The sequence below is a fragment of the Zingiber officinale genome, chromosome 6A, assembly GCF_018446385.1.
Source record: "Zingiber officinale cultivar Zhangliang chromosome 6A, Zo_v1.1, whole genome shotgun sequence".
Lineage (NCBI taxonomy): Eukaryota > Viridiplantae > Streptophyta > Magnoliopsida > Zingiberales > Zingiberaceae > Zingiber > Zingiber officinale.
Window position 1 is genome coordinate 55,514,576 of NC_055997.1, and position 72,089 is coordinate 55,586,664.

Consider the following 72,089-nt stretch of genomic DNA (forward strand, 5'->3'; position numbering starts at 1 on the left):
GAAAGCTCTCAAAGCTTCTTGGGATGAATCCTCCTCAAGCTCATCGGAGGAAGAGAAGGAGAAAAGCACTCGTCAATTAGCACTCATGGCAAGGGAGGAATCGGACTCCGGAAGTGATACATCAGCCGCGGCTTCATCATCTTCGGATGATGAAGAGGTAACTTCCCCACATTTAGAAAAATGCTATAGGACTATTGCTCATTTGTCTACCATGCTTAAGAAATCAAAAACAGAAATTAAATCTTTAAAAGAAGAAGTAGAACACTTGAAGACTCTTAGGGAAGATGAGGTTGATGACCTTCATCAAGAGCTTCTTGAGGATGAAAATAATGCCCTAAAGAGTGAAGTTGAGAAACTCAAGAAAATGCTTGAGAAATTCTCAACTAGCTCTAAGACCTTAGATATGATTCTAAATGCCCAAAGGGCGGTCTACAACAAGGCTGGATTAGGATACCAACCTAAGGAGTCTAGTTTCATTTCCTTAGTGTCTAGAACCCAATTTCATAGATCACATGCTTCTAGGGTTCATGAGACTAGGAAGGGTGTGACCAAGGCATGGGTTCCTAGGTCTTTCATTGTAGATGCATTAGGTCCCAAGATTTGGGTACCTAAAACATCTATCTTTCGTGTCTTGTAGGAATTTGTCGAGGGGGAGCATCTATCAACTTGGTTTGTTGATAGTGGATGCTCCAAGCACATGACCGGGGACAAGTCACTCTTTACCACCCTCCAAAACAAAAATAGAGGTAATGTGTCCTTTGGTAATAATGGTAGCCTTAAGGTTATAGGAGTTGGAGATATTCAAATATCCGAATGTCTTCAAATCAAAAATGTCCTTCTAGTCAAGGGGATGACTTTTAATCTCCTAAGTGTCAGCCAATTGTGTGATACGGGTTACACAATTGAGTTTCATTCAAGTCAATGCCTGGTCAAACACATTGACACACTTGACACGGTACTAGTAGGCACAAGGGTAGATAACATTTACCAAGTATCGTTTAAAAGTGCTACTAATGCTTCTGCTAAGTGTTTCATGTCAAAAGAAGAAGAATCGTGGCTTTGACATAGGAGGTTGGCCCACGTAAACATGAAGAACATTCGAAAGCTAGTCAACAAAGGATTAGTGTGAGGCCTACCAAGCATCAAGTACCAAAAGTCAAAACTATGTGATGCATGTCAAAAGGGTAGGCAAACAAAAGCGCCTCATAAAGGTAAGAGCATTGTAAGTACATCTACTGCTTTAGATTTATTGCATATGGACTTGTTTGATTGTAGTAATGTTATTTCATTGAATGGAAGTAGATATTGCTTAGTAATCATTGATGATTTTACTAGATTTACATGGACTTTCTTTTTGAAAAATAAGGACCAAACCATAGATATTTTTATTTCCTTTTGTAGAAGAACTGAAAATGAAAAATCAACAACAATTAAAACAATTAGAAGTGATCATGGTGGAGAATTTCAAAACCATAGATTTTTGGAATTTTGTCAAGAAAAAGGATATAGGCATGAGTTCTCTACTCCAAGAACCCCACAGCAAAATGGGGTTGTGGAGAGAAAGAACCGAGTCTTACAAGAGGCTACATGAAGCATGCTCAATGAGTACTCTCTACCGAGCTACTTATGGGCTGAAGCGGTAAATACCGCTTGCTATGTGCAAAACCGAGTCTTGATACATAGGTTTTTAGAAAAGACTCCCCATGAACTTTGTGTTGGTGCAATATCCCTCAGGTCAAGGTTGACCTGGGTAACCAAGCTAAGTCTTGGTTTGGGTTTAGATGTTTGACAATAAGATATTGATTGAAGAAGAGTCAAGTAGGTCAAGGTTGACTGGATACTTGACTGGGAAGTCCTAACTGGGATGTTAGGCAAAATGAAAGTCCTGGTGAGTGAAGCCAGGCAGAAGAAAAGTCCTGTTGAGTGAAGCCAGGCAGAAGAAAAGTCCTGGTGAGTGAAGCCAGGCAGAAGGAAGTCCTGGTGAGTGAAGCCAGGCAGAAGGAAGTCCTGGTGAGTGAAGCTAGGCAGAAGGAAGTCCTAGTGAGTGAAGCTAGGCAGATGGAAAACCCTAGTGAGTGAAGCTAGGTGAAAGTCCTGGTGAGTGAAGCCAGGCAAGGGAAAATCCAGATAGATCAAGGATGATCGGACATCTGGTGCTGGGAAGTCCAAGTAGGTCAAGGGATTGACTGGATACTTGGCATGAAAGAAAAGTCCAAGTGGGTCAAAGGGATTGACCGGACACTTGGTAAGGGAGTCCTAGCAGGTCAAGGGAGTGACTAGATGCTAGGCATGACATACCAACAGGTCAAGGTTGACCGGATGTTGGTTTGGGAGGTTTGGGACTTGGTTTTGGACAAAAATCAAGTGCTGGATCGATCAGTGGATCGATCCAGGCTCTGGATCGATCAGTGGATCGATCCAGGCTCTGGATCGATCAGTGGATCGATCCATACCTGTCCCAGCGAACAGAGAGCCTCTGGATCGATCCGTGGATCGATCCAGAGGTCCCAATCGATCAGTGGATCGATTGGGACGCGGCTGCTTCGCGCGATAAGCGCTTCGATCCAGAGCACAGAGGCGCTCTGGATCGATCCGTGGATCGATCCAAAGCCTCCCCGATCGATTGGGAACATTCGAATCGATCGGGATCCGACCGTTGGCGTCGTTTATAGATGCAGGCGTGTGATGGCTGCGGCATCAATTCTCCGGTTCACTCCAGATTTCTCGCCAGCTCCTCCACAGCGCGCTAAAAGATCAGATCGCCAGTTCTTGAAGGATCTTGGAAGCTTTCCAAGTCAAGAGGCGGATCAAAGGCAAGAAGAGAAGCTAGGGTTAGGGTTTTCTGTACTCATTGTAAGCTTTGCGCTTGTATTTTGTTTCCCTTTCCTTTCTTCTTGTACTGAGAGTCTTGTAGGGCTTCTCCGCCCTCGGTAGTTACCGAAAAGGAGTGTTTTCATAGTGGAGGGTGCGTGCGTGGTGTGGATCCTTGGACTAGTCACCTCTTGTGAGGTGGATACCAAGTAAACCAACCGTGTTAGCGTTGTTGTATTTGTTTCTGTATTTTCCGCTGCACATCTTTGAAGGAACAAGCAACGCCGAGCAACGAGCACGCGAAGAGCTATTCACTCCCCCCTCTAGCTACTTTTGGTCCTAACAAGTGGTATCAGAGCGAGGCCGCTCTTCACCGGAATCATCGCCGGAAGGGTCAAGCATATCAAGAAAAGCTAGAGGGTGAAGAAGTTGGAGCAAATTCTTCAAGTTCAAGACTTTATCAAGCTCAACTTCAAGATGCAATTCCAAGATGGGCTTGGATTTGACACAAGGGTGGCTCCACCATACACTTCTACGAGTTTCGATTCTTGGAAATCAAGAATCGAAAATTTTCTTATGATGGAGATAGAGCAATGGTTTGCTCTAATGGAAGGCTTCAAGGCTCCAAGAAATTCAAAGGGCAAAGTTCTAAAGAAAAGCAAATGGAGCCCGGAGCAAGTCCAAAGGTGCGAGGCAAATGACAAAGTGACCAAGCTTTTGGTCAATTTATTGCCAAGCACCATCCTTTGCAAAATTGGAGAGTTTGAAGATGCAAAGGAGCTATGGAGCAAATTGGCCAAGCTTCATGAAGAGATCCCCTCCACTGTACAAGATCATGGAGAATCCAAAGAGGGCTACTCATTGGATCAAGACCAAGAGGAGGACTCCGAGGTTGAGAGATGCTCAACCTCCGAAGAAGAGGAAATCCAAGAAGCTTCATCCTCAAGGGAATGCAACGAAGGGAACAAAGAGGGAGCATACTCCTTGTTTCATATTCAAGATGATGAAGCCTCCACCTCTAGGATTGAGGGGAAGCAATCCTTGGTGACACCGGATCAGGAAGAAGGAGAAGCTTCTACATCCGGGTCAAGAGACGAAGAGGAGGAAGTAGATTCTACCTCCACAAGTCAAGAAAAATCAAATGGAGGAGAATCAAGGTCCGATCAAGAGGAAGCTTCTACCTCCGGATCCAAAGAAAAAGATGCCACCCCTACAAGCAAAGGTATAAATATTTCAATTAATAATAAAAATCATATTATATGCTTTGAATGTAGGGAACATGGGCACTACAAGAGCAAGTGCCCTAAATTGGCCAAGAAGAAGGGCCAAATGACAAAAAAGGGCAAGGAGAAGCTCAAGGAGACCACCCCCGGGACAAAGAAGAGCAAGGAGCACATTGTGTGCTTCTTGTGCCAACAAAAAGGGCATTACCGAAGTCAATGCCCCAAGGGGAAGAAGATGGTCAAGGCTCAAGGAGGCACTAGTCAAGGGGGAGCCTCCAAGGTAAAAAGGAAGGTAACTTTCATTGAGCCTATTCCCTTGCAAAATGGTAAAAAGCATGCTAGGTCAAATTTCTATCATTTTAATGCTATTTACCATGAAAATAGAAAGCATGATAGCGTTAAAGAAAAACATATAGCTTTTCATGCTAAAACTACTACACCTAAGGCTAGGAATGTAGGTAAAAATCTAGGCAAGAACTCTAAGGGTTGTAGCTACAAGCCTAGACACAAAAATGCTCATGAAGTTAATGGAAAACCAAAAACCAAGGACTTAGTGATGGAAAATCAAGTCTTGAGGTCAAGACTTGATAAAATGGAAAAGACCCTAAAAAAGATGGAAAATATCTTATTAGGGCAAAATGAGCATAACCTAGGTTTAGGGGTACAAAAGCCATCCAATGGCCATAGAGGTTTGGGATACAAACCAAAGGCTAAGAAGGATGTGCCCTCTTACCATAGAGTTCCATATAGTTATGGAACAAACCCTAGGTCTAGTGGTCAAGCCAAAAATACTAGGGAAGTCATCCCTAAGAGTATTTTTGCAATAAATGTGACTAAGACTTCTAAGAAGTCTAAGAAAGTCACAAACAAGGTCACAAGGGAGGTTATCCCTAGAGTTGACCTAGAAAATGTGACCAAGGCTTCTAAGAAGCCCAACAAGGTCACTAGGAAGGTATCTAGGGAAGTTATCCCTAGTGAGTACCTAGAGCATCCAAGGAGCACCAATAAGTGTTGGGTTCCTAGGAGCATCTTCTCTACCCCATAGATGGGTTAGAGAGTGTCAACTCCGATTAGAAGGGTAGTTAACCCAACTTTGAGGAAATTGACACTCAAGGAGCATTTTCAAGGTTTTTGTTAACCTTTGAAAATGAAATGGAATTATTATTTACTCCTTGAAAGAGTAAAATGTGCCTAATGGTGGAAAATTGATTTTATCTTAAAAAGGCATAAATTGGGAAAACCTAGAGAAATACCAAGTTGGGATTTTGGTATTCTCTTAGAAATTTTAAGGCACTCCGGGCCTTGAATTATGTGATTACTCTTGAGGAAAAATGGAATATGTCAACATTTGAGGATAAGCTTAATTTCAATTGACATAAATTAATCAAGAGAATTAGAAATGCCCATTTAGGTTTTGGCACTCTCTTGAAGCACTTTGGGCAATCTAGGGTTTAAGTTTTAGGATTAGCTAAGATTAACGATACTTAGATAGGTAATCTAGGTATATTTTATTTATGCTAAACCTTGCCATGATTGTTTGCTCATAATATGCCATGACATCATATTTTATCTTATTTGTATTTTGCATTCATAACTTATCATGAAAAATACAAAAATACCATGTCATGCCATACATACATCATGTAGTTATAGGAATCTTTCTTTTGAAAGCTATTTTATTTTGATGTATGTCATAACATTATCATGCATTATGTTTATTTCCTTAAAAAAAAAAAAAAAAATTAAGGACATATGGCATTAGTTAAACAAGTGGCATTTGTTTACAACAAGTGGAATAAACAAGTGACATTTGTTTAACAAGTAAATCAACAAGTAACATCCTTTGTGGATGTCTACCTCTCAAAATGCCTAGATAGATATGCATGATCCCTAGAATAGGGCAAAACCAAAATCTTACATCTCACAAAGACCTATAAGATGACTTGTATGTGTTTCAGTGCACATTAGATACAAGTGAGATGTTAGGATGATGAACAAAACTCAAGATGTTGATTTAGTGCATTCTTTTGAGTTTTAAGTTCATCAAAACACATAGTTATGTGTTTTCCCATCATTGGGAAAGCTAATGTACAAGTCATGTGCATTATGCCCAAGGAACATGATGGGATATTGGTTTTGAAAATGTTTTAAAATGTTTTTGGAAAACCTTGGTGAAGGCTATCTTTTGATAGTAATCACCATTGAATAGTTAGACACAAACTTGAAGAAAACACTAAAGTTTTGCAAGTTTTCAAGTTTGTGTCAATCTTTGAAAATATGATGTATTTTCATAGAAAACTATTTTCCATGATTAAGTATGCCCTAGATAATGTCTACACGAAATTTCATTTTTGGATTTTGTAGAATTTTCTAGGGGTTTATGATTGAAATGGAATTTCAGCAACTATCGGAGCTCGATCGATCCATGGATCGATTGGAGTTACTGAATCGATCCATGGATCGATTCAAGCACTAGCAGCTCGCTGGATCGATCAGCCGATCGATCCAGGTAGTCTGAATCGATCAGTGGATCGATTCAGAAAGGTTCAATCGATTGGAACCCAACTCCAATCGATTCAAGTTGCTGATTTTGGCTGGGAAGGCTTGATTTCAGCATCTTTGAACCTATTTGAGTCTAGGTAACCATTCCAAACCCCTTAAATACATTTGTATACATACAAAGGGTGTTTTCATGTTGAAAACAAGGATGGATAGGTTAACGAAGACTAAGTAGAAGTTTAGGTTGAGGTTGTTTCAAATTTTGAATATTTGAACCTCAAAACTTCTAAATTTGGGTTTCCTAATGTTTTAGGGATTCCAAGTCATTGTTGGTGCAATGACAGAAGTTACCACCATGTCTTTAGGGGGAGGGACTCTTTAAAGACATGAAAATTATTTTTCATGAACCTTGGAAGGTGGTTAACCTTCTGTTGTGAACTTGCTCAAGGTTGAGCATTTAAACTTGAAATGGGGAGAAATGGGGAGTGGATATCTTCATTATTTCAAGTGGACACTCAAGTGGTAGATAATGCTCAAGGTTGGGTAGTTGTCTACATTGAGGGAGAAGTTAAGGATAAATGAAGGGTATGGGACCTTCATTATCGTGTTGATCACAACGAGTGATGTTGTGAACAACGATGAGCAACTCTTCAGGGGGAGAGTCTTCAACAAATGGATTTGTTGAAGTGTGCCCAGAATTGGAGCATAGGTTGACGTGTGTCCAACGATGGGTTGATGTGTGCCAATAGGGGGAGAATGTATGGTTAAGCTTAGTCCTTCATTACCTATGGGAAGGTCATAGGGGGAGAATGAAAGGACTCATGAAAGGGAGTAAGTTAGGCTTTCATTACCTAGAGGGAGTTTGCCCTCTTAGGGGGAGAATGAAGAGCTTAATTTATGCTTTCATTACCTAGTGGCATGAAGAAGGAGGCTATGGGATTAGCCTAACTTACATATGGGATTGTAAGTGTTATTGTGGTATTGTCAAACATCAAAAAGGGGGAGATTGTTGGTGCAATATCCCTCAGGTCAAGGTTGACCTGGGTAACCAAGCTAAGTCTTGGTTTGGGTTTAGATGTTTGACAATAAGATATTGATTGAAGAAGAGTCAAGTAGGTCAAGGTTGACTGGATACTTGACTGGCAAAATGAAAGTCCTGGTGAGTGAAGTCAGGCAGAAGAAAAGTCCTGGTGAGTGAAGCCAGGCAGAAGGAAGTCCTGGTGAGTGAAGCCAGGCAGAAGGAAGTCCTGGTGAGTGAAGCCAGGCAGAAGGAAGTCCTAGTGAGTGAAGGTAGGCAGATGGAAAACCCTAGTGAGTGAAGCTAGGTGAAAGTCTTGGTGAGTGAAGTCAGGCAAGGGAAAATCCAGATAGATCAAGGATGATCGGACATCTGGTGCTGGGAAGTCCAAGTAGGTCAAGGGATTGACTGGATACTTGGCATGAAAGAAAAGTCCAAGTGGGTCAAAGGGATTGACCGGACACTTGGTAAGGGAGTCCTAGCAGGTCAAGGGAGTGACTAGATGCTAGGCATGACATACCAACAGGTCAAGGTTGACCGGATGTTGGTTTGAGAGGTTTGGGACTTGGTTTTGGACAAAAATCAAGTGCTGGATCGATCGATGGATCGATCCAGATCGATCGATGGATCGATCCGGCCATTCCTGGTCGGATCGATCCGTGGATCGATCGGAGGTCCCAATCGATCGATGGATCGATTGGGGCGCCGTTCGCGCGATAAGAGCTGGATCGATCCGTGGATCGATCGGAGCTTCAGAGAGGTGCTCTGGATCGGTCCGTGGATCGATCCAAAGCCTCCCCGATCGATTGGGAACATTCGAATCGATCGGGATCCGACCGTTGGCGTCGTTTATAGATGCAGGCGTGTGATGGCTGCGGCATCAATTCTCCGGTTCACTCCAAATTTCTCGCCAGCTCCTCCACAGCGCGCTAAAAGATCAGATCGCCAGTTCTTGAAGGATCTTGGAAGCTTTCCAAGTCAAGAGGCGGATCAAAGGCAAGAAGAGAAGCTAGGGTTAGGGTTTTCTGTACTCATTATAAGCTTTGCGCTTGTATTTTGTTTCCCTTTCCTTTCTTCTTGTACTGAGAGTCTTGTAGGGCTTCTCCGCCCTCGGTAGTTACCGAAAAGGAGTGTTTTCATAGTGGAGGGTGCGTGCGTGGTGTGGATCCTTGGACTAGTCACCTCTTGTGAGGTGGATACCAAGTAAACCAACCGTGTTAGCGTTGTTGTATTTGTTTCTGTATTTTCCGTTGCACATCTTTGAAGGAACAAGCAACGCCGAGCAACGAGCACGCGAAGAGCTATTCCCCCCCCCCCCCCCTCTAGCTACTTTTGGTCCTAACACTTTGGTTTGGGAAGCCCCCTACAATTAAACATCTTAGGGTGTTTGGTTGTAAGGTGTTCATCTTGAACACCAAGGATCATCTTGGAAAGTTCACAGCTAAGACTGACGAAGGGATACTAGTCGGGTACTCTCTAACCAGCAAAGCCTATCGAGTCTACAACAATAGGACTAAATTGATTGAAGAGTCCTCTGATGTAGCATTTGAAGAAATCCCTAAGTCAAATGATCAATCAAGGGATGTAGGAGAAATTCAAATTGAATTTAGAAATCTAAGTTTAAATGATCAAAACATAGAAAGAGTCGAAGTTAACTCCGATGACGATGAGCAAAGGCAAGAGAGGACTCAGTCTGATCCTTTACCTGATACTGAGCCCTTGCCTGTGTCTAGTGAGACCATTCATGAGGCACCGCCAACACCAAGGCAATCTAGGATAGCCTCTAGTCATCCCCAAGACCAGATTGTGGGAGACATTCAACAAGGGGTTAGGACTAGGTCATTCTTCAGAAATGAGTCTAATGAGGTCGCCTTGATCTCAGAAATCGAACCAAAATTAGTTGATGAGGCATTGCATGATCCTGATTGGATCATAGCTATGCAAGATGAGTTAGGTCAATTTGAAAGGAGCCAAGTGTGGGACTTAGTTCCTAGACCTAAGAAGACCACCATTATTGGAACCAAATGGGTCTTCAAAAATAAGTTAAACCAAAAGGGAGAAGTAGTTAGAAACAAGGCAAGACTTGTAGCCAAGGGCTATAGTCAAGTCGAAGGCCTCGATTATGATGAGACTTATGCTCCCGTGGCCCGATTAGAGTCCATTCGTTTAATGCTAGCTTTTGCTGCACATAGAGGCTTCAAGCTCTATCAAATGGACGTCAAATCAGCCTTCTTAAATGGTTTCATTAAAGAAGAGGTCTATGTTGAACAACCACCGGGGTTTGTGAATACCGAAGTTTCAAACCACGTGTACAAGCTCAAGAAAGCTCTTTATGGGCTTAAACAAGCACCTCGAGCTTGGTACGAAAGGTTGTCAACTTACCTATTAGAAAAGGGTTTTGTGAGAGGTCAAATAGACCCAACACTATTTCTGCGTAGAGATGGTGAAAACATATTTGTAGCCCAGGTGTATGTCGATGACATAATTTGTGGCTCAAATAACAAGGGTTATTTGAATGAATTTATCACTCACATGGAAAGTGAATTTCAAATGGGTCTGGTGGGAGAATTGACATTCTTCCTTGGACTTGAAATCAAACAAACTCGAGATGGCATTTATGTCCATCAAACAAAATATACTCAAGAGATGCTCAAGAAATTCAAAATGAATGACTCTAAGGAAGTATCCACTCCAATGGCGACAAACACTCGCCTTGACAATGATGAGAGTGGAAAACCAGTTGATCTAACGCAATATAGAAGCATGATTGGTAGTCTTCTATATCTCACAGCTAGTAGGCCGGACATACTTTTTGCTGTGGGCATGTGCGCTAGATATCAAGTCTGTGCCAAGGAATCTCATTTAATTGCAGTTAAGAGAATACTGAGATACCTTAAGGGCACAATTCGAGTAGGTCTATGGTACTCTCGCATGGAGTCTTTTGACTTGATAGGTTATACCGACTCCGATTATGCTGGGTGCAAATTGGATCGGAAAAGCACTAGTGGGGGTTGCCAATTTTTAGGTTCATCATTAGTTAGTTGGTCAAGTCGGAAGCAACATTGTGTTGCTCTCTCCACGACCGAGGCTGAATACATTGCCATGGGAGAGAGTGTATCACAATTATTGTGGATGATCCACACTCTAGAAGATTATGGACTTTCGTATAAGGGAGTGCATGTGTTGTGTGACAACATCAGCACAATAAACCTAACAAAAAACCCAATCCATCATTCGAGGACCAAACATATTGAAGTGCGTCACCACTTCATTAGAGATCACGTAGCTAGGGGAGACATTGCACTCACCTATGTTGAGTCAAAGTCAAACCTAGCCGATATTTTCACCAAACCTCTTCCGGAAAATGAATTTAGTCATTTGAGGAGAGAATTGGGAATGTGTTTGGCTCAATAGGCCATTAGGACCTCATTATGATCAATAAGGACAATTAAAACAACAAGAGAAATTGGGAAATTAATTTGGGCAACTTGGGAACATCTCACACAAACTATAAGGTTTAACAAATGATTTTTGTTTGCTAGAAATGGGGTGAGATGCTAGGATCAGTCAAATTATTCAAAATGTATCATGCATCCCTTGAATAATTAGGTTGACGAGACATAAATTGAGTATGGGGAAGACCATTACATAATTCATGTGTATTTGGTTCCTAGATCTTACTCATATATTTCAACCAAGGAAACTTGGTTGGGCCTTTGCCTAGATTTTATCTAACTTTGGTTAATGTATTGTTTGATATGGCTGTTCGATATTGTTCATGATTTTGAATGAAAAATAAGACAAGCTATTGAAGTAATAATAGCAATTTGAATATATTTTGACAAATTTGAAACTGTACATAACAAAGGTCAGAAATTTCAGTTTTCAGCCTTAAGTTGTTTGTTTTCTAAATGTCTGCAACTTTAGGGCTATAAACAAGTTCAGACCATAATTTTTAGGTAATCGTTATGTTTGTAGATCCTCCAGGTTCTAGGTTCTGAACTTGGAAGTTTTCCTAGAGAAACTTCCACGAACTATCGAAGTTCTCTATGAATTTCAGTTACTGAAATTACTGGAGAGACAGACACTGATCGGTCTACGGACCGATCAGGTCAGCCTACTGATCACTTTCTGATCGGTCTACAGACCAATCAGGGAGTTCCCTGATCGGTCCGGAGACCGATCAGATCAATCCGATACCCAAGTCACTGATCATTTTCTGATCGGTCTACAGACCGATCAGGAAGTTCCCTGATCGGTCCAGGGACCGATCAGTGAGTACTGATCGTCTCCTGATCGGTCTGTGGACCGATCAGGATGTTCCTGGATCGGTCCAGGGACCGATCAGGAGGCTCCTGATACCTCCTGATCGGACAACCGTCCGATCATTTCTTCACTGTACACCCATCTGTAACCCTTAAAACTTCCCGATCCTTTCTTTTCCTCCTTCACGTGAAACCCTAGCCGACTCTTCCCTACACCTCACCACTTCTCCTCTCTTTGCACGCCGGAACCCTAGCCGAAGTTCTAGCCCTCCGAAGCTCTAGCCAAAAGTTCAATGGCACCAAGGTAACTCCCTATTTCTCTAGAACTTTGGCATTTCGATTTCATTTCTCACATATCTGTGGGTTTTGTTTCTGGCGGCTCCGGTGCTCATTTACTTCCCATTGTATCCCATTGTTAACATCTTAGAAAGAAACCAGTGGGTGAGGGGACCTCTAAGTCACCTGAGAAGTCGAAGTCAAAGGCCCCTTCCCGTCCTCAACCATCTATTTCCGGGAGATTCCCGAACCACAATTTTGAGGAAGCCTTTAGACAAAGAACCTTCAAATTACTCCCGTGTAGGTCTGTAGATCGTAAATTCATGGACGAATTTTGTCCAACTGTGTCTGAAACCATTTCCTACTACAAACTTGACTCACTTGTCTACTTAGAACGGGATATCAACTATGACTTGGTCTCTGAGTTTTACAACAACCTTCATCAGACTGCTAATGATGTAGGTTATAAAACAAGAGTTGCTAAGCGGACTATTGATTTCAGTTTCTCATCCTTCTTTGAGTATCTCAATTGTCGGAGGTGTTCCGGTAATGTCTTTTCGATATTTCCTGATCTACCAGACCCCCTACCCTCACCTTTTGATGTCACACCTGACTCAGTCTATGAGTATTTCTTCAGACAACCTAGACCGGGTGGCCTTGATGAGCTAGATGTTGACTTTCCTACTTTTGCAGCCTTGAGATTATCTCCTCAAGACTACATTCTTTTTAAAATTGTCACAAACTGTCTTCTGCCTATCACATCTAAACCATTGTCTGAGATCCGTCTATATCATTGCCTGATGCTTTATGGATTGCGTCGGCGTCTCGACTTTGACATCGTATCTAGCATCTACTCTTCGATCATCTCCTATAGTGAGCCGAGCGGCTACACTGTTTATATGCCTTATGGGCATATAATTACAGATTGGCTCGAGACCCTTCAGATTGATGTCTCTAAGGGTAGAATAATCAAAATGGTCAGACAGGATTGCAGACTTGGGAAGCGGACATTTTCCAAGTCTGGAATCATAGGACAAAATGGGGGCGTCCGGTGGAAGGATGGGAGAGCACTAGGTGAGTTACCACGGGGACCTCCACGACAGGTTGCTCCCGTTGCTGCTCCTCCTGCTGCTGACGATGGAGAGGCCGATCCTGATCTGCGCTGGCAGATCGCCGAGCTGGTTGCTGAGCTTCACGGGCTGCGCGTCCGGATTGACCAGCGCTACGATGATTTACGCAGTCAGCAGCTGGCGACACATCAGGTGATTATGGATTGGATGGCCAGATACCCACCTCCGCAGGATTTCCCGGGCTATCCATCCTCGAGCAGCGACATGCCACCTCAGGGACCCATTCCTCTCGTTGATGATGCTGATGCTCCTCATGATGAGGAGGCTGAGTGATATACATTGTTCTATGATGTTATTTTGACTGTCTATGTTTTTGGATGTTGCTTGTTGGATATTTTATGTCTGACCTGGATGCTTGTTCATTTCATCTATGTTTGCTGTTTATTTTCTTTCTTTATGTTTCGCTCCTTATTGGTTTTTAATATGCTACTCATATGCCTTGTCTTGTATGTCTCTTATTCATTTATCACTGTCTTATAATACACTTAGAGAGTGTTCTAGGTGAATTAAGAAAAAGTCAGTATGGGTTAAGGGGGAGTCCGTAACGTTTTCTTACCTAATTCGCACCTTTTCGGTGTTTGACAAAGGGGGAGAAGGTAACTAAGTTTAGAATTAAATGAAAGTCTGGCTTTAGGGGGAGGACCTTGATTCCCCTATCCTTACATGGTATTGTATCTGTCTTAGGGGGGGACCTTGATTCCCCTAAAATTAGGGAAATATGAACATTTCTGATCTAAACTTAAATCGTGTTGTCAAACAACAAAAAGGGGGAGATTGTTGATATAGTCTGACCTGGCTGTTGTTTTGATGTTGACACTGATTTAAGTTTGTATCAGATATTAATTAAACTCAGACTGATTATTGATCAAGGTTGATCATGAGGAGAGGAAAAGTCCAAGTACGGATACTTGGCACGCGAAGTCGGAGAGGGCTCGGCAGCTCATTCTCCGGGCTAGGTCAGAGAGGGCTCGGTAGCTCGTTCTCTGGACAGGACGAAGTCGGAGAGGGCTCGGCAGCTCGTTCTCCTGACTAGGTCAGAGAGGGCTCAGTAGCTCGTTCTCTGGACCGGACAAAGTCGGAGAGGGCTCGGCAGCTCGTTCTCCGGACTAGGTCAGAGAGGGCTCGGCAGCTCGTTCTCTGGACCAAGAAGACGTTAGAGTTTAGGGCTGGGAAGCTCTAAAACTAACTCAGGGACTTTGGATCGGTCAACAGACCGATCCAGTGATACTCTGTGTGACTGGATCGGTCGACAGACCGATCTAGTGATACTTGAAGTCTCTGATCGGTCTATGGACCGATCAGAAACCACACAGAGAGTTTCTGTGGGTTATCTGATCAGTCTGTGGACCGATCAGTTACCACACAGAAGCTTCTGTGGGCTATCTGATCGGTCTCCTGACCAATTAGCAACAATTGACGGAGCTCAGAATCGAGGGGGGATCGGTCTGTGCACCGATCCACCCATAGTCTGATCGGTCCACAGACCGATCAGACTCCTTCCAGACCGATCAGGAGAAATCCTGATCGGTCCAGAGATCTATGGATCGGTCTGTTGACCGATCCACAACATGTCGTTTGCATCTGCTGCTTCTCTGATTTTGCTGATTCACTTCTGATTCACCTGATCGAATTATCTGCTATGAGATCTTTAAGTTACAGATTGCAGGTATCATGCCATTGGTTAATTTCGAATGAAGCCCCATCAGAAGAATAAGAACAAGTGATCTTTATGCTGTATTTCGCTGCAAGTGATGCAATTCGAGCTTCAACGTTCACTGACCGCGATCAGTTGAACTCTTGCTCATTAGTTCGAGCTCAGAGACACCAGAGAAGACCATGGATGGTATTGGTGTGAGTTCAGAGAACCAGATGAGGAGCAAGAGTGATTGGCGACGCCTGGTTTGGTTGCAGTGATCCGATACAAGTGACAGCGATTCTCTACGGTAAGCAAGCAGAATAAGAAGAAGGAAGAAGAGAGGTTTGCTAAGGTTCTGGAAAAACTCTCTCTGTCGATCAAGCAAGAGGCTGTGTGTGTTGTTGAGCTCTTGGCTGATTCCTTCGGTCTTTGTTTTTTTGCTTCGTGGCTGTAAGTTAAACTGTTCAATCCTTTAGCCACACTCTGTAAGTAATTGTGCTTCACTTTCAAATATACTTTTGTGATCTTTGTGGAGAGGTTACTCCACCGAGAAGGAGAGATTCTTAGCCGGAATTTGTCCGGGGTGTGATCTACCGAAAGATCAAGAGATCGTCCACCTTACGGACACGCCGAGGAGTAGGGGCAAGTTATCCCCGAACCTCGTACATCATTTTGTTAGTGTTGGTTGGTTTTCTTTCCTTGCATCAGTTTTTGTTCTTGTTTATAACCGCTGTGCTAACAAAGTTTTGTGAGGAAATTGTTGACTTTTAGTGGAGGCTATTCATCCCCCCCCCCCCCCCCTCTCTAGCCATCCCAAGATTCTAACAGTTAGAACAGAGTCTGCTCTATTTCTTCCCTTTGGGCCGTGCCAAATGGCACGGTTTGATCTTTAAACCTACTTCTTTTTTTTTTGCTTTTAAAGGCATGGCCATGTCTCCAGGCATGGCTCTAGCTAGTTCTGTTCTGGAAAAAGGCATGGGCAAACTCCTGGTCGTACCCTAAGGCACAACCATACCCATTTCTGCTCTGGTTCTTCTTCTTGGCCGTGCCATTTGGCATGACCCTTGTCTTCGCTGCTTCCTCTAGCCATGCCTCAAGGCATGGCCAGGCCCAATTTGCATCTGGAATTACTTGGGAACTCCAATCCTTGCTTTTCTCTCCATGGGGTAGACAAGGCTAGGTCATGGTCTTCTTCAAAATGATCTTCTTTTGCGTCTTTAGAATCCTTTTACGCTCCAAACGACTCCTGAAAGTGAAAACAAACACTTAGTAGATCTTTGGATATAAAATAGTAATTATGCTAAAATTAAAAAGATAAAGGCTACAAATTAAAAGCATAGATCATAGGTAATGAATACAGAAAGATGTGCGCTAAATAATATAAAGTAACATATATAATCTACGCACATCACACCCCCAGACTTAATCCTTTGCTTGTCCTCAAGTAGACTTTGAAATCTAGATTCATGAGCTAAAAATGTGTATCCTTAGTGATTTTATTCAATTATATCAAACTAGTGAAATTATTAAGCATACTCAAGAATGATCTACGATAAAGCAATTGATTGTTATCGAGCAAAATTATACAGTCTAGAAATATGTGTAGGAGTAAGTGTGTCATAATCCTTAATGAATCAATTTAACTAGTCTAAGAATAAGTTCTCTGTGCTCAGTGCAAATCGTAGCCTAAGTTTCTCAAGTATCGATTCCTAGTCTTAGTCAAATCATTATTGAACCATCTTGTCCTTTTATTCCCAGCAGTAAACACAGCTTGGTTCATCTATCTTAAATCTACCCAAGGTCTAAAGAATGTGCTCGATAACAAGAGAAATATAGATTGTCACTGTCCACTGGAGCTGGTGGTTCTATCTCAGGGTCCTTCGTGTGACAGCAGAGGATAGTCAGTTGGAATATATCATGGAAGAGTGGTTTGGTTAATTTAGTTTATTTTTGTTGATTTTGTAGTTATGTTATAGTGCATGCTAGATTGTTTAGTTTCACACTTTGTTTAGTCTCATTTATTAATGATTATTAATCCTGTATCATAAGGTGATAATGTGGTGCAAGTTTATCATTTATGCATAGTTAAATTTTGCTTATTGCTGTTAAGTTTGTTTAGTTCAATTGCATTTGTTTGACTATTGCTTTGCAATTTTATTTGTTTTCATATCATGTCTATTGTTGATGATGATGCTATGTTATTGGGTGACAATGCAATATAGATTCATCATTAATAGTTAGAAACTAACTTTATTTGTTGCATTAGGTTTAGTTAACATCCCCCGCCCCCCAAAAAAAAAACAATCTCCTTATTCGAATTTATCCAGAAATAGACATTTTGCCATTTGTTCCATGAGAGAGATGACCTAGACTCTCTACTATACTACCTTAATATAGGTTAAGAGGTTTGGTTGATTATAGATTGTTGATTTTGATTTGAGTGAGTGATAGATACTTGATTTGTCATCCATGAGTGTTGCGTACGGTGTCGCCCATTCTAATAAAGTCTTATATATATATCTGCTATATATATAAAGTTTTGATATACTATGTGCCTCGCTTCCGCGTTGTGCAACTAAGTGAGTCAGGGCTCCTAGAAGTGATCTGGGCACTCTAGTAAGTCAAAGTCGGGGCGCCCGAGTCACTTCTGAACACCCTGAGTCGGAGTTAGGACGTTTGAGTCACTTCCAGGCGGCTCAAGTGAGTTGGAGTTAGGGCTCCTGAGTCACTCCGAGAGCCCTGATTCTCAGTCGCGTAGCTAAGGCACACACATGGTGATGCACAGCATATCAAACTCTTTCTCTCTCTATTATATATATATATATAGAGAGAGAGAGAGAGAGAGAGAGATTTTTGATATGCTAAGTGACGTTTTGTGCACGACCGTGAGCGAAATCCGACGTGGGCTATCTGACGCGGCTAAAATCTAATTTTTTTTTAATCTCTCTCTTATATGCATGGAACAACTTTTCTCTCTTTCTTTTTAAATTAAAATAAAATTTTATCTTCTCTCTTTTATTATTACATGCAAAAAATTATTGTGGTAATGATTATATAGCGTTGTAGCAGTTAGTATGCAGTAGCTTCTACAACTTGTAGCAGTTAGTATGCAGTAACTGTTATAACGGTGCAGTAACTGTTATAACGGTGCAGAAGCTGCTACAACGGTGCAGTAGCTGCTACAACGGTGCATAAGCTGCTACAACAGTACAGTAGCTGCTACAACGGTGCAGAAGCTGCTAAAATGGTGCAGAAGATGCTACAACGGTACAGTAGCTGCTACAACAGTGCATGAGCTGCTATAACGGTGCAGTAGCTGTTACAACGATGCAATAGCTGCTACAAGATTGTAGTAGTTGCTACAACGGTGCAGAAACTGCTAAAACGATGCAGTAGCTGCTAAAACGGTGCAGTAGCTACTACAACGATGCAGTAGCTACTCTAACGGTGCAACAACTACTCTAACGGTATAGTAACTTCTATAACATAGTATCTACACAATAACACTACTACACATTATAGCAGCTACTATACAAAAGCTGCTACAACGTTGTAGCAACATCACTTTTAGAAATTAGCAGCACAATGATTGTTGCATGCAATCAGATGAGAGAGAAATGAGAATTTTATAGTTGTTGCATGCAAATGAGAGAAAAGTTATTACATGCATATGAGAGAGAGATTAAAAAAATTGAATTTTTGTCGCGTCAGATATCCCACGTAGGATTTCGCTCACGATCACGCACAAAGAGTCGCTTAGCGTATATATATATATATATATATATATATATATATATATATATATATATATATATATATATATATATACTATGACAAAGTTGAGTTATGGGATGACACCAAAGAAAGTTTGGAGGTTCGGAGAGCAGACCCGACTTTGAAAGCACCCTTCCAGGTAACCTCAATTCTTTATATATTTCATTAAATCAATTCTTGTTAATACTTAAATTACCAAGATATGTAATGAGATATTCGAATTATAAAAAAAATAATTTTTATAATTGAACATTTTCACCTTGGCCCAACTATGACGAAGGTAAATCTCTTCTTCTAAAACCATATTATCTTGCTCAAGTGACTATAATTTATTAACAATCTCCTCCTAAGCTACACGATTATATACGAATCAAAATATGAACATTTTAAATTTTGAATCCCGATCAACTTTCAAAAAGCTTGGAAGTCTTTAGAAATGAAAGAGAGAAGAAATAGGAAAGCTAGCTACTTAACTTTTAACATTTAAGTATTTGATAACGGAGTTTGGGACCTTATATACCGATGGAGAGGTAGTATAAAAAGGTGCAAACTAGCTAAACAAAATATCATTAACAGAAGAAGAGGAAGACAAATCTTTTCTCCTCTCTTCTCAACCAAGGGAAACTCAATTAGACAACGCTAAAAAAAATTGTTATTAGTGACGGATATATATTTCCGTCTCTATATTAGAGATAAAATTATATTAATATCTTTAATTAACGACGAAATTAAAATTTCATTGCTAATATAGCAACGAAATTATAATTTCATCATTAATTAGAGAGGGAACTATAATTAATGGCATTGCTATGACAGTCATTAATAATAAAAAAAATAAAGTTAATCTAGAATTAGTAGCGATGGAAACATAATATCTGTCGCTCAATAGCAATGGAATTTAATTCCATCTCTATTTGGAGATGGATATTATGTTTCCATCGCTAATTAGTGATGGAATTTAATTACATCTCTATTTAGAGATGGATATTATGTTTCCATCGCTAATTATCACTACAAAGAATACCTTCGTTAGCAACAGACTTTAAATTTAGCGACGAAAAAATACATCGTTATTTTGTGATCAAAATTAGGGCTAAACCCAGATCTTGCATACTCGATCTTGCGTTTCCCGATCTCTCCGACATTCTCTTTGGCATCCTACCCTCTCTTATCTCCAATGTCATCTCCAATCTCCAACATCCCTAGCGTCTTCTCCTCCTCGATCTCGATATGCTCCTCTCCCTTCCAACTCCTCTCACTATTCACGGTGGCTACTCCTCTCACTATTCACGTCGTGAGAGCTCGCAGCTGTGAGCTTGGCTAATTGTGAGCTCGTGACTGCGAGCTTGGCTGGCTCACTGCCACAAACTTAGCCGATTGTGAGCTACCAACTACGAGCTTTGCTGGCTCACTATCGCGATCTTGGTCGGCCATGAGCTCTCAGCCACGAGGTTAGTCAGCCAGATCCGCCCTAGCCTCAAGGCCTCGGTCGATTACAGCCTCAGGCCTGACCGTGAGGCCTCAACGAGCAACTTCTTGTATACTTATTCTTTGTGTGTTCATAACATGCTTAGTTAATATATGGATTCATATTTGTAGTACCTCTCTTGTATTAATAGATACATACTTAAGAATATGCTTATATTGGCCATTCATCTTTTGAGATTATTCTTTTTATTTGTTTGATATGCCGATATGATATTTTTGCCCTTAACTTACAGAAATTATTACATAATTGTTATATATATATATGATCCATTAGATAAGTTAGGTCATGATCAATTGTGATAATTGTTACAGAAATTATTATATAATTGCTAACTTTTGTACTTATATTGGTAATGTTGGAAACTTTATTCTCATTAGGATACTATGTATATAAATAAAGTTTGGATGTACAATAGATAAAAAAATAGATTTATATTAGATGAATATTTTGTTGTAGTTGAAAAGTTTGTGAACTTTACTAAGAGTCATTCAGAATGTATGAATGATGTCAATTACGTTATCCATGTAATAATTGCAAATATAAAAATAAAGCTTTATGTGATGAGAATAAGGTTAAATTACATAAATGTAAAAATGATTTTGTTCCAAATTACTACAACTGGTACTATCACATAGAACCTTATTTGTCGGTTGCTTCTTTATCAGGTACAACTGTACTCTGGGAATCATTATCTAATGAGAATGCAATCAATCAATAGTTCATGATACGATGAATACAGTTGATCATTTCAATATAGATGAAATACTAACACCTGAAGTTCAAAAACTGTATAACATGTTAAAGGCTAGTGAAAGAGAAGTGTGGAAAGATATTCCATCTGGTCATTCCTAACTATCAGCTACTATAAGATTATTGAACATCAAAGCATAACATTATTTCTTAGTATAGTGTTATGATAATATTTATCAATTGATGCTAGACTTATTCTCTGTTGATCACCTAATGACTAATAGATTTTATAGTATAAAGAAATTGATGAGGGGTTTAGGTTTACCCGTTGAAGATTGATTCTTGTATAAATAGCTGCATGATATTTTAGAATGGAAATAATGAACTGATTGAATACAGAATCTATACTCACCCTCATTATAAGCATGGTAATTGCATACCAGAAAAGAAGAAAAAAAATATTACATGAAAAGTTATGTATTACTTCTTCTTAACTGTAAGACTTCAATGCCTGTATGCATCTGCCGCAATAGCTTTCCACATGAGGTGACATCATGAGCATGTGCATGAAGGTATAATGTGTCATATGGTAGATCATCTACTAGAGTAGAAGTCTTAGAGCAAGAAAACCAAGATTTAAAGAATTAACTCTCAACATTATAGCAAGAATTTCATGAGTCTCGGCAAGTCCAAATGAAATATGATCAAATTAGGTGGGAAATGCAAGAATTCATGGCTCGAGTCAAACACCCCTATTGTTTTGACTCTAAGGAGACTCAAGGCTCTTAAGACCCTCATGATACTGATCAATAGATAATTGAGATGTGTGTTGACCTTTAACCTTTTTTTTTGTTTATTACTCATAAAACATACAGATTAGATCCATTATAGTTTCATATTAGATGTATCTCTAATTGTATTACATCTTTTTAGGAACATTATAAATTTATTTTATACATAACCATCAGCAGATATCCAAACTAGTATTTAGATATGTAAAACAATTATAGTGTTCACTTTGTTTAGTTTAAATTCAATTTGTTAGTAATAATTCTAATGATATATAATTAGTTTTTTTTCTTGTTTTATTAATAACCTATCGTATTATACTTTCTATAGAATTGGATAATGTTAGCTAGTTTTGGAGTGGAACTGGATGTGTTCGCTAGGAGGTTTAATTTTTATTATCGTTGGTAATATATTTAGATTTATTAGATTCAAATATTTATTAGTTAAATTTGAGATATTCATCTTTATTTATTAGATTTGGATATGTTGTGATTGAATTTAAAAACTTGTTGAACTTGGTTTTGATAGTATCGTTTGTATCATATGTTATGTTATTTGTGAATATGTGGATTTTTGAATGAGTTGCGGTGTTTGTATCGTTTGTATTGTGAATGTGTTGGATTGGATGTTGTGAATGTGAATGTGTTGTGAAAAGTTGAAAACCATCATTTATAATGGTGTATTGTTTGGTTCCATATATGCAAATAGGAAAAATGTGAAAATGGGACGGTTCTAGCAAAATTTTTATAAAATTTAACGATGAAATATAAAATATCTGTCTCTAATTAGCAACAGATATTTAATATTTTATCGTTAATTAGTGATGAAATACACATCGCTAATTAATGATGAATATTTAATATTTCATCGCTAATTAGCAACGGAACATTAAATATCCATTGTTAATTAGCGACGGAGTTATAATTTTAAGATTAAAGAGACGGAATTAAAATTTTGCTGCTAAAAATGTGATAGAATAGTAATTTTGTCTATGAATTTAGCGACGAAATTTTAATTCTATCGCTAAATAGCGATAAAATTAAATTGTCCGTTGTTAACTTTAGCGACAGAATTAATAATTCCGTCATAAATATTAGCAACGGAATATTAATATCTATCGCTAAATTTAGTGACCGACAATTTAATTCCATCTTTATCATTCTAAATTCTATCACATCAATGATCAATTTTATAGTGATAGAAATAATTGGTTACTGATTGATCACTAATAGCGATCAATTATTTTCGTCTCTAATTGACTTTTTTTCTTGTAGTGATTTTCACATATCATTTAGCACTATGCAATGAAACGTCAACTGACATCGTTATACTTTCATTCACAGTAATTCTGCGTCTTAAAAACTAGACCGGTTAGAGAGACCGACCTGTGGCAGGGCAAAACTAGACCGGTTAGAGAGACCGACCTGTGGCAGGCAGGGCGGACAGGGTTGATATTTTGATGAATTCAGATATTTCAAATCTAATATAAAAAATAAATCTAATTAATTTTATTAACTATTTATAGTGGTTGATTTGATCTTATAAAAGTTTTTTTATTGGTCATGTTGGATACAAACAATTTAATGTCGGAAATTTATGGGTATTAGTTGAATTTAAGCTACACCGAATTAAATTCAACTTACAGTCGAAATGACCTGAGCGGATAATCTTAGACTATCAGTAGGAGCTGGTTTATGCTACGTGGCAAAGAGCGGCTGGGCAGGTTTGCAGAGCGGTAGAGCAGGTCTGCAGAGCGGCAGACCGGAGCAATAGGGCTGGTCTGCAGAGCGGAAGGCCAGGTTTGTAGAGCGGAAGGCCAGGTTTGTAGAGCGGAGGGACAGGGCTGGTCTGCAGAGTGGAAGACAAGGTCTGCAGGGCGGAAGATCAGGTCTGCAGAACGGAACAACAGTGCTAGTCTGCAGAGCGAAAGACCAAGTCTACAGAGCGGAAGACCAAGTCTACAGAGCGGAGTGATAGGGCTGGTCTGCAGAGCGGAATACCAGGTTTGTAGAGCGGAGCGACAGGGCTGGTCTGCAGAGCGGAAGACAAGGTCTGTAGGGCGAAAGACCAGGTCTGCAGAATGGAACAATAGTGCTGGTCTGCAGAGCAGAAGACCAAGTCTGCAGAGCGGAAAACCAGGTCTACAGAGCTGAATACCAGGTCTACAGAGCGGAACGGCAAGGCTAATCTGCAAAGCGGAAGACCAGAGCAGCAGGGCAGGCCTGTAGAGCGGCAGACCAGAGTAGCAGACCAAAGCGGCACTTGATCTGGCAAAAGACAGATCGGGCGAGGAGACTGGCGGACCGGAAAAATTGACCGAGGCCTGCGAGAGTCGTAGTTTCCTTGAAATAGATTCGCCCACCTTTGGTTGTGCTTCGAGGCTTACAAAGGTCGTCTGTTTCTCAAGATACAACAGTCGACCGTGAATCCGACCAAGCACTAGCGGTTACGGCGAACTGGGTGGCACCCGAATGCTACCACGGGCACTCCCCCGAGCAGGAGTTGCACGACAGAGGAGGAGAAATAAAATGGAGAGCCTTTCAGCAAAAAGGTTTACGTGGTAAAATGTTGGATGTTCCACTTGGGTAAATTTTGCCCCAGCCGATCCGGTATTTGTGTGCACAGGTCGCACATGAGTTAACATGGTTCAATGCAATTCGGGCCCTGAATTTGCACCCCCCCATTGCACACCCACGCGTGAGAGAGAGTCTCTCCCCATGCATTCGTTCACATCCATAATGCATGTGAATCAATTTAAACCAACAAAAGTGCCTTGAAACTTCCAATGTGGGAGTAAAGTCCCATTCACAATGGAGTCTCTTTCCTATTCCATTTTTTCTCCATTCACTTATTCAACAGGTCATTAGGGTAAAATGAGAAATACGATGGTGGCTAGTCTAGAAATCCAGTATCTTTTGATTGCGCTCTCTATTTAGAAAAATTTTTTTTACAAATACGTTATAGCTAAGGATCAAATTGCGAATACTTCAGAAACAACCTAAATATCTTATCATGGTACCATAGCTCCGGGATAATTCCCGAGGACAATTCCTAATGTAAGATAGATCGTAGGTTAGGTTGATCAACTCATTATAAAATAAAATATTTTTTAAAAAATCCTACAATTCATTGAATATATTAATAAATATTTTTAGAATTCCAATAAAATTTTAAAATTTTAATAAAATGAGAAAACTTCAATCCAACTTATTGAAATTGATTGAGGGACCAACTCCAACTTAAAATAGATGACTCTGTTAATTAAAACTCTTTCATTTTAATCCCACACAAATTAATATTGATACATACACGAGATAGTTTTTATGCATCCACATTCAAGGGCCACGCTCGTGTACGAGCTCATGTTCGATCAAGTCAGATCCAAGCGTTAATATCATGATTTCTTCAATTACCCAATAATTTTAGATATAAATTTTTTATTTATTCATTAAATATTTATCATAATTGATTGATAATCTCCCTCTTTAATCTGGATTTAAGATCTACCAAATCATTATTCATTATGAGCGGAGTTGGACATAAAAATTTTATCCGCTAAAAAATTTAATTTATCATGATTTACTTGTCCTGATGCCTATTCTATTTACTGATTACTAAAACAAATTTTCCAACTTCTGTTTAGTGTTGCTTAGGACTGTAAATGAACGCTTGCATATCATAAATTCTGAGAAATGCAACAGATATTTCTTTAAAAAAAAACATATCATAATCTAACCCATAGGCGAAAAAAAGGGGGTACATTTCAATTGTCATACATACAACAAACTCTGGCCTCTCCTATATGAATGTTTCATGATCATGTGAATTCCTTATTATTATTCATAAAAAAAAGAGTATGAACTTCTATAATCGACTATACACTGCATCAATGCCTGATCATTACTCTTCAGCTCGTGCTAGTATGACTCTCGTAGAATAAGATATACCCGTGATCAGTGTGACTCGAGTATTCCTGAGCAGACCCAAAGAAGGTTTGCATGGTGGATTCATCAATTATCTCTACATGTTCATCATCGTAGAACAGCCAATGGTTATGGCTCTTCACGAGGCTGACATAGTGACCGTGGTTGGGACCACTTCCTACATGAACCACAACAGAAAAGAGTGAATACTCAATGTCTGAATCTTCCATGGTGTTGTTGAGTTTCAACTCCAAGGGGAAGACAACCCGGTAGGAAAGCTTCTTGTTACGGCCGAGTTGCTCAACGTATTTGAAGCGCTTGAGATGCATGACTAGGACATTTGGTGGCTTCTTGATCTTCATCCTTTTTTGAGCCTCCTGCAGACTGACATGAAGAAAATACTAAGATCATCAATTACCAAGACAAATCTCATGATCACAGGTTATTATGAAACAAGATTACGATGACATAGTCATCAATGCTTAAACATTACTATTGTAGAGATCACATTCTAATATCAAAAAATTACAAAAACTGAATATTGCCACCGATGGTAATGCATGATAATGAAACTTCCACCAACCACAAATTAGCAGCTCCACATTCTACTAATTGCCAAATATATATGGACTTTTGTGACCTCAAAATTAAAACCATGTACCAAAATTACATGTAAATCTAACAAGGTAAAGAAAATGAAAGTGTGTGTGTAAGTATGCCCACAACACAACAACAAAAAACTAAATATCTCAAGTTAGACTAAACATATATTCAAAAAAAAAAATCTATATTTGATGCTTTCTTTTTGGTCCTTTCTCTCACCCTCTATTCTTCCTTCTCATTTATTCGCAGAAGTAAACAGACAACAGGAATTTCATCCCTCTCAGCCAATTGGCAGAAATGGAACACAACATTTCTGATTTCACTCTGTACTTAATATACAAATGTAGCATCCTGCAGACCATTAGTCAGACCGCCAGTGAAATGAAGGTAAAAGCAAGTATGATGACTGCTTAAGGTGAAATAAGTATACTTTAAATTATAGAAGCCATGTAGATCACCTGCAGCATTTATTGCAGAAGAACTTATCCTCTGCATTTAAAGTCTCTGTTGAGCTAAAATTCTTGAGACAACTTGTTATGGAACTGTTTTGTTCGATGTCGAGGCTTAAGTCAAAGAATGTCTCATCTCTTGCAGAAACAGTTTCACACCGTAGGCATCTTGTTTCATTCGTTAAAATGCCCTGAGTAAAATGAGGAAATGTTGATGACAATAAAGGGGTTGGTTGTGACATGCATCTACTATTATCAGAGAAATATAGATGATGACTTGACTTACCTGAAAACTTTTATGAACCCATGTAACAAGGGGTTCTTTCTTTACACCATTTGCTAGAGAATTGTCTGAACCATTTGCAACTTTATCTAATGAAGATAAGCCTTCAGGAGAAGACTTTGCATTATTGCACTCTTTCTCCAGAATATCAACAAGTTCATTGAGCAAAAAATTCAAAAATTCATGAGCATCCTACAAACACCAAGAGAGACAACTCTGAAATTTTAGAATATTTCACCAATTAGAGCTCATTAGAAGATTGAATTCGAGTTAACTTATTAATAATGTACCAAATAGCGATCTCCAAACTGATTTACCTGATGCATATAGCTGCGGAAGAGCTCATTTTCTTTCTTTACTCTTTGTACAAAACGCCTAGGAGAGACAATGCCAGTTTTCTTCTTTTGAGAGCAGATCTGTAACAGAGTGCAAAAAAATATGGCAAATACATATGCAGAGCAAATTTCAAGAGAGAAAATTATCAAACAGATAAGTGGAGATAATATCAACATAAATAGCTGTGTGGGTAAATAAGGAAAATCTATAGCATAGTTATGAGAGTTTGTCAATCAAGTGTACAGTAGAAGTTACCAAACGTTGCCTACATATTTTACCCTGTGCTAACCAAGTGATACAAAAGAATTATAGAAGCATCACAAGTGAGAAAATTTTCAAACACTTCCATAAAGTATACTATAACTTTCAGAGGGTCCCTACCGGATGCCCAGTTGGTTAGAGGGTGATAGACTATAACTTTCAGAGGAAGACCCAACTTCCTGGCCAACCACATACCTTGGAAAACAGATCAGCCAGACATGTGAGAAGGTTTTCGTCTGCCTCAACAACACTTTTTTTGTTGTCATAATACTTCAGCAACTGCTCACGGAATGGGACACAGAAATAAAGTGCCTGCACATAATGGTTCATACTTATTCCAATTTATCAATCACATCAACAAAATGGAACATAAAAAAGAAGTCATTTTGACCGTTTACCACAGTATCTCATAGACAAAGTTTATCACGTCCTACTCGTCAGCATAAGGTCCTCATTTTCTAAGTGCATCCTCAAGGTTTAATTATCATCATTTAAATTGATGCAAAACATGCATGATTTCGAAGCTAAAGCACTGCATATAAACTAGGTGTTCATTTCCTGTGTCAAAGAAGATGCTGTATAACGATGAGAATATAAAGCAGCACATAGATTTAAAGCATCATTGCATACACCAAAAAGGAAATCAAAGAAAGCCACTCTATTTGTTATTCCCATCACGATGAAGTCAACCGCAATCAAATCCAACGAATCAAGAGATACAAATAGCATCTAAATAGCCAATATTCGATGAACTAACGCCCACAACGAGTCTCGCAATCGAATTCACACTCGGTTGGGGAAAGGACAAAAAGAAGGAAAAACCTGCAAGACGCTGTTGCAGTAGCAGGTGTTGCCGAAGTTCTCTAGGCCAAAATACCGCTCTCCTTCGGGGAACTGCTCTCCGAGGGTCTTCTCCAGCTTAGACCCCGTCGCGCCCATCACCAGCCACCACCTCCAACGCTCAAACCCCAACCAAGCGAACACACGGCCGGCCTCAATCAATGTAAACCCGAGCAGACACAGTTATTCTTCCTAGGGTCAACGGATTAGGAGAAGAACTTCTAGGGTTCCTGGAACTGCCTCTCTTTTTCTCGATCGATTTCTTCTGTATTGCAACTTTGTAACAACGAGCAGGAGCGATTCGTCGACGGACGATCGAGTTCGGAGATGACCGCCTTCGCGTTTCGCACGTGCGGAAATATTACGTGGCGAGGAGCAGCACGTGTTGGCTCGAGGTTTGGGAGCCTGTGATTGCTAAATTCCAGCATAATGTTTTTACAACTATTTGAATTTTAATAAAGAAAATTCAAATTAATACAATGTATTTTGTTAAATACTTTCTAAGTGGCTGGTTTATTAAAATTTAAAATAAATAATGTATAAAGTATATTTTGAGAAATTAAAGCAATCTTTTATTCAAGTAACTCATATTCAAAATACAATTTTGGATTATAAAACATTTGCTAATTACCTTAATATTTTTTAGAAAAAAAATAATAAAATACAATTTTATTGTCTTCCACTTTTTGTATATGGGGCAATTATACTTTAATGAGGATATTTTTTATACCAATTGTATAATTATATTTCGCGCAAGATGTGATTTTGTGATATGTGAGTTTTAATGATTTTTTTAATTTATGGTGTAGTGTTGTGGGCGTATGATATCTCTGAAGTAATAGTTAGGGGTTTATTCTTAGAAACTGACGACTTAAAATTTACTCCACCATATATCTAATATCTGTGTACCTATATTTACGTTATTTCATATCCATAGATCAAAACTAAGGAAACTGTTAAAATAACACATTTATCTTTTTTTTAATATATTTCTTTTTACTATCTAACTATTATTATATTTTACTAATAGGAGGGGGAACAATCATATTGGCAAATGAATCAAGATTATAATTCATTTAACATTTGATATGGAAATAACCAACTCATTATTGTAATGAGGGTTTGTTGAAACGAACAAGGAACGATTAGAATGGGCGTTCCGGCACAGAAATATCTCATGCCATGCCAAAATTCTAATAGATAATGTTGTTTAGGACAAAGTTCTTGGGTATTATAACAATAAAAGCAGGAAATAAAATAGAAAGAACGAAACGAATATATTGATTAGTGGATTAAGAAGACTTTGGATTCTATTTTTTTTATCATTTTATTTGATTTGACTTTGATTTAGTCTTTCAATATTTTTGTTTTGTATTAAAAGAAAAAAATATCACATCACTATCAAGATTCATTGGATGAGATGTGCAAGTTCACGAGCGTTATAGCATGAGAACGTCTTATGCCGTGTCAAAGTTCTCATAAATAACATTACTTACTATGAGACGATGTTCTTAGGCACTCTAACGGTAAAAGAATGAAACGGTCAAAACGGAATGAACATCTTGATTAGTTGATGAAGAAGATTTTAGACTCGATCTCAATTAGCTCTGACGATAAAAAAAAGTTGCTCTTGTGCTCTTGTTGGAGAGGAAGACTAGGGTTGTTTTTGATTGTCTTCAAAATAATATATAAAAGGAAGGAAAGGAGGGCTAAGAAGATGAAGAAGAAAGTTGAGTTACAATTAGAGAAAGAGAAGAAAAAACAACAAAGCTATAGTTGAGAAGAATAAATAGAAAGAAGGAGAAGATCATAAGAAGTTGTTACCTGGAGATTTTCACATAAGACGGTGGGAGCGAGATTGCGTACAAGAGATAGGTTTTCTAAAATTAAATTAACTCATTTTAAATCAATTGAACTGATTTAATACAAATAAACTTAGTTCAATCATAACTTTATCAAATCAACTCTGTTTTAGACCAACATACTCCTTATCTATGTACCTATCTAATGGATTTTATTTGACCTTAATTCAATTTTAAGTTAGCACTTTTAGTTCTTGTTAGATGATTAATAAATAATTAAGAAAAAAATGGCTATGAAATTTTTCTAAAATTTTAGATAATTTTAATGAACGATATTAGATTAAAATTCAATATCATATTATTTAATGATTATTTATTAATTCAAAATCTTAATAACTTGCTTTCCTACATAGATGGAAACATGCAAGGATTAGGCTATAGCGCAGGATAAACCTAGCTATGTCTCTGGATTCAATCTTTCGATATTTTGTTTGTATTGAAAGCAAGAAAAAAATACTATCGCATCATATCTTTTCTTTTGGCTAATAATCATGAGTACTCAACTACCATAAATTTGAGCATATTTATCTTTAGCTCATGATTATTAACTCAGCTCCTTTATTTAATTAATTAATTTCTTCTAGCATCATTTCCATCATTTTTTTAAACAATCTTATTTAAGATAAGTTTTCTAACTTTTTAGTTTAATCTACTAAGTTATTAAGAATTTTTTATTTTTATGTATTTCAATATGTGTTCTCATAATTAAAATTTAAGTCATTATCATTTAGTCAAAATTATGTATTATTATTTATTTATTTAAAATGACACTAAACTCTACTATTGATTGACAATTTGATTAAATGGTGGATGATAATCATAAAATAATATGATATAAATTTTGTTAAAAAGTTATAACTGCAAAAATTACGAGATTAAAACAACATATTACACATGTTATTGGAAATGTCGAGATATGCCATAAAACTCCTAAGGAAATATCATCAATGCTAGAAAACATCTTCAAGACTATAAGGCAAGTAGAAGTTTAATACAAAGAAAAAAAAACAAATAGCCTTAAAGTCAATTACACCAAAACATAAATGTATCAGAAAGTAATAGTAGTAGTGAAGATAACATTGAAGATATAAAAAATCAAGAATTATAAAAAAATCATCAAAGAAAGCCATAAAACAAGAGTCATTGAAAAGAAGATGCATAATCATTATAGTCAAGGTCAGCAATATATAAATAATATTTTAAATTTGTATATACATATCTTATCAATTTAATATACTTAACTACTCTAAATTCTTGGTTTGAAAAAATGATGTCTTGAAGCTTTAGTATAAGAGAGAGTTCTTGATTACCATATGATCCTATCTGAAAGATAGAGATAGCACACTGGGTAGGTGGCTATGGCGTTGACCAGATGAAAGCCTCTAAATGGGATCAAAGACGCTTGACTGGTACGCTGAGCTCCCTACACACACTCAAACGAGCCAACAGAACGTCAATGCCAAAAATCAGGGAAAGGGTCCCTAGATAAGGTCCTCCGACGCTCAAATTAGTGTATGCCCAAATGGGAAGTAAAACAATAGCGATGAACAGCAAGATGCGCGCTTAGTATAATGAAGTGTGTGTACCTTGCCATCGGAGAGGACTCTCTGTTTATATATCACCTCTATAACTTCTGCAATCATGAGATGACAGATAATGTCAGTGTCAGAAGTTGTTAAACAATCGAGTATGTGCATCCTAGAAGTCGTATAACTAGTTTAATAAATCTTCCGCTGCCCGTGTGCACCCTTTTGTGATTGACGTCATTAATGAGGCGGTTGGAGGAATATGCTGTCATAATGTATCGGTTGAGGAGAAGCATAATCACCTCCGAGGGAGAATATTCTCTGACCAACAGTTGTTATTCTCTGACAAGTTGTTAGGATTCTCTGATAATGTTATTCCCTAACCATATCTCAGTCGGGCATTGACTTGCCCGAGTGAATAATAAATGGAACATAGAGTTTGATAAGGCTGGCATGCACTCTACACCAATCTAATACATATGTATGGTGATACTAGAAATTTGCGTGCAATACCGCCCCGTCCATAGGGTTGCTTGAATAATATTGGGAGTTTGGAGATCTGAGTAAAATATCATCCGATTATTAGGATTGCTTGAATATATGTTGGGAGTCTGGAGATCTGAGTGAAAGACAGTCAGGTTCTTAGGATCGCTAGAATATATGCTAGGAGTCTAGAGATCTAAGTGAAAGGTTGTCCAGTTCTTAGGGTCGCTCGAATATATGTTGGGAGTTTGGAAATCTAAGTGAAATCAAAGAAGTGGATCCCTTGAGCCCGGATGCCTCTATGGTCGTCCTGCCATATACGGGACTGCTCATCTTCTAGGGAAAGGAAAACTAAGTCCCTAGGGACCAACCCAACCTTTTTGTTGGGCGTCCTCACAACTAGGGACTGGTTCTTAATTACTGAAGTAATATCTCATGTTGTTCAGATCCATTCGGGTCATTGACTGTACCTAGGACTGGGATGCTCGTTCCTCAAGCATGGCCTGCACTTCGCTTGGCCATCCTTGAATTGGGAACCTTAGTACTAGATGAGAGGCTAAGCTCTACCCAAGGGTGACTCTTTGGCCGCCACCTTTCCTTGACTTGGACCTCCATCTCACCTTGATTTCACCTTCCACATCAAGCTGAGGTTCTTATTTAACACCCCATATCACCAGCCTTCCATTCAAGTCTAGTCGAAGGAGACTAGTAGCCGACTGACTAGACCCGAGTGTTCTTTTGACCTAGACGGGGACGTTCTCGCTCGCTCTTGAGTGCCACAATTAATTATTCTTACAATAACGCATATGTCAGAAGCTTGGTGTCTAATAATGTGCTATAGATAAATGGGAAGGCATTTTTCAGCATAATGATTTAGCAGTCATTTCCATCATAAATGTCCTTTCATGGGTGAGTGTCATATATCCCAATAGCACATTCTCTAAAGTGACGATTGACGCACTCCTTTTCGTATGGACTAACGACACTACTCCCTTTGCTAATTGTCAATCAATGGTTAGCAAAGGGCATATTGCTCGCATTAAATAGATGTGACGGGGCTGGACCCTGTAGTTTACATTTAAAAACCCTAAGCGACGTAGAAGTACATTACCGTGTGCTTCATCTTCTTCGTTTTCTCCTTCAACGACTTCCTTCAACCAATCTGCCTTTTTTTCGATCTCTGACTAGTAAGTTCTTTTCCCCAAACTTTTCACTGCCTTTCTTGTATTCTCATGGCCTAGGAATCTGTTTCTCCGTGGTATACCTTTCCTCGTTATGATTTTGACAATGTCGACCAATATTCTCTCAGCCAACAATATGAAATCTCCGAAAACTATCTTATCCGCCTCCCTACCTCTCAAGATCATCCACATCGCCTTTCCATAGGCTTTGCACTTTTTTCAAAGACCAAATGAAAGTTGGTTTACATTTTTGGATCCCCATCTTTCTTTGTGAGGTAAGTCAATATTTTAACATTCCCCTCTCCCAACTTGATCCGAACACATTCCGTGGCATGTGGAGTATATTCATGCTATTTCGTCTGTTTGATATCCCACCTACCCCTCATAATTTTTACCTATTTTAGTATCCTAAAAAATCAGAGCCAGGGATCTTTTTATTTTAATCTCGTCAGAAAGTTGTGTTTTTTAAAGACCTACCTTCTTCCAACAAAAAGTGGAAGGACTGCTTCTTTTTTGTTGGGATGCTTGAGCACACTTCCTGGCCTACCACTTGGCGCTATGATCTTCTCCCACTTCCCAATCTTGGGAACTTCAAGATAGACCCTGTCTTTATTTCCCTCTTAGAGAAAGTAGACGGGGCATAATTCTGGGCTCCTAGGTTGTTGCAGGAAGGATTGTTGTATCTATTCGGCGTAAGTCCTGTTAGAGAGAAGCTTCAATGCTCTTTCGATAAGGCTTACAATTAGGTCCATTATATTATCTCTAACTAAAGTTTTCTTCATTTTATGCAATGGATGCTTTCTTTGAGCGCATAGCCTCAAAGCGCATACAAATGCAAAAAGATGTGATACTGCGAAAGGAGCAAGAGTTGCTAGTTGAGCGGGCTCACAGCCATGTGACCAGTCCCAGTGGGGCGGTCATGCCAGAGGCACAACCGATCGAGCATCTTCCCACATCTAAGGGTCCTTCCGAGGAGGAGGAGGCATTGAAGCAGAGACATAAGGGGTGTAGGTTCATCCTCCCTGCTCAAGACTCTTCTGAGGAGCCTTCTTCTCCTGTTCACATGTCTTCATACCACCTTTTGTCCGTCTTAGAGGAGACCTCGACGCCATCATCCTAATGAACCTTATCAGCTAGTCCATTTTCCTCCACTCTCCCCTCTAGTAGTCTCATTCAAGAGGCTAGCTCTCAACCTATCGAGCCTATGGTCGATATTGCTTTGCCGTCAACTACTCTCCTTATCACCTCCCTAGAGGGGGCTCTGGCCTCCCACTCCAACGTAGAGCCTAAAAGGCTTTACAGATTCTTAGCCATGTATAACCTCCCATCCGCCCCTATCTTGGCCTCCCTACTATCCGCTCCTTTGTCTAGTAGTCGGGTACTATTGTTGGGGCCACTGATAGAAGCTTGGGAGGCTGCAACGAACATGCTAGGTGACCTCACGCCAGCAGGGGTGATGGATGAGTATTATTTTGACCTAACCACGGTAACATCTCAAACTTGTGACTATTTCTCATTGTGAGTGTTTCTTGATAATCTTCATTCTATAGTAATGGGCATTCGAGCTGGGCATGCTGCACAGGTTCATGGCTTTGACCCAAGAAATGAAGATTTGAAGAAGCGCCTATCTGAGGCAGACTCGTTCGATACTTCTTCCCACCTAAGCTAAGCGAGCCTAGCTCAACTAGAAGGCTAGGCCAGGTGGAAAAACTTTAGAAGAATCAGTTGGACATCGAGTGAGTGAAGAAACCCAAAGTTTCCCTAAAAACTTTGGAAGATAGGTTCCGCTCAAAAACTACTTGTCGGGCAAAGGAACTGGTCAAGCTCGATGAGAAGACTACTGAGATCTAGTGCCTCGCCACCCAACTGGAAGACTCAAAGGCCAGCTGTGTTATAAAACTCACGGCACAAACTCAATTGTACGGCTGAACATCAACAGAAGGTGGATGCCTAAGAAATCGAACTGGATATGCTTTGGATGAACTTAAAGCCTGATCAGGCTGCTATGAATGCCAACAAATCTGAAGTAGCAGGTCTTTTGTCCGAGCTAACAATCACCCAAGCAGTGCTAACTTTTTATCAAGAGGGGGGAGGATGGTCGATTGGAAGAAAACCCTCTTAGCCTTAGAAGCTTTCAATATGCCGATCATCGAGTCTGTCATCAACACTCTTAGTCATGAAGTCGACGGTGTGATTAAGTAACTTCAAGAAAAAAGCTATCTGACTTCAACTCCCCCCACAAACTTCCTCGATCGCCAAAAACTTATCCATGAGCACTCGCCCAATTTTTTTTCTTATTCTAAGGTAGTCTTCTTATTATCTCCGATGAATAATGTAACTTCTGTAACTTAGTTTTTGGAACTATCACTCTTCATATTTCAAAATTTTGTTTAGTTGTTTTGTTTGCTTATTTGTGACTGCTCATCCCCTTTCATCCTGTTGTTTTAAAATAGAACCTAAGTGTCCACCTATCTTTCACCAGATCGAGCACCTTCTCTTGATCTAGTGTGTGATGGAACACTCAAATAAGGGCAATCGCTTAGACGTGTAGGACCAAGATTGCTCGGACCAAGACCGGCCAATCTCTGAAAGTCAGATAAACTTTTAGGTTAGTCGGTTCCTTAAGCGCTTGAAAGAGGTGGAGAGGTAAGAAACCTACCTCCGCTTAAGGTTGGCCAGTCTATTACGATAATAAAAAAATATCGAACTCATAGGGACTGGTTATAAGCACTAACGATGTCTCACGAAGAATTAGCTAAACGATTGACTAAAACAAGAAGGGTACTAAGTAAAGAAACAAGACTTAGAATAAGGAAAGTAAATAAGGAACTTGGTTTTTGTGAGTGTTCTAGGAGTTTGGTTTTATTGTGATATTCATCAATGTAACATGGTTCACTAATTTGTCGGTGTGGGAAGCATCTGACGATCGAACCTGAATTTTGATAATGATAAAGGATTCAAAGTTAAGGTTATTTGTGATCTGATGTGCTGAATGAGCTTGCAGGAAAAGTCCTAAGGTATCTTAGGCAAAAGTCCTAGCTGCGGTTAGACAGACAGGAAAATCCTAGGGGGTAGTAGCCCTAGGTCCTAGGGGGTGGTAACCCTAGGCGAGAAGTCTTGGCGGATCGAAGCTTCGAGCAAAAGTCCTAGAGTCGGGGACTCTAGGTGGAAAGTCCTGGTGTCGTGAACCAGGTGAAAGACTGGGCGGGTCGTGGAGCGGGCGTCCAGCAGAAAGACCGAAAGCTTCGAACGTTGAGCAAAAATCCAGTCGGTCTGGAGGATCAGTCTGGCAACAAGTATACTCTCCTGAGTAGAGTAGGTGAGAACGTGTTCCCCGCTGAGGGAACAATAGGCGTCGGCTCGACCTACGATTTCCTATCGGAAATATGAAGTCAGAACCGAACAGTCCGATGACTGTTAGACATTTATATTTATGTTTTTATTATGTGCTAACTTTGTGTTGCAGGGTATGTTTTGTATTTTGGGACTAACATATCTTGCAGGGACAAGAGAGCAAGTTTTGTCTCAGATGAACAGTACCCGAGGCACCCTCCATGGAGCTTGGAGGTGCCTCGGGTGCAAGGGCTGAAGAGTCTATACAGCGGAGCTGGAGGCACCCTCATGCAGAGCTGAGGCGCCTTAGACGGCCTTGAAGGCGCCCTCATGGAGGTTGAGGGTGCCCTCAGGTGGATATGCTGCGAAGGAGTCAGCTCTCATCTTCGCTACAGAATCAGTGGAGTTGAGGGCGCCCTCAAGGAGGTTGAAAGCGCCCTCAACGGGCTTTATAAGGAGGTCTTGAGCAGCAGCATGGATAATCACTTTCTGAGCTATCTTTCTTCAACGTATTGCTAAAGAGATAATCCAGGAAAGCTGTAACGACATTCCGACGACCTGAAGCTTCGAATTTATGATTTCTTTGTAGTCGGTATATTTCTTTACAACATTCTAAATTGTAATAATTTTTGTAATATTTCTGAACTGATAGTGAATTGCCCAAAGTAAACGCTCAACGAGTGTGAGCCTTGGAGTAGGAGTCACCCTAGGCTCCGAACCAAGTAAAACCAACCTGCGTACTTGGTGTGTTCTTCTTGTGTTGGTTTTCTTTTATTCCGCTGCATTTACTCGATCGCTTTAATACGAAAAGTGAAAGCCACGAGCACTATTCACCCCCTCTAGCGTGTTTCGATTCAACGATTGGTATCAGAGCGGGGTCGCTTCGATTTGGTACAACCACCAGTCAAACACATTTTTCGTGGTGATTTTTAGTTTTACGGAGTCGATCAAAATCGGTATTCTTGCAGCCCTCCGATTTTTTTTGTAATCGAATTTTTCTCGAAGTTGGTGCAACACCACTTGAGATCGCATCTCAGTTTTTCTTTTAACCCGCACTACTAATCCAGGATCAAGTCCTGAGGTAAGTTTCTTTTGTTATTTTTTTGTACAAGTTCTATAGCTCTTCAAGAAGGCTACAGTATAACCGGACCTCCGCTCTTCACCGGAGAAGACTTCCACTACTGGAAGGGCCGAATGGAGTCGTACCATTTAATACTAATTTATATCAACATTCATATATTAGAGATCCATTTAATCAATATGATACTCAAGGAGAATATAAAGAATATTTGGTCCCTCTCCATCACTTTTCATGATATTAGTTGATAAAGTTTAATTTTCATTGTATTTTCACATTATATTATTATTGTATGATAATTATGAATAATATATTAATTTTTTATGACTTCATATATTTATAATTTACACATTTATTTAATTTTTTTACTAATTTCTATTTGTTTTTACAAATCCACGCCATGACCATTGAAATGATGGAAATGGAATGGTAGAGTCTGTACTGACCACTATAACTATGTTTTGCTAACCCTATTACAATAATTGATACAATCGATTAATTATACCTCAATGTTGTCAGGTATATGCATTGAACATCCATTAGAGACGATTCCTATAACATTTTTTTTAAAATATAATTTATGTGTCTAATTAACCAAGTTAGTTGGTCTACATGGTATGACATAGACGGTCAAAATTAAATTTAATTATTTATAAAATACCACAAATTGGATGTTCTATTCTTAAAAAAAACAAGAAATTAAAAGAAGTTAGGTTCATGCTCACTCCAATATGCAATTAAGTTTTAAATTTTAAGGAAGTTATGGAAACACATTCTAAGTATAGTAAAATTTATTGATGTTAAAATAATAAGTTAATTTGTTTTTTTAGCTCAAAGTTATATATTTTTTATTTCACAGGGTAAATTTGCACAAATTAATACATTACTATATCAACCCTAAATATATTTTTTTAGTTATTTTATTACATAGGAAAAGAATTGAGAGAACAAAATAAATTATACAATCTGATTCCTCAATAAATATAATGGAGTAAATCTTACTTTTATGATATATTTTAAAATTAACTATAATTAATTAATTAATTCTATTATTTTATGCATGTGCAAGTTAATATCTAGTCTTTTAAATATATATATAATAATTCATCATTTTTTAATATCTTAAAATCGAGTTTAGCTTGTGTTTTTAGTTGACCCAGTATTCTGCTTACACGGTTTAATAGATCTATAAAAAAATTTCATTCGTCACCAAGGGCACAACTAGATGGGGATTGGAGGGTGTGACCGCCCCCGAATTTCCTTTTTTAAATTAATACTATACTTCACTATCATTTTGATTAATTAATTCACCACGGTTCACAGAGCTAAAATTGACTATATATTTAAAAAGCCGCCGATCTAAGCTATCAATTGATATTATTTTTATCCGAAAATATTATAATTTAGAATATTAAGTATTAAATTTTAAAAATAAAATATATAATAATAAATAGATGAACTAAATCGTAGCATATGAAGTGAGAACGTTAAATTAAAATTGGATAGAATTTGACCTAAATTCAACGGGTAGGTGCAGAGATAAAGATTACATTAGTTCAAACCGGAATTGATTTGGTCAAGTTATGGTAGAACCAAGTTGAAGGTTTAAACAAATTCGATCGATTTAAAACGAATTTAAGTATTTTTCCTTTTTTTCTCCCTTTTCTCCCAACACACATTGCAGCCCTTGCAATGTCGTACCCCACCACCATGCCCTCGCCCATCCCTAATTTTCCCCTTCCTCTTCCACATTTCCTTATACGATGACGGTAAATTTGTAATTTTTTCCTCTCCTATTCTCAAACAAGCTTTCTTTTCTTCTCCTTTCTCTTCTCTAACAAGCAAGAAAAGCAACACTGGCTATTGTCCTCTTCCAGCAACAAGAGCAGTCCATGCTCGGCCCTCGCATCTTCTTCTTCTTCTCATGTTTTGTAGGATTTTGCTAGCACCACAAGAATAATCTTATTTTTCTTTGCTTTACTCTCTTTATGTCGTTGTTAAGTTCATCGAAACTAGTCAAGATTGCTAACGAAGAAGATAATATTTTCATCTTTTACTTTTTTCACTCTATTTTCTTTTTTGTTTTTCCCAAAAGCAAGAGTTTTCCTTTTACCTTTTCCAACAAACAATCCTTTAGAAGTAGTTATTTTTCCTCTTTGTCAAATCACAATAATAACAAGGAGTAAGTTATTCATTTCTTCTTTCATGTTTCATTAATTTAAGGAGAATTGTAAAATATAAATTTTATTTTATTAGGTTGATAATTAAGATAATTATTTAGATCAAAATAGAGGTTTCAAATATAGAAATGCTAAATATTATGAGAAATCATAGATAAGCTTTGGATCGACAAATTATTTCAATTAGAACTAAGGCTAAATATTTTGTATTGTATTATTTTTAAATTTATTGAATTGGCCTCATCTGGTTGAGAATCCTAACTATGTCACTGTAGATCACTAAAATAAATCAAGAAATACACGTAGTGGACGATCTATTATTATGATAATTCGTCAACTGAGAAAGTAAGCTTACCTTTTTAGCAAAGCTGATTACACTTACTTTAAACTTCTCTCACCGTCTATTTTTAAGTTATGTAAAAAAAAATAAATCCTAAGTTTAAGTAATTAAGAGATAGGAAGAGTTTTTTTTTTCCGAAAGAAGATGCGTATAAAAAATTGATCCATGCCCGTGTAGCAAATTTAGAAACCTTACCTTTGCTATTTTCTAAGTCGTCAATTGAGCCAAAGTCTTCAACCATGAAGGCCCAATCAATTGCTTCACCAGAAACAAGTCAACGGGAGAAATCGAAAAGGATTTTGAAGGCGGATCACGTGAGTTCCACGTGACACAGTCGTGGAAATTCCCCGCCTCCACGTTGGTTGACTCGTCGGGTCGTGCGAATGGCAGTTGGCCAAAACATACGAAGCGCAATTCTCGTCCAACCAGCCAACGACACGCACGCACAATGCGAAGTTGATAGACGCGTCGTCTCCGGAGCGGTGGGTGTCGATGTCGCCCGTTACATAACGAGGATGCTGCTTAAAAGTGGAAACCCTCCCTCGAAGAGTAGACGACTCCCTCCTCCTCCTCCTCCTCCTCCTCCTTCTCTGTCTTCTCCTTCGTTCGAATCTGCAATCCGCCCTTCCAAAGCGAGGGAGAATGGCGATGGTATCGGCTCTAGCCAAGTACAAGTTGGTGTTCTTAGGAGATCAATCGGTGGGCAAAACTAGCATCATCACTCGCTTCATGTACGACAAATTCGATATCACGTATCAGGTCCAAGAAATCCTTTTTTTTTTCCTCCTTATTTCCACTTCGTCGCATTTTGGGGATTTCGTGTTTTATACATATTACCGGTGGTGGCTTTTGAACCGGATTCGTGTTTGATTTGTTGCTGTCGTCAAAATTCAAATTGGTTTTGGGAAATTTTTTTATCTATAGATTGGGATTCTAAATGTTGTGCTTCATATATTTGGTGGTTTTCTGCTTCCAAATGGATATATGATATTTTAGTGAATATTTGACTAAGGTTCTAATAGCTTTGTGCAAACCTTCCTCTAAACCTCTAGTTTCTTACCATTATGTTACTGAATGATGACAGGCAACCATTGGAATTGATTTTCTATCCAAAACAATGTACCTAGAAGACCGTACTGTGCGTCTTCAGCTCTGGTAAGATGTTTGTCTCCTTTTTGTAACCTGCTGCAACCAATGATCCAATTGATCATATGACCATAATGTTTCTTCTTACAAGGATAATATTTATATATACATATGATTAAATTTTTTAGAATGCTATAGTTGTATCACAAATCTTGGCAGTTATAATGGACTCAGTATATTTGCCGGAATTTTCAAAGGTCAGATGGCATTTGTCCTTTCACTCCTTGTATTAATTCCCTTCTTCCTAGTGTTTTTAGAAAAAAAAAAAAAAAGGAGAAAACATATTGATGGGATTATAAGGACAACACCCAACTGAAAGAATTTTCAGTGTTTTACTTATTAAAGGATGTTTACCCTTTACATCTTGTTGCCTGCATTCTAAGTAGAAAAAGTAGTTGAGTGTTCCTCTACAATAAATAAAAGACAGTTGAACTCACTTCCCTCCCAATGCTAGGGAACAAATTTTCCAGTGATTTTCCCAGCCCTTTCTGTCAGCAGCTTGTCTTGTAGTTTTACAGATCAATCCATCAGTCTTCCTTAATAGAGTTCTTTTCTTCAAATAGGTGATTCCTTAAGATTTCAAACATCTTAGGAAACTTCAGTATGTAGCTATTTGTGATCAAGAATAATTTCAAAATTTGTTATACAATGCAGAGTAGAATGTCTACTGTATCTGAATCTATGTCTGAATATATATTCAACTAGCTATAGCTTCAGACATAAAACTGATGCATATATATCACGTTTTCCATCTCAAAACTTTTTTAGTATTTCATATTATTTAATCGTTCTAATTTAATACATCAGGGATACTGCTGGACAGGAGAGATTTAGAAGTCTTATTCCAAGCTACATTAGAGACTCTTCTGTTGCAATTATTGTTTATGATATATCTAGTAAGTAATTTATGTTCTGTCTGGTTTCATATTTTCTCAAGACTCTTGAAACTGATGTAGATTCCAAAGAAAAAATATGCTAGAATTTGAGCCAGTTTACATGGTAGATCTCATGATGTTGCCTTCCTCTCAATCAACGTTCCAAGTTGAGAACAATCTCAAACCTCAGTTGGCTAATCCTTTTACTGTCACTAATAGATAATGATTTCTTCTGTCCAATAATAATTATCAGGATCTGAGATAATCAATTTAAGTTAAACTAGAGAAAATTTTAAATCGCAATCATTGATTGTCTGGTGTCTTATTAAAGGAGCTCCCATGGTCGTGCATCCCATGCAGCAAGTCCTTGCAAGGTCATCATCTTCTTTAGCAAATATTCAGAACGTAAAGTTTCCCTAATGCCACTTAAATGAATATCATCGGTCAAAACAAGTTTTCTTTCTTGGACACAATACATTACATGAGTGTGGATACATAAATAACAATAGTACATGTCTTTTTTGTGGGCAGTTGAAGGTTGTTCGAACTCAAAAGATTATATTACAAGTAGCTAAAACAAAAATTACATCCCAAAAAACAATGATGACACTATGGTTAGGAAGCGTCCATGAGTTCAGTTCACAAAAAAGCACAATAGCAGTGAGTGTATGCCTATGGTTATGTCAAAGCATGCCTTGTAAATGAGTGAATGAAGTGCAATCATGTTGACGAGGTGTGGCACAAGAAAGCCACCTAGTAGCTCTTGATCCTATGTTGTTGGTTTTGAAGGTTGGGATTTCTTTTTCTTATGGAGAGACCACCTTGTAATTTATTTCCTCCTTGAAGCATCTGCATCAAAGCATCTAACATCATTCTGGCTTGGTTTGTTTACATATGATCCATCATGGGTTTAAATGGCTACATTTGTTAGCGAGCGAGGGTCAAGGCGGCAGCGCCCCCAAAGCAAAATTCTTTTGCACACTCATTGTATGAGTTGTTGCCATGCCCGAGACCCCGCTACCCACAAAACTTTAGTCGAGACCGTTGGCCGAAATCATATTCATAATCATATAAATCATAGTAAAATCTCATGCAATTTCTATATCACATATAAAATCTACTACAACTTAGTATATGCCTTCGCAAGTGGTTCTGATACCACTATAAGGAACTATAGCGCTAAATACGCCGAAAACCGCAGCGGAAAACAAGTTCCTTCTAGAAGATCCATACGAAGGAAAACCACATACTAAGTTTTACATGAGAGGGTTATTTATACCTTTGCTGCATGTCTTTCGCAATCTCGACAATAACGTTTTTTTAGATGCGGATCTTAACACGATCAAGTGGCCGCGCCTCTATGGTATCCACACGAACAAGCTTCGTTTGTCTCACAAACTCACAAAGTGGAGAATGAAATAACCAAAGGTTGTGCTAGCAACCCTTCTTGGAAGTTTCGACCAAGTGAAGAGAGGAGGAGGAAGCAGCGGAAGAACACCAAAAACTCATCATGAAAATGAATCCAAAAACCCCTTTTATAGATTCATGAAATTGCCTTATGCCTTAATGTCAATTGCTTTAATTGACATTAATATTTGTCTTCATCCAATGAATCCAATGCATCCAATGCATGAGCAATTCAAATTGTTCATTTTTCATCTAATGCATCCAATGCATGAGATTCAAATTGTACACTCCTCTTTCTTCATGAATTCAAATTCATGAAATCACTTAATGAGTCCAACTCATTAATAATCAATCCAATTGACTCAATGAGTCTAATTCGAATTGGACTCAATCTAATAGTTTGCTCCAATTGAGTCTAACTCAATGAGTCCAATTTGAATTAGACTTAATCCAATGATCCATCATATGAATCCATCTCCATTGACTTATTTTTTGTGTGTGTCCCAATAGGTTCTCGTAACGTTAGCAATGTCTCTAAAACTATTTTGGATACATAAACAATGAGTGACATCTAGCAAGGCATCATTGATACAACAAAAGTTTTTTTTGGATCTTGTCATTGGAACAGGAAACATGTCAATAGGAGCACAATAGCTAGTGAATCCTCTGTCAATAGTAGGAGGTGCCTTGGAAAACACTAACCATCTTCTTCCTAACATGTCTATTTGTTCTGCAAGCAAGGCAACCAGAGAAAAGATGTCTTCCTCGGGAGTTGCATCTCTGTCCTTTGCCTGCACATCTATACACATCATGCAAAAGCATGCTATCTAGAGGGAGATGGTGAATCACATCTTCCACTAGTTGAATATCCATGGTAATAGATGGTAACAAGATCTGCTAAGCTCCTTCTCAATGGCTTGTACATCCCTAATGAACAGAAAATGAGATCTCTTTGCTGCCCCCATGTTGATTTTCTGAGTCTGAAAAACTTTAATGATCAGGATATCTGACTTATTGTTCTTGGTGTAGGTAACTTTACATTTTGCAGATCATATGTAGGAGTAGAAAGGCATAAGAAAAACTTTGTGATCTGAATGCATGACTTCTTGTGCCTATTGGAGTTGCATTGTGGTTGAAGGAAGGTCTAGGCCTAGGGGAGGGGTGTTAACACGTGTGGTTCTATCAGTTGGATTTGATAGTACTATAGTAGAATTGGTTAGCGTTTTCGAGCCACACTAACAGAATGGTCAATGTGATCATCAATGTCCCTTCAAGTAAAATTATGATTTATAAAAACCCTTGGAACTCTTGTGTGTGACAGCGAGGATTGACAAAAACAAACATGGCAAAGGAGCTGACCATCTTGGTGACAACTGATAACAATTTCATGCCAAGAAAAATATTGGAGATCTCATGGAGAAATTTCTGTTTGAAGAGGTTGAATCATCACTACTTTCCAGATCAACACTACAAGGGGAGTGTAGGATTCCATTATATGGTTGTAGATACTTTCATGAATGATTAATGCGAAAGATGAAAAAATGAGAAATTGTATTATAATTTGTGTCTTCTGAAGCTTAGTACTGGAGGAAGCACCTCACCTTCTCCAAGTTGAGACATCCTCAAACGATTGTCAGTTTAAGTCATTGGCACTTGTTAATGTCAGTTAAAGAGTTCAAGAAGGAATCAGAATGATTGACTCATCCATAGTTTAAGGTTGGACTGGCTGTTCAATGGACGACAATTGGGGATGATGGGTGGCAGCACGGGCACTGATATTGTACGGTTGGTTGTGGATGAGAAGATACAAATACTGGACTTGTGGACAGAGCACTGGACTTGTGGACAGAGCACTGGACTTGTGGACAGTGATGAAGTCTGAAAATGTGTTTGCCTCAGGGTGTCTGTGTTGCTACTACAGATCGTTTGAATATGCAGGATGATAGGATGCCAAGGTCATCTGCATGGTTTAAATTAACATTGTCTGTATCCTCATGATGGTTAAGCTGTCAATACCCAATAATAACCATTGTTCGGTTGGATGAGCAACCTTTAAGTGAAATTTGCAAGACTAATCTGGAGTTCTGTTGGTTAGGTACATTTAAATGGCTCCCCATCTTGTCTAGTTATACACAAAACATGTTGCAAAGCTATTATGTTGTTCTAACATATTCTGTGGACCAATATAAATTCATAAAAGAAATTGAATTATTATGTTGTTTTAAGAGATTTAGACTTCTGGTTTGCTAAACTCCATGCATGCCCTTTCTTAGATCGGCAATCATTCTTAAACACTTCAAGGTGGATTGAGGAAGTGCGAACAGAAAGAGGCAGTGATGTTATCATAGTTCTTGTTGGGAACAAGACAGACCTTATTGACAAAAGGTCGTTTCCTATGCTTGAATCTTTTATCCTTTTTAATGATAATTCTCATTTTTTTTCCCCATTAACAAGTACTTCTTGATGATATTGCCAAAAAGAAATTATGCTCCAAAATGATGCAAGCCTGCTTCGTCTGTAATATATTTTTGGAAAATTCCATCTTTTAATAAAAAACACATAAAGTCACTAAAATTTTGTCCCTTTGCTAACTTCTTTGCTGCAGACAAGTCTCAATGGAAGAAGGAGAAACGAAAGCTCGTGAGTCTGGCGTGATGTTTATCGAAACCAGCGCTAAGGCTGGATTCAACATCAAAGTAGGCACATCTTATTGCTTCAAATGCTCGAATTCTGTTTCCAGGATCCTAATTTCTCATTATTTGGATTCACTGACAGCCATTGTTCCGCAAAATTGCCGCTTCCCTCCCTGGGATGGAATCACTCACCTCCACCAAGCAGGAGGACATGGTTGATGTTAATTTGAAGACGACAACATCTTCAACGCAGCCACAACAGCAATCGAGTGGATGTGCATGCTAGAGATCATTCTGAAGTTGTACCATCAGCATACGGTTGAAGATGATTCAACCAAATACTTTTTCAGATGAGAATCAGCCGTAGAGTTGTTGCACCCGATCTTCCATTTTAGAATGTATTGTTTGGCATTTGTTTGAGTTTGTCATTGGATGTCTGGTGTGCATAGTTAAGAGTTCCTTCCAATTCTTGTTTCCCTTTGATTACAAGCATGCTTGCTGCTAGATTTAAATTACAAATGTTGATTTACTTGGCAATTTTTCCCCCTTTGTATAATAATGCACAATTCAAGTATATGTGAAAAATTAAAGATGAGTTTAATCACTTGATAATCACAATTCAAAGTGGAGCTTGACCTTGGCTTTTATGAATAAAATATAATGTTCTATATGATAACACTTCTATTTTTGATGGAATCACTGTCTTTGATCCAAAAACCTGATTAAAGGTGATTCACCTATTGATGTTTTTGGGATGGTCTTATGAAGGATTTATAACTACAACATCTTAACTGTTTTATAGTTGAATGTGTTCTTCGACAAGTTTCATCTCAAAGATCGAAAAGAAAGTCACAATCTGATCATAAACCAAAGGCCACCAACAGTTCATCCCAAATTAGCAAAATCCTCAAACTTAGTAAAATCACATAAGAGCATCAGACTGGCTGAACCAACAAAAGAATTTGCAGTTCCTCATTTACAACCATAGATTTTCGACATGCATAGCAAAAACATAGACTGATAAGCAATAATAATTATGTTACAGAGGAGAATCTAAAGCAGGTACCTCATCCCAGCATTTGAATAAGCAATGCACGCTATCTCGTTACTCTGCTTAACATCTTCGTAAACTTTCAGGGCGGCCTCTGAGAACTTTGTCAGCCTATCAAATACACATGTTAAACTTGTTTGCAAGCCATCCAAGTTTAAATGTCTTTTGCAACTAGCTTCTCCCTTGCTATCGGGTTCTCCTATTTTTTCCGGTTCATCGGGTACTTTCCCTGTTTTATTATCTTCTACTTGATGCTCTAGTGCATCGTGAATAACCAACACAGTGCCCTTGATTGAGTCGAGGAGTTCTTCAGTAGGAATTGAGTTGAGCCCTGAAAGCCAATCACTGAGAACTACAAATATCGGAGGAGAAATGGCTTGACGAGGTGGAAAAAGTGGCTTCTTCCTTCCCTTTCTGCGTTCCTGAGGTTGCAAAATACATTTTTGAAGCCAGCCATTGAGTGCTTCCACATAGGACTTATGAGCGTCGACCCAATTCGCAAAGCGAGAGCTGAAGTATTCAAGTTCACGTTCTAGGTGGACTAAAGCCTGCTTGTAAACTTCACTTCGTGTTGCAACTGCCGATGTCTTTGCATAGTAAGCTAATGATATTTTAATGAATTGAGTATGATGGCTCTCGAGCATTGCTTTCCACATTCTTATCAGCCTGAAACATACTGTTAGTTTTAAACTATGTGATTGCAAAATGACATGAAACAGAACAAAGATAGGTTTGGATATAGTGTATCGGTTGAGATTCTCTTCTATGTCATGTGTTAGGACCTATGTCTAATTATCTCATAGGAGGTATACTTGTAATGTTCCACAATATGGATAACATATATAAGATAGTGGAGCTACCTAGGGTTATTCTATGAGGAATAATTCCCACGAACTAATATGGCATCAAAGCCATCATTCTTCCACGCATAGTCTTTCTTCTGCACCAATTATTGGCAATATATCTCCCTCCAGGTCAGCCAAACACCTCTTTCTTTATCTCCTTGTTCTGGTTGTCATTCCCACACACCATCCCCAATTGCATCTCCTCCTAGCATTGTTGGCGCTGCATCTCTTCCACAAGCATTAGCACACCAGCACGTCACTTCCTAAGCTGTGACACTATTCGCATCTCTTCCACAGGCTCAGGTGCTACTGATCCTCATAGGCGAAAATCGCCTACAATTCTTCCAAAGCCCTAACTTGACAGTCCAAAGCTTCTCCACTTGTCTCATCTCTTGTTCCATTACAGATCAAGCAACAAAACCATGTTCCCATCTCCACTTGGTCAGTGCACAAAGTTCCCATCTCAATAATGCTTCCTCCATATCTCATTGAATAACACCATCTCCAAGAAAGTCCTCTATGTCAAGCTCATCCTCATTGACATCCCCATTGCCTTGGGTTGGATAACACCTCTAAGGAACCATGATAGTTAGAGAAGTTAAATGGAAAGACTATCCTTACCTACTAATTTTTTAGGTGAATCATTCCAAAATAACTTGCGAACCTAAATTAAATTCGACTAAAGCTCAAACAAAAATATTTTATTTCCAAGCATAGAGTTTACAATCAACTCACACGTCAATAATTTATTCAGTTCAGGTTCACCTCTAATCGACTAGAGATCCACTATCAACTAAGACCCGAAACTTGTTGTTCCCTAGTCAAATGCTCCTTACTAACCACCACATCATTTCATAATGATAATCCACAAGTCTACTCATAATATCTTATAGTTGTATCTTCCAATCTTCAAAGCCATTGATACTTGCACCTTTAAGTCCACCTCACTAAGCCTTTAGTTCGGATGCACCAACCTTCCAAACTTGTTTCAAGTCATCCTTTGCCTTACTTTCTAGTTTTCTTCATTTTGATACTTTAAAGCCATCAAACCACCAACTAGTCCATGCTCCCAATGCTCCTCTACTAAAGTCCACCTCATTAGCAATTCCTCGGATGCACCAAGCCCTCTAAAGCTTAATCCATGTCATCTTTCATTGATTCGAAACCATCTCGTTCTAGATCTCTAAGCCATCGAGCATATATACTTGACCATATCAAATAATCTTCATCACAATTTATTGAGTCACAAACTTTCCAAGCTCCAAGTGTAGCCTGCCAAGCTCTTGGTTAAACTCGACAACTTGGGGCATTATAGCATCTAACAATCTCCCTATCCATGTGTAACTTGCCAAACACTTTCACACTCGATGCATATATCATAAGATAAACCTAATTCAAACTCTTTGTCAACCATATCAAAACAACCAGGTTGAACTTGACCACCTGAAGCATTATTGCACCAACGCATCATACTAAACAAGACTAATAGTTCAGACCACTCAAGCCATGTAGGACCAAATTGTGGTGCAACTTCATGCCCTCTTGTGATAGTTTATTAATCCTAGACTGATGAGTATTTTCCAGTGTGATCTCTCATGTAATGAGGCTTAAACACAAGCTCAAGCATTGTATATGGGTGATATCTCTCAAGCTTATGATGTGATTGGTAGTCTGTTCCAATTATGCCAGAGTGACACTGAGATAACCTCCCACATAGGCCCTTTCAAACTATAGCCAACAATCTTAAAGACATATTCCTAATCACATCAGGTGTTTGAAACATGCAAGACTGCTTTGATAGAGTACTCATGGTTATGTCTCTTATTGAATACAACCTAAACTAAAACCAATGAGATCTCATATTCTGAGTGAAATCCTTCATTCCTCCTCTCTTTTACGTTTACATGCGGAGGTTGTGAGCCTCTATGACAGCTTCGCCATAGTCTGATCTTACTATAAACCATTCTGCTTTAGTTGTTGATCCATCCTTTGTAGGGGCAAGTAAGGGGAAGGGGGTTGAGAAGGTCAACAAAGGGGTAGAGGTGATTGGTCTGGAAATCAAAATAAATCCAAGTGTACCTACTGTAGCAAATTTGAACATGTCGAAGCCTTGTTATGCTCATCGTGGATTCTCTATGCATGTGTGGCTCTGTCTGCTATTATGCCCATTGTTGTGGTGGTTCCTTAGCCCCCACAAACTCCACTGTTACAATTCTAATCAAGGAGTACTCTCGAGTCATTTAGTTTTAAGCGATTGCACATGGATCATCCCTGCATGCAACTTCTCTTGTTCATGGAGGTACACTATTTGCTTGCATGACCTATTGCTTTTGAATCATCCACTTGAATCCTAGATTCAGTGGCCTCTGAGCATATTTCTAGAAATGTGTTTTCCTTCTCTTTAGATCCATAGTTGTCTTGGTCATCATGCTCTTCAACATTTGAAGCTTATGGTTCCTAGTCTTTTGAGTCTTCAAACTTTTGTGTGCAAGTGATTTTGGTTAGGTAAACATGTTACGTCATCTTTTTCCCCTAGTGTTCTTAAGTGTTTCTACACCCTTTGCTTTAGTTCATTCACGTACTTAGGCGCCCAGTCATGTCAACTTTACTTATGGTTTCAAATACTATGTAACCTTTATTGATGAAAATTGTTATTCCATAATGTTAATCTAAGAAGATTGTGTCATCTAATTGGTGACAAAAAAAAGATCCTTTTGGGATCATAGATTAGTATTAACACAAAATGATATAATAACGACACGTGCATTATTAATATAGACAAAGTCAGCACATGAGTTTTCAATTTTTTTTGCTGTTACTATAGTGTATATAGTGAAAGTCATCTATTAACGGAAATAAGAAATTACGTGGGGTCCAATAATCTTATTAAATGAACCAAAAGGATTGAAAGAGAAAAAAATATTTGCATCTTCTCCTAGCACGAAAATGGAGAGAACCTTTTTTTGTTATACCATTGGGGGTGCTAGAGAGAGTTTAAAACTCTTCACCAACTCCTCTTCTTCACTACTCATGTGGAGCCCAAATTGGTCGTTGTTGTGGCAAAGGTGCCATATTCACCAAGATTTCACATTAGGACATATCTTTAAAACTATTTTCATGATAAAAAATTGAATATTGTTTTTGGTATAGCATTGTAGGAATTAATTGACACAAGCAACTCGAGTTAAAATTTGCTTTCTAATAAAAAGTCTTGATCAAAGTGCCCAGCAAGATGACTCGCTAAAGCAAAATCTGCTCACATTATACCTTTATTATTTAGCTGTAATTAAATCATATTATGCAAGCACCACAAATTTATATGTACCCCTGATTAAATCATATTAAGTAAAAAACCTCAAGTTTCAATCGAGCACCTCAGTTCTTGATTTCATTATCTAGATTTGTCTTGACTTAATTCCTTGATTTTAATTTAATCTATTTTTACTCACTTAATCTCACTTCAAGATCCACATAACATATCCGTCTCCTATGGTGATTTCCTACTGGATCCAAGATCCAAGTTAAGAAGATTGGTCCACGCCATTGTTGCAATAAACAAATAAAAGAAGCATGATGATATAGTTAAGCCAGTTTTTCACAGCATAATCATATTTAGTGTACTAAAATGAATTTTTTTTAGAAACATACCCTTGTACAAGCTCCATCAGTTGTGGATGTAATTCTTCATCTCGCATTTTCTCAATTCTTTTTGAAATTGAATCAACTGAATGAATGGCCACCCTCGATCGAGAGTGCAGGTCCTTGACAACAGTTCTGGTTTTGTCGATTAGTTTTGTGCTTAAGTCTCTGGCAATTTGATGCCTTAGTTGGTTACACTTCTGATCATACACCCGCCTGATACGTTCACTAGCCTAAAATAATAGGAAAGACTCCTGATTAAGCAAAAAGAGTAGCAGCAGTGAATAATATTGGATGCTCAATAATTAATAGGTATACTTGGTGAAACATTGAATCATGTAAATTAGGTCGTTATGACTTCCCTTCTTAGCAACAAACTCATGAAAAATAACCAAATAGTCATCATGTTAATAGATTTAGACATTTTAATGTTGGTTGTATAGACCTACATCCTCAACCTTTTTCATAGAAACCTGGGTATGAAAATAACCAAGTAAACAAGTGCCGATCAATTAATCTTGTAATTTCAATTCAAAATTGTGCCATGTAGAATTCATTAGATTACCTTGATTTCATCATATAGTTTTCGCTCCCATGCATATAGCCTTTCGAGTGTGGATGAGTGACTTCCTGAGATCATAGAAAACTCATCAACAAAATCACTACTGGTGTCTTCAGCATCATCATTTGTAGCTTTTGCAAGAGGACTTTTGGATGATGATGAGAGAGAGGAGATGGAACGGTTCCAAGTGATGATTTTCACAGCATTCTGGTTAGAACCTAAGTAACCCATCAAGTTTGAAGCAATATGGTAAACTATCAGTAAAGTGGATGCTAGGACAGGTATACGAATAACAAACAATGCTAAATTGTATTAATATATTAGTTATTTCTTACCTCCCTGCTTCTGGGAAGTTTCTCCTGTACAACAAACCTGGTTTAATATCACCAGAACTTGGTAAGCATGAGGTCTACCTGTGGAACCAGGAATTTCATGAAGACAAGAAGAGATATTAGGAATGCAGTAAAAATAATCGAAAACAAGTTACACAGAATTTATAGTTTCACCTATTGTCTCAGTAGAGATGCCAAGCCTGATCTTCTTCGTCTCAAGCATCCTTGAAACCTCATCACCAGCTTCAGCAGCACGAAGAAATCGGTTCTCAATGTCCCTCATACTGGACACAAAATCTTTAGCTCGATGTGTAATGAACTCAGAAAAGTCCTCCCTTTCTGGGCATAGTTCTTTAGGCAGAGTTGCATTCTTTACAGTTGACCCACGTGGATCAGATCCAGCAATCGTAACTATAGCATCAACTGACCCACTGAAAGCAGACCTCGTTCCACTATCCTTATGACTCTTTTCCTCTATCAAGCCTGTGGACTGGGGTTCTTGATTTGTTATCTCCAAGTAAGATTTGTCCATTGTCTTCTTTTTGTAGATATCAAGTCCCTCTTCTTTGAAAGGAATGACTTCTTCCACCTCCTTTATCTGTCTCAAACCTATCATCCTATTAACTTCCAAGCTCTGATGGGATTCTGCAGTTGGCGCACTGACTTTGCCAGTGACCCCTGCAGGACCAAAGAAATCCCATGATGAATAGATATCAAGAGGCGGTGGCGGTGGAGGTGGGAGGGGGAAAGTAAGAGAATCTTCTTCGGAAAAATGAGTTGCTGATTGATGATCAAGTGTCACACTTACGGAAGAGACCCCTGTTGCCCTCATATAGCTCATATTGGCAGCTGTAGGCGTCAATGGACTTGCACTTAATGGGGAACCAACACACTCTACAAGCCCCGAAGGCGATGGTGATGCATACGAGGAATGAGATGGAGATTTCTCGACTTCAGAAGTAGACAGTGATGATTCGAGCAAAAGGTCGGCCTCTGCAAACTTCCTGAGGCCAGCCCCAACATTGCGAAGAGATTGGATGTACGAGAGGTGGGCTGCCGATAGAGCATACCTTGAATCAATGGCCAGCTTTGTGTGTTCTATGCGATCTTTGCAGAGAAGCAAAACGCCATTTTTAGATGGTTTGGATGCAGAAGTACCCATCTGGCTTTGAGATCCACAAAAGCGATGAAGGAAACAAAACCCTACTCAGATAAAACCCCTTGCGTTTCTCATCCACACTTCTAATCTCATATTAAGAGCAAAAATTCTTTCCGTTAACAGCAAAATCCAACCCTAGCACGCGACTTCCTAGCCACAAATAGTATCTTTTTTGTTGCAAAAAATCCGCATTGCTCGAATTAGCAAAGAATACGCAAGACCGAACCTTTCAGCCGTAGGCACCGAGCCCAAGTAAAATGCACTCTCCTGCGCAAGTTCTTGCCCCAATCATCACTCTCCCCTTGCCAAATTCCGGCCTTTCCTCCCAAAATCTCGACTTGGCATGAGGACCCGGCGTTGCGCTACGAAACAGGACCTCTGGTGGCTGAGTGATCTCGCTGGAGCTGGTGCTTTGGACGGAAGCCTGCTCAAGTTCATCAGCAACACCTCGACACTCCTTTCCTCTTCGCACCGTGCGCGAGGAGGAAGAGGACGAGGTGGTACGCCGCTCGGCTGACGTGTGAGATTGAGAGAGAGAACGGGGAAATGAGAAAAGCAGAGAATTGTCACAGGAAGGAAAGAGAAAGACATGGCTTCGTGTCACGTGAAGTCCAAACGCAGCAAAATTTATTATTATTTAATTCTTATTCTTATTCTTATTATTATTATTATTATTATTATTATTATTATTCCCGTTCAGCTGCCCTTTAGGGATACATAAATATTATTTTAAAAATATTATTTGGTGGACCCTTTGGCACCCTGTTGGATTTTAAAAATATTAATTGGCGGACCTTTTGCAACACATTAATGAAGTTAATGATAAAGATGCATTCTCGCAATTACTAGCTTTCTACCAAACCTTTCAAGAAAAAAAAACATCAGATACTAGATAAAAAAAATATAAATATTTACAAAAAAATATTTAAAAATTTATAATAGTTAAAAACTTCAATTCTTATAGTCCAAACTCATGTACATGAACAAAAATACCTTTAATTTTAAAAGATACTAATATTCTATTCAAAGTATTTAAAAATTTATAATAGTTAAAAACTTTAATTTTAAAAGTCCAAACTCATTACAAATTAATTTGCACTTTAAAAATCAAATAAAATAATCCATAAATTAACTTTTTTTTATCAGAATAAATACTTTTAAATAGACAGAAACATCATGGTCAAAATTCTTAATTTAAAATTAATTGAAATTTTAAAAATTAACACAAAAAATTTTAAAAAATATATTTATTTGTGGTAAAATTTCCGATTAAAATAAAATCATTTAATCTAAAAAATGGATTTCTACTCGAGAGTTTTAAAGGCTCAGACTTGTTTAAATGCTCTTAAAATTTTAGCATAAAATATGCAAGCTGTATAAATAATTTTGCCATCTAATATTTCATCAAAAATAAACTTCCTAAATTGAACATTTTAGAATAAGAGAATACAAATCCCGAATAAAGGTCTATTACAACCAACTTACTTTGCAAGAGCTGGATTCCAAAATTCAAACTCATAACCTCTACGTCATATCATTACCTATTGTTGGTCAAGATTCCCCTTCCAACATTTTAGAAGGCTAAAGATAAAAAATTCAAAACAATTCACATTGCAAGTCAAATTTTAGCAAAATCAACCAATCAAGATTTTTTTAATACCGAGGGGTGCTTGATATATATATTTAATAATTGGAATGATAATGAATTTTAATTGAGGGGTTAATGATAATAAAAATGAATATTGAATTGATGATGTCTAGTATAAATACTGGAATAGATACTATTCTTAGTCTCCTCAAGGTGATGTGATGGTTGAGGCATGGAGTATTGTTACATAAGATCTTAGGGTCGAAACTCGACACGTCCGAACATATCTTCTCCTTTGATTTGGCTTAAATTATGGAATGATAATCAGCCAAAATTCTCGGAGTATACTATTCCAACCAACGACATCGCAAGTATACTATTCCAACCAACTAAGCACAAAATCTTCAACTTCAGAATGATCCAAACTATCCAAACTGAACAATCAGTCAACCTTCATAGAATCTTTACAAATTACTTGAGTAGCCTTGTACTTGTTTTTACTAATGAACTCATACTTATCCAACATCTCAAGAACTTGTGGTATTTTTGAGGACTTACCTTGAATCCAAGATGACATTGACTTAAGGTGTGGGCTAACAGTTTGCATAAATCCCTCAACCTGATCACTTAGTAACTTGAAGTTAGAATCGACATTTTACATAGCCAAAGTCTTTGTCCTCTTCAAAACTTTTTGAGCTTTGTTAGTGCTTGATTTCTTTTTCTCGGGATGAATCACGTGGTTTTAAAAAATTATCTTTTTCTATTTTAAATATAAGTACGCAACAGAAATAAAACATAAACCAAAAAAACAAGAGCACAATAACTCGGTCGATTACTTGGATCAGAGCCTTCGGAGACTTATGTTGGTGCAACAAGGCCAGCAAGAAGGGGGTGAATTGCCTACAAGAAAAAGTAACCCCTTCTTATTCATTTGATTTGATTAGTAGTACAATAAAAATAACATTAATAAAAGAAATAACAACTTAAAAAGAGTAGGTAAAAAGCCAGAATTTTACTTGGTTACAACCTAGGTGGTTGTTAATCCAAGGCGTTGAAAAATACTAGAAGATCTCCTTCGTTGAAGGCAGAAAAGCCTTTTACACACATTGACAGCTTAGAAATGAATAAAAAAGTTAATACAGAAGTTGTTGAATATTTCATAGGTGGTCATTTTATATCCCTTGAAAAATGTTATCCGCAGCTTGAAGGCGCCTTCAAGGTGGTCCAAAGTGTTGGAACCCCAAGGTGTTTTGATGTGATCAAACAAGCTAAGTTAGGTCCTGTGTTTGTTTAACCCTTGTGTCTAAGTGTGCAGGAGCTTAGGAACACAGGAAGTCGAGCTGAAGACGCGGGTAGCGAGAAGAACGGCACGAGGAGAGAGCCGACGAGCTCGGTGCGTCCGAGGGACGAGGTGACCGCGGAAGAGTACACCGGTGGACAAGAAGAACGTGTGCGACGTTCGAGGGACGAGAAACCGGGAAGGAAGACTGCTCGAGGAGAAGGCCGGAACTTGGGTTCGGGTGAGCCCTATTCCGGATGGCCGAGATCACCCAAGCTAGAGGAGCCGGAGCGAACAAGACCCGGACCGAGACGAGCTGAACCGGAGACGAAAAAGTCAACTATATTGACTTCGGGGCTCAGGGTGCCCTGAGCAATCTGGGGCGCCCTGAGCAGCCCAGGCTGCTCAGGGCGCCCGGAACCCTCCAGGGCGCCCTGAGAAGTAAAATCGACCAGATCGAGTTTTGACTCGATCTGAACGTTGGGGGATAAGTTTTATCCTCCCAAGGCGCCCGGAACCCTTCTAGGCGCCCCGACCAAGGCTATAAATATAGCCTTGGTCCAGAAGCTTTGAAATGAACTCACTGATTATAAATCTAGTGCTTGCACGCTCTCTTTTAGTCTAAGCTTCTGTTTTCCGCGCTACATTGCTGTACGAGGCTTCTCCGCATGAAGGAGATTTTTATTTGAGCTTAATCTTCCTTGGATTAACAACCACATCGGTTGTAACCAAGTAAATACTTTTACCTCGCTTTTCTTTATGTTTTTAATTTACTGCTTAGTTTATTTATGCAAGTATTAGCTTAAAGAGTTCGAGGAGGGTTTGTTTTCCTTTTGTGTTAGCAGGATATCCAACAACCCCCTCCTAGCCGGCCCAACGATCCTACAAGTGGTATCAGAGCTGAGTACGCCTCAGAAGGACTAACCGCCGTCTGAAGCAACAAAACAATGGCCGGAGCTAGCGACTACCCACCAGCATTCGAGGGGGAGCTTGCTTCTTGGAAGTAACAAATGACGGTATTTCTTAACTCTGATATTGGTATTTCTCTAATAATGAAAATAGGTTATGAATCACCAAAGACAACGAATGGAGAAGAACTCGATCTACGCCTATGGAACAAGAAGCAACGTGATGAGTCAATGGCAAACGGTTGGGCAGAGTTTCACATTTTAACAGCAATACCAAATGAAGACTTTGATAGAGTTGGCGAATACAACAGCGCAAAAGAACTTTGGGAAAAGTTCTTAAAACTTTACGAAGAACCTTCAAAAGCTGACACCTCAATAGATACCGAGCCACCGACAGAAGAGTCCGAAATCGAGATAAGTACTACAACAGCCGAAGTACATCCCGAGATCGATGAAGGGGGAGAATCTTCGGAAGAAAGCAACTCAACAGGAGGAGAACCAACGGCCAACGAGGTAAGTAAGGTATGATCTCTACCTTCTGAACAGCCGATTAATTCAATAGAAAAATTGCCTGAAGATTTTTGCGATTTAAAAATTGAATTACCTAAAAAGTTTTTTGAATTAGAAAATCAATTGTCAAATTTGTCTTGCAAATCAGAAATATTATCAAAAGAAATTTGCAAATTTAAAAATATTTTGACAAAAGAATTATGCAAATTAGAAGAATTTTTTGAATTACAAATTACTCTCTCGAAAGAATTTTGCGATTTAGAAATTGAGTCACCGAAAAGGTGTTTCGGATTAAGAAATCTATTGTTAATAGATTCCTGTAAATTAGAATTTTTGTTGTTAAAAAATTCTTGCAAATTACAAAATATTCTTTCGAACGAATTTTGCATAGTGCCGAGAGAATTTTTTATATTGTCAAAAAATTTTATCAAGTTAGAATCTATGCTATTTGAATATCTTTGTGAAGTTGAAATTCAAAAAATAATAGAAATTAACATGATACAAGTTGTTGCATGTTTAATATTTGTGGCTTTAAAATTGAAAAAGTGTAATTTGAGAAGTTATGAAAAATTGAAATGGAAATTTAAAACTTGCTGATATAAGTATCAGTATAAAATAAATAAATAAATGCATAGAAAATTTTTTAATGCTATCAATTTTTTTAAAATTTTCTTGCATAAATTTTTGGGCTTAGAAAGATTTAATTCTGGTGAAAACTTAGAAAATTTTCAAGAGTCATTCTTTGACTTAGAAATTTTGTTTAACTTGGAAATATTTTTTCTTCGAAAAACATTGAAATAAATTTCTATAATTTTTCTAAGTGTCAAACCCTTAGATTGTTTTTTTAAAAACCCCAATTTTTATGTGATCAAAGGGGGAGAAGTATGTTAAGTCTAGGGGGAGGTAATATAATTTTTTCAATTGAAAAAATATTTGGACTTATTGGAATATCAATCGTTTTTATTGCATATGGTTACCCTAACTTAACTTGGGTTGCTCACATCAAAAAGGGGGAGATTGTTGGAACCCCAAGGTGTTTTGATGTGATCAAACAAGCTAAGTTAGGTCCTGCGTTTGTTTAACCCTTGTGTCTAAGTGTGCAGGAGCTTAGGAACACAGGAAGTCGAGCGGAAGACGCGGCTAGCGAGAAGGACGGCACGGGGAGAGAGCCGACGGGCTCGGTGCGTCCGAGGGACGAGGTGACCGCGGAAGAGTACACCGGTGGACGAGAAGAATGTGCGCGGCGTTCGAGGGACGAGAAACCGGGAAGGAAGGCTGCTCGAGGAGAAGGCCGGAACTTGGGTTCGGGTGAGCCCTATTCCGGATGGCCGAGATCACCTAAGCTAGCGGAGCCGGAGCGAACAAGACCCGGACCGAGACGAGCTGAACCGGAGACGAAAAAGTCAACTATGTTGACTTTGGGGCTCAGGGCGCCCTGAGCAGCCTAGGGCGCCCGGAACCCTCCAGGGCGCCCTGAGAAGTAAAATCGACCAGATCGAGTTTTGACTCGATCTGAACGTTGGGGGATAAGTTTTATCCCCCCAGGGCGCCCGGAACCCTTCCAGGCGCCCCGACCAAGGCTATAAATATAGTCTTGGTCCAGAAGCTTTGGAATGAACTCACTGATTGTAAATCCAGTGCTTGCATGCTCTCTTTTAGTCTAAGCTTCTGTTTTCTGCGCTACATTGCTGTACGAGGCTTCTCCGCCTGAAGGAGATTTTTATTTGAGCTTAATCTTCCTTGGATTAACAACCACATCGGTTGTAACCAAGTAAATACTTTTGCCTCGCTTTTCTTTATGCTTTTAATTTACTGCTTAGTTTATTTATGCAAGTATTAGCTTAAAGAGTTCGAGGAGGGTTTGTTTTCCTTTTGTGTTAGCAGGATATCCAACAACCCCCTCCTAGCCGGCCCAACGATCCTACATAAAGCACCTTTCATTAGATAAATTCTATCTCCTGAGGAAAAAACTTTATCCTCGGGTAATGGCTACGGAAGGCGCCTTCGTACTGTTCACCGAAGGCGCCTTCCAACCATGGAAGGCGCCTACCAAGTGGCAGATCAGCCCTTAGAAGTTGATCTCTTCACTTGGGTGATTCTCCAATTAACCGGAGTTGAGCTCACCCAAACTTAACCCCGACCTTCTCCTCGAGCAGACTTCCTCCCGCCGCACACGTCCTTCTTGTCCACCGATGTACTCTTCCACAGTATCTCGTCCTTCTGATGCACTAAGCCCGTCGACTCCTTTCTCGTGCCATCCTTCTTGCTAGCTCCGTCTTTCGCTTGACTTCTTATGTTTCTAAGCTCCTGCACACTTAGACACAAGGATCAAATACAACATAACCTAACTTAACTTGGTTGATCACATCAAAACTACCATGGGGTACTTACAATCTCCTTCTTTTTTATGTGTATCAACCTAAGTTAAAGTTAGGGTTAAATAGAAAGTAATAACATGATAAATGAATTAAGCAATATCGTAATTAGAATAAAATATTACAATCTAATGAATTAAGCAATAAAATTGAGAAAGAAAAAAATGTCCTTACTCTCCCTTAACTCCTCCTTAATTTATACTTATTTTTCTTCTTTTGGTCACATTAAAAAAATAGGAAATAAATTGAGAAAAATAAAATAAACTGTTAAAAAATTTGAAATATTTGTCTAGGGGCACATAATAGGAATTATCAATAAGATAATAATTTTCAGAAATAGTTTCCAGAAAATATTCAATTGTTACTAATTATTTGATAAAAATAATTTAAAAAATTAGTTTTCATTTCCAAAAAAATTATGTAACTTTTTGTCAAATAATTTATATAAGTAGGAAACTTTTTGCAGAAAAAAGAATTAGTTTAATTAACAGAATTAATTTATTTTATCATAATAACTATATTTTTGAAGATAAATCTTTAAAATATATTCAAACTCTAAAAATTCTTCTAAAATTTTTTGGATATGGACAACAGATTATTCAACATTAGAAAAATCAAAGTTCCTGAATTTCTATTTTTTTAATTTTTAATATTAAAAATTAATTTTTTAGAAAATAATTTAGATAAAATTCAAAAAAATATCGAAGTTTTTATTATAATGGAAAACATTATGCTTTATCCCAGAAAAATAAAAGATGTCAAAGATAAGTCTTAAAATTAGTTTAAATTTTTAAAAAGTCATTTTCGTTAACAAATTCATAGAAAATAACTTAATAGTCAAAACAATCCGAAAAAAAAATCCTTAATAGAAATACTGCTTTTCTATAAGTATAAAAATTTTGAGTAAAAGATTCGAATAGAAAAAAAAAAAATTCTATCTTAATCATTCAAAACTTTGGGAATTTTAATCTACAAAAGATTTTGAAATAAACAAATTTTGGAGGTACATAATTTCTAGGGATTTTCTTAATTTGTCCTTCGTATTTTCTAATGTACCAGTTAATTTTTCCATTATTTTTTAATTCAAATTTTCAAAAGTTATTTAAATTCAAACATGTATAGTTATTTTCTAATTTTTCTATTTGTGTTTTCAATTTTTTCATTTTCTATTTTTAGATTATCAAACAATATCTAAGGGGCATGACTTTGTTAAGTTTAATTTTAATCTAGCATTAACTTTTTCTAAGGGCATGACTTTTCTAAGTTTAATTTTAATCTAGTATTATCTTTTTCTAATTGTACTATATTCTTTAAAAGTATTTTAATAAATTAGAAAGATTGTTTGGGAGAAAGTGCGTGTGCCTCACTTACCTTGTGTTCTGATGCTTTCCCTTCATCGCAACTTTCTTCTAAAGATCCTTCCCCTTCGTCGATGCTCATCTCTGATGAACTTTCGGTGTCCCTCTGGCGGTCTGCCATTAGCGCTAGTCCGGCTTAAGCTTCAATCTCAGACTCAGAGGACGACGATTCATTCCACTTAGCTTTCAAGTTCTTGTTCTTCAACTTTGTTGGTCTGTTACCCTTGTCTTCTCCTTCTTCTTAGTTTAGGGCAATTGTCTTTAATGTGTCCTTCTTCTTGGTGGTTGTAGCACCAAACCTCTCTTTTGCTTCGAAAGTACTTTTTTGCCTGTGACTTATTAAATTTATTAGATTTAATAAACTTGCTAAACTTTCTCACCAATAATGCTGCTTCATCTTCATCGATTGATTCTTCAGAGTCAAGATCTGGTTCACCCTTTTGGTTAGCTTTTAGTACTATGTTGTGGGTTATCTTTTCCTTTTTGTTTTGTAAGTTTGCACATCTTGATTCGTGAAGTTCAAAAGCAGAAAATAAATTTTCTAATGAACAAACTTCGAGGTCTTTAGATATATAAAATGAGTCGACTATAGATGTTCACTCGGGTGTCTTAGGAAATGCATTTAAAGAGTACCTTAATGAATCTCGATTGATTACCTTTTCTCTGAGATTTATGAGTCTGGTGATGAGTTCTTTGATCCTCGAGTGCAAATATACGACTATTTCACCCTTTTCCATCCAGAGGTTTATCAGTTGGCTCTGGATCAGGTCCTATCTCGTGAGCTTTGCTTCGGACGTTCCTTCGTGTAACTCCAGGAACTTCTCCCAAAGTGTTAGTTAGAGCCCTAGAGCCAATCATTTGATGATTGTATGGACTCATTGTATCATATTCTTGTATATTAATAAAGGCATTTGTTTGGTTATTATACTTATTTGTATTAGTGCCAAATAGACTAAGTATAATAGCGTCCTTGAGTAGAAGGTTCATACCTATATCAATCGATTAGTTGAATCGATAGTGAGATGATATAGGGAACACTACTCTAAATCATTCCTAGTCGAGTATTAACATTCAGGGACAATGTTAATGCAATAAGACTAGCATGTACGTCAGCTCGATGACTTGATCTCACAAGTCATGGATATAAAGATATCAAGCTGACACATGGGTATACATTGGAGAATGTATACTGAATGACCCCGCCATGAGAAAATATCATGGATCGTTATATGAGTGTCATATACTTTCTCATGTGGCTATTAGTATGACTATTAGTCCTTAGACCTGAAGTCACCATGGATCCCTACATAAGGAGTTATGTACTTTGGTTTCGTCAAACGTCACCCGTAACTGGGTGGATTATAAAGGCGATTACTGGGTATATAACGAATTATGCAGAGGGATGTGAGTGATGTAGATGGGATCTATTCCTCCCATATGACGGGAGCGACATCGGTATTCTTGATAGAGTGAGACCACTAAGTGCATGACCATGACCAAATGAGTCAACATGAGATGTTGAGCTCATTTGATCGAGTGAGTCTACTTGGAGTTCAAGATTTAGATTGATTAGAGGATGCCACGGTCTATGCCTCATATTGATCAATCTAGATGTCTAGGATAGAAGGACAATGTCACATATTGTGAGGAGTCACAATTAGTAGTCACAAGGCGATGTCGGATCTCGACATTCTTGTAACTTGGGTAGTAATGATGTGTTGCTAGATACCGCTCATTACTTATGCTCCTAAATGTGTTTAGGGCATTGCCAACGTTACAAGAACCTATAGGGTCACACACTAAGGACAATTAGGTGGATATTAGGTTCATATGATGAACCAAGAGGATTAGATTCATTTGATGAATCAAATTGGATTAAGAGTAATCCTAATTGGGCTAACTTGAGTTCGACTCAAGTTGATTCATGTGTTCAATGAGTCTAATTTAGATTTTGACTCATTGAATCAATTTAATTAAATGAATTAGATTCATTATATTAAGTTGGCTTGAATCAAATGGTTGGATTCGATCAACCATGGAAGAGATTTGGTCAAGTTTGACTTGACTTGAGAGGAAGATTAAAAGTCAAGTTTGACTTGACTTTATGCCACCTCATTGGTGAGTTGGCATTGCTGTGGACCAATGATGTTACTCCACATCATCATGGGTGCCACCTCATGGAAGTTACAAAGCCATTCTCTTTAATGGCTTCATATTAATTGCAATTAATGCAATTAATTTGGGAGTTTCACCATTGAGAGTGGCCGGCCACTTTTGGTTTGGATGGGAATTTCATTTTTCATTCAAGTGTGTGCTTCTTCTTCCTTCTTCCTCTCAAGCTCTCCCTCTCCCTCTCCTCCTTGCTTGGCCGAATCTTACCAAGGTGCTAGCACACCTTTGTGTGAGGTTTTCTTCACCTACGTGTCCGTGTGAATACTTCTAGAGGACCGACACTTGACGGTCTAGAGATCCGGCAATTCCTTGGACGAGCGGGAACGCGAAAGGGCACGCTTCAAGGTATACTTCTTAACACATAGATCTAGGAGTAGATCTAGATATTTAAAACTCGTACTCGTAATTTTCATTCAGTTTTTCCTTGCACGGATCTACGGCTTAGGGTGATTCGGGGTTTCCGCGACGCGAAAAGCGGTTTTTGCGGCCCGAAAAGCGGTATACTTCTTAACACATAGATCTAGGAGTAGATCTAGATATTTAAAACTCGTACTCGTAATTTTCATTCGGTTTTTCCTTGCACGGATCTACGGCTTAGGGTGATTCGGGGTTTCCGCGACGCGAAAAGCGGTTTTCGCGGCCCGAAGAACCCAACAGTGGTATCAGAGCCACGTGCAAGGCGAATACGAGTTTAATTTTTGGTTTTATGAAAACTAAAGTTTCTGTAATTTTCTGTAAAATTATGATTTTTGGGTTTTTATGAGTATTTTTCTCGAGTAATCCAAGCACAAGTGTTTAGACGCTTATAGGCTTCGACTACCGGGAAGATTTTTCCAAAACGGTGATGTTTCGACCCAAATCCGTTTGGGACAGCGAGCGAAGGTGCTGTAGGATCGCTTAGGAGCAACTCACGATGGTTAGATCGTGGGTAGGGGCACTTCCCCTAACCCCGCAAGGGGATTTGCTTCGCGATTGCGTCCGAAATCGCTAATCGGGACCGCCGGAAAAATTCTTCTCAAAGGTTTCGTCCCAAATTGTTTTGGGACAGCGGGCTAAGGCGCTGTAGGATCGCAAAGGAACCCTCGCGATGGTTAGATCGCGGGTAGGGGCGCTGCCCCTGGCCCCGCAAGGGGATCCGTTCCGCGATTGCGCCCGAAACCGCTAAACGGGACCGCCGGGAAATTTTACTCGTAAAAATTGTAAAAATTAAATTTAAAATTATAGAAAATTATGAAAATATATAATTTTGAATTATATATTAATTTTGTGATAGTCCCAATATGATTGTATTGTGTTGTAATTCATAATACGACCTGCGTGCCGTTATGTGTTTGCGCGTGTTGTATGTTTTTATTTTTCGCGACCTGCGCGTCGTGCCTTTCTCATATATTCTGATTGTAAATTAGATTTAGACTCGAATGTAACTCGAGTTTCAAATTGTAATGTACAAATTGAAGCGGTGGAGGGTCCACACGAGACGGAGTTCCGAGGCGGGCACGAGCAACACAAGGTGGTCAAAGGGAGGAGCTTGGAGAAGCTGTTGACCCTAGGTTGACCATTCGATCTTCTCATTGGCTTGAGAAGATCATAGTGGGGCCATGACTAAATCACAAATAGATTAATTAGTTAATTGCTTATGTATATGATGCATGTTTAATAAGTAATTAATTAATTAGTGCCTTATGATTAGATTAGATCTAAGTCGTGCACATGATGCACCCTTGCGATTAGATTAGATCTAAGTCGTGCACAAGATGCATCCTTCTCGATTAGATTAGATCTCGATCGAACCAACTCTAATGCCTAACCGTGCCGTGATACCTATCACTACCTCGATCACATGTATTGTTGAATCTGCCAAAGCAGAGCAATACATATTATCTTGGTAGGGTACGGAGGGACAATCTTGGTCCCACCTATCAACGCATGGGTAAATACAAACTCAATTTGATTGAGTATTCCTAGTTGCTCGGTTAGATCGAGTCAACTATATGCATTCTTCCAACGGTTGGAAAAGATAGGTCAAAATCACATCTATATTAACTCTCGGGCGTATTAGCCAAAGCTAACTCGAGTTTTAATATAAATGCGGATATTGATTTTATAAACAAGAGTTGCATAGAGATGTAATTGGTAATCGTTACCTACCGATCATACTAAGCCTTGGGCGTATTAGCCAAAGCTAACTCAAGGGTTAGTATGATGTGGATCTTGTCCCACAAGAATTATAGAATTCAGTGGGAGCATCATTTAATTAAAAGCCTAATTAAATGATTAGGAATATGATACTTATTTCTGCATTTATTTCTGTTGTAGAATTTCCATGACGTCGAATACGAACATTTTCTCCATACGATCTGTCCTTAAGAAGGACAAGCTCAACGGAGCAAATTTCCTGGACTGGTACAGGAATCTGAGAATAGTTCTCACTCAGGAACGTAAACTGTACGTTCTGGAGCAGCCCATTCCGGAGGCTCCTCCTGCCACTGCCACGCGAGCTGACCGGGATGCTTACAAGAAGTATCAAGATGACGCATTAGATGTGTCCTGTCTAATGCTCGCAACCATGAATTCTGAGCTTCAGAAGCAACATGAGTTGATGTGTGCTTACGATATGGTTGAACATCTTCGTCAACTATATCAAGGACAAGCAGGGCACTGGAAGAGGAACTTCACAGGATACCTGGAAGATCTTAAGAAGAAGAGAATAAGATTTCTACTTCAGGTATACATGTTATAGAAGTCAACCTCTCTATTTCTTCATCGTGGGTATTAGATACCGGATGTGCTTCGCACATTTGTACTAATGTACAAGCGCTGAGAAATAGTAGGGCATTGACGAAGGGTGAGATAAACCTACGAGTAGGCAATGGAGCACGGGTTGCTGCTATTGCTGTAGGAACTTACCATCTATCTCTGCCCTCTGGGCTTGTACTAGAATTAGATGATTGTTGTTATGTGTCTGCCTTGACTAAGAACATAATTTCAGTTTCTTGTTTGGACAAGAAAGGATTTTCGTTTATAATAAAGAACAAATGTTGTTCTGTCTATTTAAACGATATGTTCTATTGTAGTGCACCTCTAATAAACGGACTCTATATTCTATACCTTGAGAGCCCTATCTATAACATAAATACCAAGCGGTTCAAGTCAAATGACATGAACCAAACCTACCTCTGGCACTGTCGCTTAGGTCATATAAATGACAAGCGCTTATCCCAGCTCCATAAGGATGGTTTGTTGGATTCATTTGATTTTGAATCATATGAGATATGCGAGTCATGCCTACGAGGCAAGATGACCAAGACTCCCTTTAGTGGGCACAGCGAGAGAGCAACTGATTTGTTAGGACTCATACATAGTGATGTATGTGGCCCTTTCAATGTTGCGGCTAGAGGCGGTTATAGGTACTTCATCACATTTACTGATGATTTCAGTAGATATGGTTATGTGTACTTGATGACACATAAGTCTGAATCCTTTGAAAAATTCAAAGAATTCAAGAATGAAGTACATAACCAGCTTGGCAAGAGTATTAAGATACTTCGATCCGATCGAGGTGGAGAATACCTTAGCCATGAGTTTCGTGACTACCTAGCTGAGTGTGGGATTCTATCCCAACTCACTCCTCCTGGAACACCACAGTGGAATGGTGTATCCGAAAGGAGGAATCATACCCTATTAGATATGGTACGATCTATGATGAGTCACACAGATCTTCCAACATACCTCTGGGGTTATGCTCTAGACACGGCAGTTTTTATTCTCAACCGAGTTCCATCCAAGGCCGTGATAAAGACACCATATAGGATATGGACTGGGAGAGATACCCAGGTGTCTTTCATGAGGATTTGGGGCTGTGAGGCTTACGTATGATGTCAAGTCTCAGACAAATTAGGACCCAAATCTGACAAGTGCTATTTCATTGGATATCCCAAGGAAACTAAGGGATATTACTTCCACATTCCCAGTCAGCACAAGGTAGTTGTGGCAAAGACTGGGGTCTTTCTAGAAAGGGACTTTGTTTCTAGAAAGACTAGTGGGAGCACGTTCGATCTTGAAGAAGTTCAAGATGCGAATACTAGCACTGAAGCCTCGATGGAAGTTGAACTGGAACCACAAAGTGTTGTGGATGATGTTCCACAAGGAGTTGAGGAACAACAACCAGTTCAAGTAGACATACCTCTTCGCAGGTCTGATAAAGTACGTCGTCAGCTTGAGAGATGCTCATTTCTCTTGTCTGACCATGATGACATTGTGCTCATAGAGGATGAGCCCACCACCTATCAAGAAGCTGTGATGAGACCAGATTCCGAGAAATGGCTAGAGGCCATGAGATCCGAAATGGAATCCATGTACACCAACCAAGTATGGACTTTGGTTGATCCACCTGAAGGGGTAAAACCCATTGGGTGTAAGTGGGTCTTTAAGAGAAAGACTGACATGGATGGACTTATCTATAAGGGTCGCTTGGTAGCTAAAGGTTTTAAGCAGATTCATGGTATTGACTATGATGAAACCTTTTCTCCAGTAGCGATGTTTAAGTCCATTCGGATCATGTTTGCTATTGCAGCCTACCATGACTATGAGATATGACAGATGGATGTCAAAACCGCGTTTCTGAATGGAAACCTACTCGAGGATGTGTACATGACACAACCTGAGGGTTTTGTAGATCCACAGTATACTAGCAGAGTATGCAAGTTGCATAGGTCCATTTATGGACTAAAGCAAGCTTCTTGGAGCTGAAATCTTCATTTCGATGATGCAATCAAACAGTTTGGTTTCATCAAGAACGAAGATGAACCTTGTGTCTACAAGAAGGTTGTAGAGGACGTAGTTGTCTTCCTCATATTGTATGTGGATGACATACTGCTCATTGGGAAGGACATCCCTATGCTTCAGTCTGCCAAGACCTGGCTAGGGAGTTGCTTCTCAATGAAGGACTTAGATGAGGCATCACGCATTCTAGGGATTCAGATCTATAGAGATAGATCTAAGAGATTGCTTGGCCTAAGTCAGAGTACATACATTGACAAGGTACTCCTTCGGTTTGCCATGCAGAACTCCAAGAAGGAATTTTTGCCGATGTCACATGGCGTGAGTCTTTCAAAAACTCAAGGTCTCTCTTCTAGAGAGGAGAGAGACCGCATGGATCAGATCCCTTATGCCTCAGCCATAGGATCGATCATGTACGTCATGCTATGTATTCGACCTGATGTCTCGTATGCTTTGAGCATGACTAGCAGATACCAGTCAGATCCAGGTGAAAGTCACTGGATAGCGGTCAAGAATATTCTTAAGTACTTAAGAAGGATTAAAGAATATTTCTTGATATATGGAGGCAGTGATGAGCTAGCTGTAAAGGGTTACAGTGATGCTAGCTTCCAGACCGACCAGGATGACTATAGATCGCAGTCGAGGTTCATATTTTGCATTAATGGTGGTGCTGTCAGTTGGAAGAGTTCGAAGCAGGATACAGTAGCTGATTCTACAACAGAAGCCGAGTATATTGCTGCATCAGAGGCAGCAAAGGAGGCAGTTTGGATTCGCAAGTTCATCACTGAACTTGGGGTGGTTCCTAGCATCGCTGACCCAGTTGAGTTCTATTGTGACAACAATGGAGCTATAGCACAGGCGAAGGAACCTCGCTCACACCAGCGGACCAAGCACATACTACGGCGCTTCCATCTCATTCGAGAGATTATCGATAGAGGAGATGTGAAGATTTGCAGAGTACCTACAGAGGCTAACATCGCAGATCCCTTGACCAAGGCTTTGGCACAGAGGAAGCATGATGGTCACACTAGGTCATTGGGGCTTAGAGCCTACACTGATTGACACTAGTGCTAGTGGGAGATTGTTAGTCAGAGCCCTAGAGGCAATCATTTGATGATTGTATGGACTCATTGTATCATATTCTTGTATATTAATAAAGACATTTGTTTGGTTATTATACTTATTTGTATTAGTGCCAAATAGACTAAGTATAATAGCGTCCTTGAGTAGAAGGTTCATACCTATATCAATCGATTAGTTGAATCGATAGTGAGATGATATAGGGAACACTACTCTAAATCATTCCTAGTCGAGTATTAACATTCAGGGACAATGTTAATGCAATAAGACTAGCATGTAGGTCAGCTCGATGACTTGATCTCACAAGTCATGGATATAGAGATATCAAGCTGACACATGGGTATACATTGGAGAATGTATACTGAATGACCCGCCATGAGAAAGTATCATGGATCGTTATATGACTGGGTGGACTATTAGTATGACTATTAGTCCTTAGACCTGAAGTCACCATGGATCCCTACATAAGGAGTTATGTACTTTGGTTTCGTCAAACGTCACCCGTAACTGGGTGGACTATAAAGGCGATTACTGGGTATATAACGAATTATGCAGAGGGATGTGAGTGATGTAGATGAGATCTATCCCTCCCATATGACGGGATCGACATCGGTATTCTTGATAGAGTGAGACCACTAAGTGCATGGTCATGCCCAAATGAGTCAACATGAGATTTTGAGCTCATTTGATCGAGTGATTCTACTTGGAGTTCAAGATTTAGATTGATTAGAGGATGACACGGTCTATGCCTCATATTGATCAATCTAGATGTCTAGGATAGAAGGACAATGTCACATATTGTGAGGAGTCATAATTAGTAGTCACAAGGTGATGTCGGATCTCGACATTCTTGTAACTTGGTAGTAATGATGTGTTGCTAGATACCGCTCATTACTTATGCTCCTAAATGGGTTTAGGGCATTACCAACATTACAAGAACTTATAGGGTCACACACTAAGGACAATTAGATGGAGATTAGGTTCATATGATGAACCAAGAGGATTAGATTCATTTGATGAATCAAATTGGATTAAGAGTAATCCTAATTGGGCTAACTTGAGTTCGACTCAAGTTGATTCATGTGTTCAATGAGTCTAATTTAGATTTTGACTCATTGAATCAATTTAATTAAATGAATTAGATTCATTATATTAAGTTGGCTTGAATCAAATGGTTGGATTCGATCAACCATAGAAGAGATTTGGTCAAGTTTGACTTGACTTGAGAGGAAGATTAAAAGTCAAGTTTGACTTGACTTTATGCCACATCATTGGTGAGTTGGCATTGATGTGGACTAATGATGTTACTCCACATCATCATGGGTGCCACCTCATGGAAGTTACAAAGCCATTCTCTTTAATGGCTTCATATTAATTGCAATTAATGCAATTAATTTGGGAGTTTCACCATTGAGAGTGGCCGGCCACTTTTGGTTTGGATGGGAATTTCATTTTTCATTCAAGTGTGTGCTTCTTCTTCCTTCTTCCTCTCAAGCTCTCCCTCTCCCTCTCCTCCTTGCTTGGCCGAATCTTACCAAGGTGCTAGCACACCTTTGTGTGAGGTTTTCTCCACCTACGTGTCCGTGTGGATACTTCTAGAGGACCGACGCTTGACGGTCTAGAGATCCGGCAATTCCTTGGACGAGCGGGAACGCAAAAGGACACGCTTCAAGGTATACTTCTTAACACATAGATCTAGGAGTAGATCTAGATATTTAAAACTCGTACTCGTAATTTTCGTTCGGTTTTTCCTTGCACGGATCTACGGCTTAGGGTGATTCGGGGTTTCCGCGACGCGAAAAGTGGTTTTCGCGGCCCGAAGAACCCAACACAAAGTTCCTTTGCTGACTTGTAATCTCCGATCCGATTGACTTCCTGGGATGGAAGTACGCTAAGCAAGTGGAACTTGGCTAGGTCATTCGCTACAAAGTCGACTCGATCGTTTTTGGTCCACTGGTACTCTTCTTTTTATACTCCTTGTTGGTTGTTGGGGGATACAAAATGATATTTAATAATTAAGAGTAATTTAAAGTATGTTTTGAAAAAATACCTCTATGTGTTTTTTCCATGTCGCGAAATCTCCCTCAAACTTTGATGGGTAAATTGTCGGTTC

At 38.7% G+C, this 72,089-nt stretch overlaps 3 protein-coding genes across 3 annotated transcripts; 1 reads left to right on the forward strand and 2 right to left on the reverse strand.

Moving 5' to 3' along the window:
* Positions 1 to 25,455: 25,455 nt before the first annotated feature.
* LOC121996382 (ubiquitin carboxyl-terminal hydrolase 4-like) lies at positions 25,456 to 28,617 on the reverse strand. The gene is made up of 6 exons (XM_042550344.1): positions 28,278 to 28,617; positions 27,651 to 27,767; positions 27,176 to 27,274; positions 26,862 to 27,050; positions 26,585 to 26,766; positions 25,456 to 25,907 (listed from the first exon to the last, which is right to left on the reverse strand). Exons 1-6 carry the CDS (start codon positions 28,392 to 28,394, stop codon positions 25,508 to 25,510), a joined length of 1,104 nt encoding a protein of 367 aa, XP_042406278.1. The 5' UTR covers positions 28,395 to 28,617; the 3' UTR covers positions 25,456 to 25,507.
* Positions 28,618 to 40,830: 12,213 nt separating this feature from the next.
* LOC121996383 (ras-related protein RABH1e) lies at positions 40,831 to 46,940 on the forward strand. Its single transcript, XM_042550345.1, has 6 exons — positions 40,831 to 41,037; positions 41,363 to 41,433; positions 42,232 to 42,320; positions 45,980 to 46,091; positions 46,312 to 46,402; positions 46,482 to 46,940. Exons 1-6 carry the CDS (start codon positions 40,921 to 40,923, stop codon positions 46,623 to 46,625), a joined length of 624 nt encoding a protein of 207 aa, XP_042406279.1. The 5' UTR covers positions 40,831 to 40,920; the 3' UTR covers positions 46,626 to 46,940.
* Positions 46,941 to 47,202: 262 nt separating this feature from the next.
* Positions 47,203 to 54,494, reverse strand: LOC121996384 (protein ALTERED PHOSPHATE STARVATION RESPONSE 1-like). Its single transcript, XM_042550346.1, has 5 exons — positions 52,943 to 54,494; positions 52,772 to 52,849; positions 52,440 to 52,654; positions 51,884 to 52,107; positions 47,203 to 48,056 (listed from the first exon to the last, which is right to left on the reverse strand). The coding sequence occupies exons 1-5, from the start codon at positions 53,928 to 53,930 to the stop codon at positions 47,393 to 47,395; spliced, it is 2,169 nt and encodes a 722-aa protein (XP_042406280.1). The 5' UTR covers positions 53,931 to 54,494; the 3' UTR covers positions 47,203 to 47,392.
* Between the last annotated feature and the right edge of the window lie 17,595 nt (positions 54,495 to 72,089).

Bases quoted from the DNA above. Each gene is read 5' to 3' on its own strand.
- LOC121996382 (XM_042550344.1), bottom strand. From the start codon at position 28,394: ATGGGCGCGACGGGGTCTAAGCTGGAGAAGACCCTCGGAGAGCAGTTC. The intron at 27,768-28,277 runs GTTTTTCCTTCT...CATTATGTGCAG, and splicing joins ACTGCAACAGCGTCTTGCAG to GCACTTTATTTCTGTGTCCC. The intron at 27,051-27,175 runs GTAAATCAGTTT...TGGTGTTTGTAG, and splicing joins TCCGCAGCTATATGCATCAG to GATGCTCATGAATTTTTGAA.
- LOC121996383 (XM_042550345.1), top strand. From the start codon at position 40,921: ATGGCGATGGTATCGGCTCTAGCCAAGTACAAGTTGGTGTTCTTAGGA. The intron at 42,321-45,979 runs GTAAGTAATTTA...GCCCTTTCTTAG, and splicing joins TATTGTTTATGATATATCTA to ATCGGCAATCATTCTTAAAC. The intron at 46,092-46,311 runs GTCGTTTCCTAT...TCTTTGCTGCAG, and splicing joins ACAGACCTTATTGACAAAAG to ACAAGTCTCAATGGAAGAAG.
- LOC121996384 (XM_042550346.1), bottom strand. From the start codon at position 53,930: ATGGGTACTTCTGCATCCAAACCATCTAAAAATGGCGTTTTGCTTCTC. The intron at 52,850-52,942 runs GTGAAACTATAA...CTGGTTCCACAG, and splicing joins CATCTCTACTGAGACAATAG to GTAGACCTCATGCTTACCAA. The intron at 48,057-51,883 runs GTATGTTTCTAA...AGTATGTTTCAG, and splicing joins CTGATGGAGCTTGTACAAGG to GCTGATAAGAATGTGGAAAG.